A 57059-nucleotide genomic window follows, 5' to 3' on the forward strand; every position below is an offset into this window, starting at 1 on the left:
AGTATGTTCCAGTGTTTACTGATGGTTTGTCTGATCTTTTTTTCTTCGCAGTTGAATTGCGTGATAAAAGCTAGTGAGTGGTTGTTTTCTTCCCCTCTTTTGGGTTTGATTTTCTCCTCCAGTAGTTCTGTTCTGCTGAGTTCTTCACATTTTGTGATGGCTTGGTGAATGATTTTTTCAGGGTACTCCCTTTCCCTGAATCGGTTGGCATAAATTTCAACTTGTTCTGTGCATGATATGGCTGTGCTGCAATTTCGTTTGATCCTGTAAAATTGTGAGAATGGGATGTTATCTTTCCATCGTTGGACATGTCCACTTTTGTAATGAAGGTAGCTGTTTGTGTCTACAGTCTTGATGAAGTTTTTAGTTGTAATTGTCTTCCCTTCATTCGATAGTATTAAATCCAGAAATTCCACGTGATCTTTACTTATATTGAATGTAAATTTCAAATTGTAATTGTTATTGTTGATGTGATTAATGAATTTCATGAAGTCTTCCAAGTTTCCGTCCCATATAACAAGTATGTCATCTATGTACCGTTTGTATATATGTATATTATTTTTGAAAGGATTGTTGTTGTAGACGTACTGGTCTTCCCATTTGCCCATAAGTAAATTTGCGAAGCTTGGTGCAAATATTGTGCCCATGGCTGTTCCGCAGATTTGTAAAAAGAATTGGTCCAGGAATTTAAAGTAATTATGAGTTAATATGAACATGATGATATCACAGATGAAGTTGATATGGGCAGTGGTTAGGTTGGTATCTTTTTCTAAAGCTTCTCTGCAGGCTTGAGTTCCTTTTTCATGTTCAATCGAGGTGTAGAGTGATGAAACATCTATGGTGGCCCATAGGAAGGTGTCCTGCCAGGTGATGTTTTTCATGATTCTCAGTACGCTGGATGTATCTTTCAGGTATGATGGTAATTCGGTGACTTTGTTTTTGAGGAAGATGTCAACATATTCAGAGCAGTGTGCCGTAAGTGAGTCGATTCCTGCTATTATGGGTCGGCCTGGTGGATCTTGCAGCTGTTTATGAATCTTTGGGAGATGGTAAAATATGGGTATGACCGGAGCATTATTGAGTAGATATTGATATTCAGATTTTGTAATGATTTGTTCATGTAGTCCTCTCAAGAGTAGTTTTCTTAACTCGTCTACGTAGGGCTCGGTTGGGTCTTTAGGTTGTGGTTTATATGATTTGGAGTCGTCCAATAGTCTTTTTGCCTCTTTTTCATATTCTTTTCTGTCTTGTATCACCAAGCCTCCTCCTTTATCTGCTGGTCGTAGAACTATTGATTTGTTTTCTTTGAGTTCTTTTAAGGCCCTTTTCTCCTGATTGGTAAGGTTTTTCCTGGTGTTGGTGGTCTCATTGTTGTCTATGAGATCTTTCTTAACCATTTCATAGAAAATGGGTATGTGGTTTCCCTTTGATTCGAGCGGATAGAATTTCGATGTACATTTCAGTGAAGATTTAGATTGAGACTCATAATTATTAATTATCGCGTTCTCATTTTTAGCGAAGTGTCTTTTTAATGTCAATTTTCTGACATATTTGTTTAGATCTAGAAACATTTGGAATTTGTTTGGTTTTTGAATAGGAGCGAATGATAAGCCTTTGCTTAGCAGTGTTATTTGTGGGTTTGTGAGGTTTTGGGATGAAAGGTTAAATATGCCTTGTTTTTTTGGTTCTATTGTTTCAGATATCTTCTTTTTGTGTCTCTTCCTCCCTCCTCGTTTTCCTCTTCTATGTACCTGCGTTTTTGTGGAGAGGCTATTTCTATACGTCCTCTGTGGTTGTATCTTTTGGTCGTATCTCTTACTGTTGGTGTTTGTCCCGGGGATAAAAAATCATTGTCACTACATGATTCCAGTCTGCTGAGTGCTGAGAATCTGTTGTTTGTTTTGGAATAGTGGTTCCTTGGTGTCCTGGTATCTTGTTTAGGGGGTATGAAGGTTTTGGAGATGAATTTCCTAGGATAACTATTATCTCTATTCCTTGCTCCGAATCTGGACCAATTTTTTATTCTATTATTGGCGTAATCTTGTTTGTCCCTATTGAATTTTTTCTCTTTGCTCCTGATCACTTCTTCCTCAATCCTTTCTAGTTTTTTGTTCAGAACAGCTTCATTTATTTTAAATTCTTCACTTTCTTTGATTTTTATGAGGTTTGTCTCATGAATTTTGAGTTGTTCTTCAATGTCCGTTAGAGATTGTTTTTTCTCTTGTATGATTGCTTTCATGAGTTTAGCTGAGCACTCATGTAGAATTTTGTCCCACTGTTCCATAAATTTTGGATTGTCTTGGCCAAAGGTAGTATTTTTCAGTATCCTCAGGCCTCTGGGGATTCGATCAACCGTAAGATAGTGTTCAAGTCCTTTGATATCCCACCATGCCTTGATTTGTTTGGTGAGTAATTTTTCCAGATCCCAGAACATTGAATCTGTGTTATCACTTATGTGTACGGCTTGTGTGACCGTATCCTCATTGAAAATTTTACTACAAAGGTCTGACCTTTTAGATCCCAGACCACAAGTTTTAAACATTGTAAAGAACCAATTTACAGTGATTTGGTGTATTATTCGACAATTGTGATTATTAATACGTAGTGAAAGGTGATATATACGTGATTACAGTAAAAACATTTAACTTAATCAAACAATTAATATCTGGGTTACTATTGCAGCCTAATCCTAGTTTTACCAATAGAGTAGAACAGAGATCAAGAAGAAGCTCTAGGACACTGGCGCATTAGATTACCCTATGTGGAATGTGTTTAATATAACCTATTAGATTTCAGAGATCTAACTGTAAAATCTTTTAGGGTGGCTGGCCAATTCTCTGGGTGCCGGCTTGGTGAACCGGAGGAGTTTAGATGAAGAGTATGGGGAGAATCAAGGCGCCTTACAGTAGACTAATATATTTTATTTTTTAAAATAAATATGGACGTATATACAAAAATATACTGTAAAAATGTATTTATTAAACCAAAGTAAAAGAATATATATATATAAAAAAGGATTTTTTTGTATACACTTAATTCATACAATGCACAAAGACAAACACATGACACTTGTACAATGGGTTGGGATGGGCAGTGGGGATGGGAGAGGAAAAATGGAGATGACACGAAAGTGGGTGGAAAATGACAAAAATGGTATTAAAACAATATGAACATATAAGAACAATAGGTCTATCCCCTTTGTTAAAAAGTATGGTTAGTACTTAGCTGGATATGGGGTAAGTAAAAAAGTCAAAGTCTTTTTCGTGGTTGGAGACCGGGAGGTAATGCTGCAGTCTCTTAGCTCAGTGGCAGAAAGGATTGGAGGGTGGTCCCGACGCGTTTCGTCCACTTATGGACTTCTTCAAGGGGAGCAGAATATTAGGGTGTGATCAGTAAGGGTATTTATACTGTCTGTGATTACATGGGGGTGGGATTAGGAACCGGAAGCGGAAGTGTCCGATTTTTCGTATTTTCAATAATAGTAAAGTACTGAGGAAACATTTATAGCAGTTACTGATAGATTTGGAGACTCAGTCTCTGTCGATATTATCAGGTTATTATTGTTGTATCTGCAGTAAATACTGCTGCGATCAGTTAGGAAATTTTTTTTCCCGCTGGACCGGAAGTGCGTCATCGCACTGTCCGTCCGTGGAACGCGGAAGTGAATGTAGTTGGAGCGCACAAAGCGCTGACGCTGGAACGCGGAAGTTGAAGCTTGTGTTGAGCCGATGCTGGACCGGAAGTGCGTCTCCTTGCTGGAGCGCACGTAGCGCTGACTCTGAAACGCAGACGTTGAAGCTTGTGTTAAACTGACGATGAGCCGGAAGTGCGTCTCCTTGCTGACTGCCCGTGGAACGCGGATGTCTGTTGTATTGGAGCGCAAGCCTTCTATTGGAATGTAGTCTTCTATAGGATCTCGATCGTCATACTTATGGGGGCGGAGTTTTCCACTATGAGACACAAACGTTGTCATAGTAATCCTCTAGTGGAGGCATATTTAGCTCTTTGTGATATACGTACTAAGGAAAAAGTAAAGTATAAATGTTAATGAAAAAGGACACTTATTAAAAGTTCGTTTGCCGCATGATTGCATTTTTCATTCTTCATTGTCATATAGGTGACATTTTTGTGCTTGCGTGCAGACGATGGTGATCCCATGTGTTTTGCTTAATTCTATTATAAGGTGACAAACAAGATAGTCCTGTACATATTTACATTCAACTGTGACATTAATATACAGTTATAACAGTATTAGTGACAGGGTTCACATAATGTGGGTATAAGTGTGTGATAATAATATTTACAAGTGACAGAATTTTCATTCTGAGTAAATCATATATATGAGTGTTTGTGGTTAGGAACCCTATAGTCGGTTTCGCCATAAAGGTGTAGTGAACATATTTGTTCTGTATAGGTATAGTCCATTTTTGGTAGTACTCTGAGTCCATTAACTGTATTTACAAAGGTGATTATTTCATTTTCATTTTCTTCCTTTTGAGAATTTTGTGTCGGAGCTTGCTGAAGTATTTAGAATGTCTTTGTTGCTAATCACTCCTTTAGTTTGTAGAAGAATGGTTCCGATACCAGGTATTTTTGGTGTATGTTTCAGGTTTTTAAGAGTTCATGTGAGAGTGGAATTTTCAATCATTCGAGTTGTTGCCTTCGGAAATGGTGTCCTTTATATCTTCTGAAGTCCCTTCATTTACAACTGCCATCAGAGGTTCTTTAGACCTGTTGGTGTCCTTCCCTGTACAGTTTTGCATGCGATACCCAATTTTCCCTGGTGGTCTCCCTCCCAAGTACTTGTTGGGCCCACTGCTTTTTAACTTCCGAGTTCGGATGGAATCGGGTTTGTGCAGAGTGGGATGGTCGCATTTTTTTGTATTGGGGTCACTTTCATACAGGCTAAGACCTCTGTGGCGTTGTTTCTTCAGAGAAATGGGGCTATTTCGTAGCTTTCATTTAGACCATGGGGTGACAGGGTGTTGAGTTCGTAAATCCAGAACATTTCTCGTTGCGAAAGTCTCTTTGCTAGGTCTCCTCCCCGTGGTCCAAGGGTAACGTGTTCGATGGTGGTGAATTTGAGGTTTTCTACGGATGAGTTATGATTATTTAGGTAGTGTCGAGATACGGAATGAGTTGTGAGTTTGTTTTTGATATATCTGATATGCTCCTGTATTCTGAGTTTGAGTGGGCGTTTGGTCTTACCCACGTATTTAAGACCACATGGACATTCAATCATGTAGATAGCTGATGTGGTGTTACAATTGCAGAAATGTTTCTTTGTATATTTTTTGGTGTTGTTGTAATTCTGAAAGGTTTTTCTATCCGGATGTACATGTTTGCAGATGTTGCAGTGACCACATTTGTATGTACCTGTACATTTGGTTAGTGATATTTGCTGAGTGGGGTTGCTTTCAAGCAGGCTAGGTGCTAATATCTCTTTGAGGTTTCTTGATTTTCTGAATATGACATGAGGTTTATTGGGAAGTATATCTTCTATATATATATATATATATATATATATATAGATAGATAGATAGATAGAGAGAGAGAGAGATATGACAACATGTATAATACATAGCAGGGTTTTACCAAGAATGGGTGATAACATATAAAAACAAGGTGCAACTAAAAAGATTTCTTACAGTGTTTCTTTATAAAATGGATGGCTAAAATACATAAATAAGGGGATTACAAAAAACCATTTGATTTCAAAATCGGCCTTTAGGCCTTTAGGTTGCAGCGTGCCGAGATCGTATATACAACGCATCTCTGTTTTAGCCAGGATGGTGTTAAGGTTACGTTGTCTGTTATTAGTTTTGACACTTTTAATGGCCATAAATCTTTTAATGCCGTCAACTGTTTTATTATGGTACTCTTTAAAGTGTTGTGACAATGTGTGTGTGGGGAGCCCTTTTTTTATGTTGCGTAGATGCTCTCCAACTCTGACTTTAAATGGCCTTGTGGTGCGTCCGATGTATACTAGGTTGCACTTGCATTCAATCATATACACCACATTCTTGGTATTACAAGTCACAAAATCTTTAATGGTATATTTATTCCCAATAATAACCGTTTCCTCTATCTTTCTAGAACCATCCCCTTTGATTTCCCTACATCCAACGCATGATCCGCATCTATGGAACCCTTTGGTAAGGATGCTCCCTTCTTTGGTTTTCGGTGGGAGAGCACTCTTAACTAATTTGGTCCTGAGATTGGGGGCCCTTTTATAAATAAATTGTGGTTTTTTGGGGATGATTTCACCAATGATAGGGTCCCTAAACAGGATTTCCCAATGTCGTTTAAAAGACTGCTCTATATATTTATGCTGTGCAGAGAAGTTGGTGATAAACGCCCATTCGGCTTTATTAGTTGACATATCGTCCCTTTCCCTTGTGTTTTTAGTTTCAAGGAGAGTCTTATGTTCTATTTGATCCACTAGGGCAGATGTATTAAGCTTTAACAAGAGATAAATGCAATTGTGATAAGGAGAGATAAACGTCCAGCCAATCACCTGCCAACTGCCATGTTATAGGCTGTGTTTGAAAAAAGTCAGTAAGGAGCTGATTGGCTGGATGTTTATCTCTCCTTATCACACTTGAATTTATCTCTTGTTAAGGCTTAATACATCTGCCCCATTGTGTCTCTAGCATTTTTTATAATCTTTTCATTGTATCCACTGTTCTTAAATTTGATTTCCATTTGATTGGCCTGTAATTTGTACGTATCCTCTTCGCTACAATTTCTTTTGACTCTTTTGAGTTGTCCTCCTGGGATCAAATTCAACCAGTTGCTGTGATGGCAGCTGGTATTTTCGATATACGTGCCCGAGTCTGTAGGTTTAGTGAATGTTTTTGTGCAGAGGAGGCCATTATGTATAAAAATGGAAATATCTAAAAAGTCAACAGTGGATTCACTGATATTAAAAGATAATTCGATATTTAAAAGGTTAGAGTTTAAAAATGTGCAAAAAGATGATAGTTCTTCTCGCCCTCCTTTCCATAAAAACAAAATGTCGTCTATATAGCGTTTCCATGATACCAGGTTCGTCCCGAAGGGGTTATGTGACCATACAAAGTCCTGCTCCCATTTCCCCATAAAGATGTTGGCATAGCTCGGGGTGAACCTGGTACCCATCGCTGTTCCGACCTTTTGGATATAGAAGGCATCATCGAACATAAAATAATTGTTTCCTAAAATGAATCTGATGCCATCAATGAGAAATTTCTGTAATGGAATTTCTAAAGTGCTTTTAGAAAGTGCTTTAGTGCATGCCTCTACCCCTGATTCATGATCTATTATCGTGTACAACGACTTAACGTCTGCGGTCACCAGGATGTGGCCTTCCTCCCACTGGACCGTGGATAAGAAGTTTAATAAATCCTTGGTGTCCTTAAGGTGTGAGGCATTTTTTAGCACAAGGGGTTGCAGGTGAAAATCAATGAATTCGGACAGGTTTGCTGTCAGCGACTCCACTCACGATACAATAGGGCGGCCCGGGGGATTGAGAGGGTCCTTATGTATCTTGGGAAGAAGATAAATTACTGGGGTGGCAGGTTCTAAGTTTACCAGGTATTTAGCCTCTCTATTTAAAAGTACCCCTTCATTTTCATATTTTTCACACAACTTTTTTAGTTTTTCTAGCATCCCCGAAGTGGGGTCTGCTCTCAGTTTGTGGTAGGTACTTCTATCCTCTAGATGTTTTAGGACCTCTGATTCATATTTTGATCTATCCATTAGGACAATGCCGCCTCCCTTGTCACTCGGCTTAATTGTAATGAGTTTGTTATCCCCCAAACTTTTTATGGCCATCCTTTCTCTATAGGTAAGATTTGATTTAAAATTCTTAGGTGGCGCTTTTTTAATGTCCTCTTGGACCAGCCCAAGAGGTGGTGACAGACCTGGTGGTATGTGCGTTAATCCTGGCCGCAACAGGCCTACCAACCATATGCAAAAGCAATGACAGAATGCAACCACCTAGCAATTGTCTGCTTAGAAGCAGGCCAACCAATCTTGTGCACATCAATCAAGACTAGTAAGGTGTCAGTCTTCCTGACAACTTTCACCCTGTCCACATAAATGCGCAAGGCGCGCACTACATCCAAATTCCGCAATTTGTCCCTTTTTCTTGAACCCTCTGGGGGTTGAAACACAGGCAGAAGTATCTCCTGGTTCAAATGGAAAGCAGAAACTACTTTTGGCAAAAATTGAGGAACTGTTCGCAGAACAGCCCTGTCATCATGAAAAATAAGGAAAGGAGACTTACAGGACAATGCTCCCAACTCCGAAACCCTCTTTGCAGAGGCAATGGCCAATAAAAACACTAACTTCCATGTAAGGAACTTAAGGTCAGCCGACCGTAATGGCTCAAAGGGCGCCCTTTGAAGACACTCCAGCACCAGAGACAAATCCCAGGGTGCCACTGGTTGCTTGTATGGAGGTTTCAATCTGGAAACTCCTGGAAGGAAGGTCTGCACCTCTGGCAGAATCGCTATCCTCTTCTGGAAATATATTGACAGAGCTGATATCTGTACCTTGAGCAATTGAAGACTGAGGCCAGACGAAAAACCATCCTGCAAGAATTCAAGCAACTTATAAAGTCGGAATCTGGATGTATGAGATTTCTGTTTCTCACACCATCTAATATAGGTCTTCCAAACTCTATAGTAGTTGGCAGAAGACACCTACTTCCTGGCCTTTACCATAGTATTCACCACAGCTTCTGAGAAACCCTTGTTTTTTAAGATGGCGGTTTCAATAGCCAAGCCGTCAAATTTAGCCGAACTAAATCCAGGTGAAAGAACGGACCTTGGCTTAGCAGATATGACCTCTGAGGTAGACACCAGGAGTCCACAGACAGTCTCCGAACAGTCGAGTACCAAGACCTCCTTGGCCAATCCAGAGCTATCAGAATCACCGGTATTCCTTGGGACTTGATTCTTTTCAGAACTCTCGCCAGCATTGGAAACGGCGGGAAAATATACGCTAGATTCCCCTCCCAGATAATAGTCATTGCATCCACCGCTTCGGCCAAAGGATCCCTTGTCCTGGCATAGAACCTGGGTACTTGATGGTTGAACCTGGATGCCATAAGATCCACCTCCGGGGTCCCCCAATGCACTGTAATCTGCTGGAATATCTGTGGGTTCATACTCCATTCCCCTTCGAGCAGCTCCTCCCTGCTCCGGAAATCGCCATCGTAATTTTTTCACCCCGGGGATGAATATCGCGATAACGCCGGAACTTTCTGCTCCGCCCACAAGAAGATCCGGGAAACCTTCCACATGGCCAGCTTGCTGCGTGTGCCCCCCTGATGATTCAGGTACGACACAGCCGTGGCATTGTCCGACTGAATCCGCAAGGGGAGACCCTGCAATTTGTCTCCTACCAGGTATAGCACCATCCAAACAGCCCGCAGCTCCAGAATGTTTATCGGCAAGGCTGACTCCTCCGTAGTCCACAGGCCCTGAAGCCGGAAGTCCAGAACTACTGCCCCCGAGCCCCTGAGACTGGCGTCGGTAGTGACTACCAGCCAGTCCCAAGACTGTAGAGACCGACCCCACTGAAGGGAATCCACCTCTGTCCACCATTTCAGGGAAGACCGGATTTCTTGAGTCAGTTCTATCCTTTCTGACTTCATGGTCTGCATGTTCCCCGATGTCAGAATGTTCCATTGGAAGATCCGAGAATGGAACCTGGCAAACTGTAGTGTCTCGAAAGTCGCCACCATTTTTCCCGGCAACTTGAGACACCGCCATAACGATGGACTCGGAGACCCCAGGATCTCCCGAACCAGGAGAGATATGTCCTTGGCCTTTGTCTCTGGCACAAATACCCTATGCAAATGGGTATCCCGGATCACCCCCGAGAACTGGATTCTCTGTGACGGCACAAGTTGAGACTTTTGTAAGTTTAAAAGCCAACCGTGAACCTGCAAAAACTGAATAGCTTCCTCTAGATGTTTCTGCAAAGTCTCCGCCGACTCCGCTTTGAACAGCAGGTCGTCCAGATAAGGTATCACAATGATACCCCTCAGTCGGAGGGCGGCCGCCATCACTGACATGATCTTGGTGAATACCCTTGGCGCTGTGGCCAGTCCAAAGGGCAACGCCTGTAATTTAAAATGCCGGTCTCCTATAGCAAACCTTTAGAAGAACTTGGTGCTCCGGGTGAATAGGGACATGCAGATATGCATCCTGGACATCCATGGACGCCAAAAATTCTCCCTGGTCCAGGCTTAGAAGCACAGACCGCAGAGATTCCATCTTGAAATGGTCTAACCACAGATGAAGATTTACTTTAAGTTTAAAATTGGTCTGAAGGTACCGTCTGGCTTGGGCACCAAGAACAGAGTGGAATAAAAGCCTTTCTTCCACTCAGCTCGAGGAACCGGAATCACCACTTCTTTTTCTAAAAAGGACTGTGACGCCCCCAAAAGAGCAGAACGGAGCTGAGACTCCTTTGGCAGTGGTGTGGGTAGAAATCTTCTCGGAGGAAGACCTTTGAAAGGAATCTTGTATCCCTGAGATACAATGTCCAACACCCAAGGATCCCGATCCAACAATGCCCAAGCTTCCGGGAACCTTAGCAAACGAGCCCCAACTTTGACCACAGACAGGGGCTCCCCAGGCAGTCATCACCTTTGGAGCTCGGTTTCTTATGAAAGGAACCGAACTTAGACTTTGGGGCTTTTCCCTTAGATGACTGGAACTTCCCCCTGAATGATTGTCCTCGAAAGGACGCACCCCCTCTAGGGGAGGGCTGAAAGGATGGCCAAAAAGCTGAAAACTTGGAAGTCTGTTTTGCCGCGAGGGCCGGCAGAAAAGTACTTTTGCCTCCCGTGGCCTGCTTAATAATCTCCTCAAGCTCAGATCCAAATAACAACTTTCCCTTAAAAGCCAACGCCTCTAAGGCCTTTTTTGATTCATTATCTGCCTCCCAAGCCTTAAGCAAGAGCACTCTCCTGGCATTGACAGACACTGTGGAAACTCTAGCAGCCATTTTGAGAGCTTCCTCCTCAGCCTCCAGCACATACTCTGCTGCTGCTTTCAGCTTCTCCGCAAGCAACAACACACAAGGGTCAGCATGTAAAATAGTGCACAAATCATTAGCCCACACAATCATGGCCTTAGAGACCCAGGCTGAAGCAATCAGAGGACGAAGGGTGTATCCCACCCCTTCAAATATTGCTTTGAGGTTACCCTCCAGCTTTTTGTCTACGGGGTCCTTAAAAGCTGCTCCCCCTTGCTCTGGTAAAACAGTAGCTTTTGACAAACGTGCCACAGAAGCATCAACCACTGGAACTTTCTCCCAGAGATCCGCATGAGACTCAGGCATGGGGTACAGACTTAAGAATCTCTCAGGCATCAGCAGCCTTTTATTGGGCATTTTCCAAGCCCCTTCCAATAAATCCTGTAAACCTTCGTCTGAAGGGAAGGTAACAGCTTCCTTACGCTGCCGTTTAAATACCCCTTTAGCAGGAGTTTTATCTTCCACAGACAAATTTAACGCCTGTTTAACAGCTGTAATCAAATCCTCCACCCCTGCGGCTGAGGAATCCTCAGAATCATCACCCTGCTCCCAGGGAATATCTGCATATGCTCCATTCTCTTCATCAACCATTAAAGGCACTGAGTAAGACCTTTTAGGGGTCCCCACAGCATCAACATCAATTTTGTCTAGCAATTCACTAAACCTGTTGATCCCCTTTGCAGTATCCTGCATCACCTGTATGAAAGCAGGATCTGCCTGGGTAAGAGGCAAGGAGCCAGAGGACTGCTGAGATGATGACATAGGTCTCTGAGAATCTACCAAGACATCACTCTGTCTGTCCAGCAATTGCACTAAAGCATTAACCGACCTGCCCAGGGCACTGGCCCACGCTGGTTCCAATTGCTCTACCCTCTGGGGTTCACTCCCCATGGGTTTCACAGCAGCGCAAGCAATACACAAGCCCCCCTTGGCCATCTGCTCAGGGATAAATTTCAGTGTACAAACACTGGAAGCGCTCAATGTATCTGGGGCTCCCTCCCCCAAAACCACAGACTTATGCACAGACATGATGTTCACAATTAACACAGTCACAGCGCAAATGTACAAGCGTTTACACAGAGCCAATGTACTCAGTCACATAGCTGTCTGTAGTCTTCAGATATGGAAAGCGATGCCCAGGAAATCCAATCACTCTGTCAGGATCTGTCAGCCAGCTCAGCTCCGCTGCAAGCGTTCCGAATGGCGCCAAAACAGAGTGAGGGAAGAGACCAAGTCCCTGCTGCTGCGGGGTCCGTGACTTTTGGCGCCAACCACCCCCAGACAGCCGATCCCTTATAAGGATCTCCTAGTTCCAGTATCTCCCCCTCAGCCGGGGACCACTTGGAACATGCCTGTAACACACTGCTGTCCTCTCATATAGGAGCTCAGTGTGTAAGCTCCGCAGAAAATGGCCGCCGCCATCACGGAGCGCCTGTCCCCCATGATCCCCACCTAGCGTGAAGCCGGTTTCAGAGCGCTCCGGAGCCCAGGCAGCTTCTTAAAAGAAGCTGTAAGCGCTGCACAGGGAGGCCAGACAGCGTCTCCCCTGTGCACAGCGAGCTGACAGGACGCGCTTCTGTCAGCTCCTGCTGCGCTAGCAGTTTGAGGATTCACTAATGAAAATCCTCACACTGTGCCTACCTAGCTAGAGTGAAAAGTTAATAAAATAAAAAACCCTAACTACTCTAATTCTTTGGCTGCTCCCGCAGCCCTTTAGAATAGCACCCACTCCAGTGGGCACCTAACACGAACTGGAGAGTCTGGGATGCAGTAGGGGAGAAGCCTACCCTCTAAAGCTTTAGGATAGGTGCCTGGCTCCTTCGGACCCTCCTACATCCCGATGTTGAGCTGTGTCACCAGGACCATTGAAAGAGAAAAGGTCAGCGTCTGTTATATGACATTTAGAACAGTCAGATCTCTCCGCTGTGCCCATCAAATAGCAGCGTTTAGGTGAGAAATAAGCTCTATGGAATATTTTATAAAGCATTTTCTGATAGGAGCTAGATGGGATAAGTTTGAGATTAATTAAAAAGGTATCTAAAATGGCTTCAGAGTCAAGCGAGGGGATGTGTGATGTCCATTTAGCAAGTGCCACGAGTTCAGTGCCATGGTCTAATTCTGGGCAAATGTGAACATATATAGTGGAGATAGAGTGTGTTTTAGTATGGATTACCGATTCAAGAGGGTTTGTAATATCCTGGGGATGTAATTTGGCTAAAATTGATTGCAGATAGTGGGTAGCTTGAAGATAATGGAAAGCGTGGCTAGGAGGGAGATTATAACGTTGCATAGCTTCATCAAATGTGAGTGGGACATTAGAAGTGTTGAGTAAGTGTCGTAGACATAGGATTCCAGAGGGTATAGAGCAATTGTAACAAATTCATCCTAAATTCACTGTGTAAATCCAGGTAAGTGATGGTAAAATTGAAGATGGTGATAAATCTCAAAGAATTCTATGGATGAATATAATCGATTATTATTATTTCATGAAGTCAAATGAATAAAGGGTAATATAAGCCTTAACAGAATGGGTAAATATATTACATCCCAGTTTATTCTTTTCGAGAAGGGAAGAAGAAACATAAGGAATAATATCAAGACTGTACAAGGAAGAAGAGTCCCCAAAAGGCAAATGTATGCAAACACTGCATAGTTCTCTTAATTTAGTCCTCTTGGGGACATGGTATCCATCAGAAAGATAAATATCATCTCTTGTTTCAGAAGCTCAGTGTCCAAGTAACCTCTCCTAGTGCCCATGTCAATCTTCTACATGCCATAGGCATGAAGTAAAATATTGGGCTATGGCTGTTACTGTTTATGGCTCATTTCGAATACTGGAGAGGTGCTTCTGGAGGTCTTATTTTCCCTATGTATTGTTTATTACAAGGACATCATAGATTGTAAATCACTCTTGTGTCACATGTGATACACTTTCATTTCACAGACTTTGTCAAATTTATCACAGTAGGATTTCTGAGGAGTCATAACAGTGAAGACTTTACATGTGTCACACTCGTATTACCGCTTTTGTTTTTTTCAATGTATCTAGATGGGATGCAGTCAATTTACCTACAATCAAAATCCCGACAGTCAAAATACTGCCAACCATTGACCGACGGTCAACATACCGACAAGGTCAAAATACCGACATTTAACTTGTTCATTCGTTACCATCCCAGTGGACATGGAGGGGGGAATAGAATAGTGTGCCGGGCGCAGCGAGGCAACACGCCCGAGGCATGGCGAGCGTAGCGAGGGGACCAAGTGCTACGTTTGACTGTTCATGTCGCACCAACATGTGCCGACAGGCGGGATTTCATGCCCTACCATCCACTAGGGCGTAGAACAGGGCTGGGCAATTGCGGCTCTCCAGATGTTGATGAACTATACATCCCAGCATGCCTTGCATCAGTTTCAGCATGGCCACATAAAACTAATGCAAAGCATCCTGGGATGTGTAGTTCATCAACATCTGGAGGGCCGCAATTGACCAGCCCTGGCGTAGAGGGAGAATAAAATAGTGTATCGAGCTCAGCGAGGCACCATGCCCGAAGCATGACGAGCCATACGAGGGAACGCAGTACTACATTTGACTGTTCATGTCGCACCGACATGTGCCGACAGGTGAAATTTCATGCCCTACCATCCACTAGGGTGTGGAGGGAGAATAAAATAGTGTGCCGAAAGCATGGCCGAGTGCATCGAGCCATGCGAGGGGACGTGGTACACTCATACGGATGTAGACCTATGTCAACCAACATACAGACCAAAAAAATATGAATAACTTGTGTATACTTTTTGGCCAGATCTTTATCAGCTTTCAAAACATCCATATGTTAATTCAGAATTGCTTGAATCTTTTGACACTCTTGGCAAAAGGTGCCTATGTATCGTACTTTACCATCATGATTTGTGTTCTTTCTGTTTGTAGGGACAAGGAGTTGTTCCCTGTTTTCCTTATAGGCTTATTTGATGGTCCGAATGCTAGTGCAGCCTCTGCCTCTTAGGTGGCTGCTCACTTCTCTAGCACTTATTCAGAAAGTATCTTAATTTGGACAATTATATTTTGTTCAGAGGAACTCTCCTTTGGGGTAGTCCTTTGATCAAAGGGGAAAAATGTGAGCTCCTGTAGTGGAATAATAAAAATCTTTGCTGTTTTTTCCCCCTATATACAAGATGGAATGGTATTTAGATCAAGTGCAGCCTACATATTGCAGACCTTAGGTCATGCATGACCAAACGATGGACCTTCAGCTGTCAAACTACAAGTCCCATCATGCCTTGCCACAGTTTAGCAATTAGGGCATGCTAAAACTGTGGCAAGGCATGCTGGGATGTGTAGTTTCACAACAGCTGGGAGGGCGCCAGTTTGTTCATGCCTGGCCTAGGTGCATTCTATTGGGTACATTGTGGTCTTTTGCCTTTCCCATTTGTATAAGCGGTGAATTGGTTGATGAAAATGTTTGATGTGGACAAATATAAAGGCATAAAGGCAAAATTCAATTAGCCATATCAAGATCACCCAGGGGCTATCAAATTACTCCTAAAATTATTATTTTTTCACCTAAGGCAATATGAAATAAAATCCATACTAAAATTACCTGTTTGATGATCATGTGTATTTGCCCAAAAATTGGTCCTGCTTTGTATTAAAAGTATGGGCTACAATGGAATCACAATACAGGCCAGTTTTTTGTCTGAAAATGATTCTGGGATAACTGGAAAAACCCCTAACGTATATTGATATGGACAACTATATACAAGAAATGATAAGCAAACCAATAATTGTATAGAAAAAAAACATTGAACATTGCCCAACAGAAGCAGAGTGACTAAAATCAACCAAAAAAAAACAGGTTGCCATTTCTGCATTCAGTGTATCCTGTCAGAACACACATTTTCATATATTATATTTTGAGGTCAAGAGTTTTAGTCCTCTGTTTATCAGTTACTATAGCAAAGCTGAGCAAATACCTGCAATATAATTTGTAAAACAGTAGTACTTAAACATTACATTGATCTTCAGTTCAACACAAAATGAAATATGTGCAAGTATCTTAACTTCCATTACCGATCTCTTCCATATTACTCCTATGTCCAAGTAGACTGCTCAAAAAAATAAAAGGTAGCACTTAAACAACACAATGTAACTCCAAGTCAATCACACTGTCCACTTAGGAAGCAACACTGATTGACAATCAATTTCACATGCTGTTGTGCAAATTGAATAGACAACAGGTGGAAATTATAGGCAATTAGCAAGACACCCCCAATAAATGAGTTGTACTGCAGGTGGTGACCACAGACCACTTCTCAGCTCCTGTGCTTTCTGGCTGATGTTTTGGTCACTTTTTAAAGCTGGCAGTGCTTTCACTCTAGTGGTAGCATGAGACAGAGTCTACAACCCACACAAGTGGCTCAGGTAGTGCAGCTCATCCAGAATGGCACATCAATGCGAGATGTGTCAAGAAGGTTTGCTGTGTCTGTCTCCATAGTGTCTAGAGCAGTGGTAGCCAACTCCAGTCCTCGAGAGCTACCAACAGTTCACATTTTCCAGACAACCTAGCTGCTACACAGCTGCACTCATTAATCACTGACACATTTTAAAATATACACAGATGGAGCTAATTAGCTCACTTGTGATTCTGTGAGGAGACCTGCAAAACATGCACTGTTGGTAGCTCTCGAGGACTAGGGTTGGCTACCCCAGGTCTAGAGCATGAAGGGGCTACAAGGAGACAGGCCAGTCTATCAGGAGACTTAGAGGAGGCCATAGGAGGGCAACAACCCAGCAGCAGGACCGCTACCTCTGCCTTTGTGCAAGGAGGAACAGGCGGAGCACTGCCAGAGCCCTGCAAACTGACCTCCAGCAGACCACAAATGTGCATGTGTCTACTCAAATGGTCAGAAACAGATTCCATGAGGGTGGTATGAGGGCCCGACATCCACAGGTGGGGGTTATGCTTACAGCCCAACACCATGCAGGACGTTTGGCATTTGTCAGGGAACCAAAGATTGGCAAATTCACCACTGGTGCCCAGTGCTCTTCACAGATGAAAGAATACACGGAGCATGTGACAGACATGACAGAGTCTGGAGACGCCAAGGAGAACGTTCTGCTGCCTGCAACATCCTCCAGCATGACCAGTTTGGCAATGTGTCAGTAATGGTGTGGAGTGGCATTTTTTTGGGGGGGCTGCACAGCCCTCCATGTGCTCGCCAGAGGTAGTCTGACTGCCATTAGGTACCTCCTAATGTTAGACCTCATGTGGCTGGAGTGTGTCAGCAGTTCCTTCAAGACGTAGGCATGAATACTATGGACTGGCCCGCCCGTTCCCCAGACCTGAATCAAATTGAGCACATCTGGAACAGGTCTCACCCCATCCACCAACACAACATTGCACCAGACTATCCAGGAGTTGGCGGATGCTTTAGTCCAGGTCTGGGAAGAAATCCCTCAAGAGACCATCCGCCACCTCATCAGGAACATGCCCAGGCATTGTAGGGGGGTCATACAGGCACGAGGAGGCCACACACACACACACACACACACACTACTGAGCCTCATTTTGACTTGTTTAAAAGGACATTACATCAAAGTTGGATCAGCCTGTAGTGTTTTTCCACTTTAATTTTGAGTGAGACTCCAAATCCAGACCTCCATGGGTCAATAAATTTGATTTCCATTGATAATTTGTGGGATTTTGTTGTCTGCACATTCAACTATGTAAAGAACAAAGTACTTAATAAGAATAATCATTCAGATCTAGGATGTGTTATGTTAGTGTTCCCTTTATTTTTTTGAACACTGTATAACTCCCATTCAATCCTACTCCAATAGATTTAAAAATGAAATTTTCGCTAGCATTTCTGGCAAAATAGGTGCATTTTGGGGGCATGCTGCAGCACTACCATCCTCTTTTGTACAGGAGGATACAAAGAGCAGATTGGTGTGTACACATTCCTGGCATTTCCCTCCTCATTACCTTACCACTGAGCAGCCATGTACTTTCTGACTGAACTCTGTGGAACAGTCCATATGTTTTTAAGTTTATCTTGCATCTGTACTATTCTAGAAAGTCTGCTCAGCAACCCTTTTGTGAGGCAATAAGTGATGTGGTATCTGTTTGCATGGAGAAGAAACCACTACCTACTATGCATCTATGTAGTTATAAAATAAAGGATAACTAAGGGCCTTATTTTGGTTCATTCTTTCTGACAAAATCCTTCTTAGATGGGCAAAACCATGTGCACTGCAGGTCTTACTTGTGCAGAGAGAATTAGATTTGGGTGGGGTTTTACTTCAAAGTGAGATCTATATTGCAGTGTAAAAATAAAGCAGTCAGTATTTTCCCTGCACAGAAACAAAATTACTCACCCAAATCTAATTCTCTCTGCACATGTTACATCTGCCCCCCTTGCAGTGCACATGGTTTTGTCCATCTAAGAAGGATTTTGTCAGAAAGAATGAACCAAAATAAGGCCCTAAATGAGAATTGAACACCTCCACTCTTCCTATTCAGATGTAGGACACATGAATACCATATTTTAGAGCAGTGAGATCCACTAACCTGTGCAATTAAGCAAAGGCACTGTTCTCTACCATTCATGGTGGGCACAATTATTTCATTTAGTAACAGATTGTATGTTCATTAGCTTGCGAGATGTGGTGACTAATAAGTAGAGACAGGATTATATGCATTTGCATATTTTGCCCATTCTCACTGGTTATTGCATATTTTATCTAAAATCTAGTGATGGTGCATATTTTAGGCCCCGTCCTCTTCCCACCCCCGAGTCACAGCACTGCTTTGCCCTGCTTCTGCTGGCCAGGTAGTGGTAGAGTGTGCAGGCTGGGGCAATATGTGTGCAGTGTGGGGAACCTTGGATGTACGCTGTCGGACACTGCTCTAGTCTGCCAATCCATGTTAATAAAAGTCAGTCGGGGCGGATGCCATTACAAAGCTACTGAACCTTTGCCTGCCCCTGGATTGGGACTTTACACCGAGACAGAGGGCCTTATTCTAGTTCACACTGACAAAATCCTTATTAGATGACAAAACCATGTGCACTGCAGGGGGGCAGATGTAAAATGTGCAGAGAATTAGATTTGGGTGAGTTATTTTGTTTCTGTGCAGGGTAAATAATGGCTGCTTTATTTATACACTGCAATATAGATCTCACTTTGAAGTAAAACCCCACCCAAATCTAATTCTCTCTGCACATGTTACATCTGCCCCACCTGCAGTGCACATGGTTTTGTCCATCTAAGAAGGATTTTGTCAGAGTGAACTAGAATAACCCCCAGACTTCTGCAGCAGAGGAGGCGGGCGGAAGGGTTGTGACATCACGCGGCGCGAAGGAAATACTGTGGCACAGTGAGTATGCAGTGCAGGGAGGAAGCCTTCCACTGCGCTGCCCTCACACGTTATGCTGACATTTGATCCATCGGCGCTGGAGATGAGGGTCCGTGTAGTTGATGCAAGAGCAGCTTTGGACACTGCAGTCTGCTGTAACAGCCAGGAAGAAAAAAAATCCTGTGTACAGCACTAGACATCTGCAGATGCTGTGGGCCTATTTTTGAGGTTTATTTGCAACTAATTGTATGCTGTTTTTTTAAATAAGTTAAAAATTACTTTTTTTTTATGTAGCATATTTTAAACTTTTCATGCATATTTTAAGTATTTTTCATGCATATTTCAAGCTTTTTATGTTGCATATAATCCAGTCTCTACTAATAAGGTTTCATTACTCCAAATGGAAATCACAAACACATTCCTCTCCATGGACAATAGGATAAGCAGATAGCCATAGCTATTTGGGTTTATGGGTAGGAGCCAACAAATGTGCAGCACACAGACAAAAATATCTCAAAATATATTTTAATTATCAGAGATGAAAACAAGTGTACATTGATAGGCATATACTGATATACAAGAAAACACAATTAATATAAAAATGTAAACCAGACTGAATGAATAAAAAAAAAAAGTTTGACTGTTAAAGGTTAAGATCCTGGGGGGTTTTCTACTGAATGGTGGGCAAGTTTGTGGAATGTGTGTTTTAGTGGTACAGTACGCAATTATGCAAAATCTGTATTATTTTTTTATAATTCAAAAATTATCTGCATTGAATGTTTAACGATGTTAATGTTCTTATTTTAATGTAGCTCACCACTGGATCAGCTACTAGCGCTAAGTTTTCATATTTAGCAGCCACTTCCCACCCAGCCGCCTGGCAAACAGTGCTACTTAGTTCCCAGCACCTCAGGGACCCTGCCACTGCACATAGGTGTGTGCCAGCTGTGCTTCAGATCAGATAAATTTAACGTGCAGCCCATCCAACCTCCCCATTCCGACACGATGCGCAATGGACCGCGATTTGGGCTGATTTATCTACCCGATCTTTCGAAATCGGATAAGTTTATGGGCACCTTTATGTTTACACACTAAGCGGGTACAGTTTGGGTTAGGATATGCACCTAAAAGGTCCCAGGCTCCTGACCTTTGGGATGCTGCTGTCTTCTGACAGCTGGGATCCCAATACCATTGCCTGTATAGACACTTCCACAAGTTGTGTAACAAAGTAATTTTGGTACTTGTTTCCTAGCACGGCGTCCGTCGGGTTGATCGCATGCCTTAAGTTTAAGGTACTTAAGGAATGCGATTGACGCAATTTTCTGTCAATCACAGGCTTAATTGCCGGTAAAAGAGAAAATCATGGTTATGATGTATGGTTAACCCCCCCCCCCCCCATTGTTAACGCGACCCCATTATTGACGTCAACCCGAAACATGGCGAGCGAGCCCGCGAGGGGCGGCGGTACGCATGCTCCGACCTTTTCATACCCTCACTATCCACGTCGGCGTGGAGTTGATTTTATGAAGTGTGGCGAGTGCAGCGAGCCACTGAGCCCCGCGTATACCTGTGAAGTTATGCGCGTCCGCTCGCCACACTTCGGGCTCGGTGGCTCACTGCGCTCTCCACACTTTATAAAATCAACTCCATGCCAACGTGGAAAGGGGCGGGGGGGGGGATGGCGGAGGAAGCGTACCGCTGCGCTCGCCACCCTTCGGGTTGGCGTCAATAGTGGGGTGGTGTTAACAATGGAGGGGGCTATTAAAATGGGGGGTTTTGGGGCTTTTTACATTGAAATCAATGTAAAATTGGGTCTCAGGGTCCATTTTACATTGTAAAAATCGCGTCGATCGCATGCGATTTGGTTGTCGATGCGATTTTTCGAACCCAATCAATACAATCAAAATCGCAGGCGCCGTGCTAGGAAACAAGTACCGTAATTTTTTGCCCACCATTAACTAATTTATTGGCATGTAACTTTTCTTTTATACATTGCTTTATCATTTCACATTATTGTTAAAGTGCATTTTACATTTATCAATTGTATTAGATCAAATACAGTGGGTTTTGCACATATCCAGAAAAACGGTGCTCCTTTTTCTGAACAGACTGTGGGCCAGAAGCTTCAAAAAGCAATAAAGTGGAGAGTGATAAACCACTATCTCCTAATTGCATTTTTTAGACCCAGCCTGTAACATGGCAGGTAGGAACTGATTGGCTGGTTATTTATCACTCTCCACGTTATCACTTTTTGAAGCTTGGTGTATCTAGCACCATGTGTAGTGTAGGAACATGAATCTACTAGTCAATTAAAGAGATGTGTGCGTTTGGATTTACTCGGATCTCAAAGCAGGATCTTATTAGCTATAGGTTGTCATGTTTTGGACAGCACATAATAACAGTTTGGATAAATACAAACTTGCGCTAATTTAGCGGTAAGAACCGAGTAAAACAAACCCGCACATCCACAATTAACCTTACTATTAGCTCCTTAACAGATTTTGTTAGTTCTCCACTTTTGACTAAAGTATACATACGGTCATTAGGTCGACAGGTTTGGAAGGTCGACAGTCAAAAGGCCAACATGAAGTTTTCATGTTTTTCTGAGCTGACATGTGCCGACAGACAGCATTTAGACCCTTAGCTGGAGTGGTCAAGCCAACCAACATCAAGCTGACCCTTCCCTGACAGTCACAGGAGTTTGTCTGCAGCTGCTGGAAACTAATGTTCTAGCAGCTACCTGGGTCAGCACAGCTGGCTGCCCCTCTGCAACTTCCTGAGCATCCTTCAGTCGGGCTACAGAAAAGGGTCTATCCTAAAATTGCCCACCTGCAGACCCAGTCATCCTGAAGCCTGGCTATGGGGTCTAAGCAGAGGAAAAATAAAAACCTGCTCTGTTATTACAGATTATTGGTCCATTGGCTCACAAACCTTTGCAGCATTTGGCTGGTGATCGCCAATAAATCACAGACCGCCAAGCAAACAGCCCTGTAATTCCAAACATTTTGAACTGGAGAATGCGGATTTATACTTTAAGAAAATTCAGGAAGGCCTCAAAATCATCTTCATGTTTATCAACATAATCCTTTGTTCTCTGTTTGATAGCCTGGATGTCTTCATCTTCCTGGAAAGATTCCTGTAAAAAGACATTGTACCATTTATGTAAGCATAGTATTTGGTAAAAGTTCCACATGGTGAAAATGATACTTAACCCCTTCCCGACATTTGCCGTACATTTACGTCATGGTCGGGAAGTACTTCCCGACACATGGCATAAATGTACGTCATGGATTTAAACTGTCACCGCGTCTATAGACGCGGTGACAGTTTGGAGATGTCTGCTGTCCCTGAAAGCAGACATCCCCCCTCGCCGCCCAGGGGGGGCAGGGGTGCCCCCCCCAGTCGGCGATCGCTGCGATTGGCTGTTCAAAAGTGAACAGCCAATTGCAGCGTTTTCTGTGTTACCGGCGGCTAAGCCGCTCGGTAACACAGAGATCGGTGCTGTTAAGTACAGCACCGATCACCACCGAGCGGCAGCCCGCCCTCCCACCCGGCAGCCTCCCTCCCACCCAGCCAGCAGCAGCACAGCTGCTTAAATCTTTGATTTGGGTTTAAATTTATTTTTATGAAATATATACACACACACACACACACACACACATACACACACACATATATATAGTGATCGGTGCTGTTAAGTACAGCACCGATCACCACCGATCGCCAGCCCCCACCCGGCAGCCCCCCCTCCCACCCACCCGGCTGCCGCAGCGCCAGCACCCCTCACACCCCCCCACCAGCCGCAGCGCCAGCCCCCCTCCCAAAGCTGGTGAGCAAAATGGGGTCACATGTGGGGGGTTCCACTGTATTGGTGCTTCGGGGGTCTTGCTAATGCGACATAGCACCCACCATTCATTCCACCACCAAAAATCACTCCTTCCCTTCTGAGTCCTGCCATGCACCCAAATGGTATTTTTGGGTCACATATGAGGCATTGCCGTACTCGGGAGAAATTGGGGCACAGATTTTGGGGTGCTTTGTCTCCTTCATTCCTTGCGGAAATGAAAAATTTTGAGCCAGAACTGCATTTTTGTGTAAAAAATTACATTTTTTTTACACAAAAATGCAGATCTGGCTCAAAATTTTTCATTTTCACAAGGAATGAAAGAGACAAAGCACCCCAAAATCTGTGCCCCAATTTCTCCCGAGTATGGCAATGCCTCACGTGTGACCAAAAAATACCAGTTGGGTGCATGGCAGGACTCAGAAGGGAAGGAGTGATTTTTGGATTTTGCAGCACAGATTCTGGTTGAATGACCCCTGAAGCACCCATACAGTGGAACCCCCCCACAAGTGACCCCATTTTGCAAACTACACCCTTCAGGGAATTCATCAACAACTGAGCTGTGAAAATGAAAAATTAAATTTGGTACTCTTTACTTAGAAGGGCGCCCATCTCGGGCATCTCGGGCATCTCGGGGATTGAATGCACTAAAAAATCGGGTGCGATCAACCGACGAGATGCCCGAGATTTCCCATAGGGAACAATGTTAAATGTCTCAATTGACCCGATTTTCCTGTTCAATGCCTCAATTGACCCAATTTTTCCATAGGAAACAATGTTAAATGGGCCACAGAGGCCAAATAGGCACCCTGAAGTGAATAATGGCCACCCGAATTGTTAACGCCACCCCACGATCAACGTCAACCCGAAGCGTGGCGAGCGCAGCGAGCCCGCGAGGGGCGGCGGTACGCGTCCTACGACCTTTTCATACCCCCACTATCCACGTCGGCGTGGAGTTGAGAATAGAAAGTGTGGCGAGCGCAGCGAGCCACCGAGCCCGAAGCGTGGCGAGCGCAGCGAGCCCCGCGAGGGGACGCGGATACCTTCACAGGTATCCGCATCCCCTCGCGGGCTTCACAGCTGTCCGCGTACCCTCGCGGGGCTCGCTGCGCTCGCCACGCTTCGGGCTCGGTGGCTCGCTGCGCTCGCCACACTTTCTATTCTCAACTCCACGCCGACGTGGATAGTGGGGGTATGAAAAGGTCGTAGGACGCGTACCGCCGCCCCTCGCCGGCTCGCTGCGCTCGCCACGCATCGGGTTGACGTTGATCGTGGGGTGGCGTTAACAATTCGGGTGGCCATTATACACTTCAGGGTGCCTATTTGGCCTCTGTGGCCCATTTAACATTGTTTCCTATGGAAAAATCGGGTCAATTGAGGCATTGAACAGGAAAATTGGGTCAATTGAGACATTTAACATTGTTCCCTATGGGAAATCTCGGGCATCTCGTCGGTTGATCGCACCCGATTTTTTAGTGCATTCAATCCCCGAGATGTCCGAGATTTTTTACTAACGATGCCCACGATCAAAATCGTGGGCGCCCTTCTAAGTAAAGAGTACCTTAAATTTTTTCATTTTCACAGCCCAGTTGTATCAAAATTGGTGAAACCCCTGGGGGTTTGAAATGTACACTATACCCCTAAATGAATTCCCTGAAGGGTGTAGTTTGCAAAATGGGGTGACTTGTGGGGGAGGTTCCTAACTTTTAGCACTTATGGTGCCTAGAAACCTACATGGTGCCTAAAAAAAAAATCTCATAAAAAGGAGGCTCCAAAATCAAGTAGGTGCTCCTTCTATTATGAAGCCTGTGGTTTGGTCAACGTGCACACTAGGGCCACATATAGGATATTTATGAAAACAAAAGAATTGGGGGAAATCAATTTTTAGTCACATTTCTCTAGTAAAATCTACTGTATTCGTTAGAAAAATGTATTAAAATTGAAACTCTGCAAAAAAAAAGAAATTTTGAAATTTCACCTACACTTTGTTTTAATTCCTGTGAAACACATAAAGGGTTAACAAACTTCCAAAATGCTGTTTTGAATACTGTGAGGGGTGCAGTTTTTGAAATGGCATCATTTATGGGGGTGTCTCACATACAAGTCCCTCAAAGTCACATCAGAACTGAACTGGTCCCTAAAAAAATCAGTGTTTGAAATTTTCTTGAAAATTTGAGAATTTGCTATTCATATTTGAAGCCTCCTAGTGTCCAAAAAAATGAAAAGGAGGTTGAAATAATGATTGCAACATAAAGTAGACATATGGTCTATGTTAGTTATTAACTATTTTGAGTGGTATGTTTATTTGTCTCACAAGCAGAAAATGTGACATTTTGCAAATTGCTAAATTTTCCATTTTTTTACGACATTTTGGTATTTTTCACAAAAAAACACAGACTGTATCGACCCAAATTTACCACTAACTGAAGTACAATGTGTCACGAGAAAACAATCTCAAAATCACTGGGATAAGTAAAAGCAAAAAAAAGTTATCCCCACTTGAAACATGTCAGATTTGAAAAAAATGGCTCTGTCAGGAACGCAAAAACTGGCTGTGTCAGGAAGGGGTTAAAAGGTGTTCTCCCCACCACCTCACAAGAACTGGTAACATACATTACCCAAACGATGCAAGAAGCGGCTCTGCCACCATAAGGTATTGATGGACGAATTGATAAAATTATCTTTATAACAGATATTTTTAGGTCCTTGGATAGAAGTAAATAATCAATCTGTGCAGATCAGTCGGAAAATCACCACTTTAAAGATTTTCTGTTGAATCTACATTCGATCTAATAAATTCAAGTGCTGATTTTTCGACTGTTGGAAAACACAGGGATCAATAAAGGTACTAACAATTCTAATATACTTTACCTCGTCACTGACATCATGTGGATAGGGGTACACAACTCCTGTCATCTCAAGGTCTTTTCCTATCAGCTCTTTTAAACTTGATGCAATTAAACATAGCTCTTCATTTTCATAACCGTAGATGTTTCCATCTTCTGCCACAAGAATAATCCACTGCAAGGGGGAAACCATGTTTCCGGAGCACTCCAGAGTGCCGAGGATTTCAATTTTAGTGATTTGTGGAAGGTATATCTGTTGCCAACCTTCAAGCATATAGTTCTGACCCATGTGATTGGTGGCACTCAGATCACAGAGTCGCAGGAATACGCCTTTGGGTTCCAATGGAATCCAAGATTCTTTATATTTTTGCACAAAGCGTGAAACCGATTCAAGGTCATCAGCTGCAAAATCGATGAAAGATAAGTAGTTTGTATGACATTCCTCAATGACTATATATCCATCCTTGTACACAATAGGTCCCCTATGCTGTGTCTGCTTGTTAACACCCAGTCTTTATTCATTATGGTGTTGGTTCTTCATGCACTGGGGCACATGCTTGCACTGTATAAATTACTGCTAATAATTCCCTTGGTTAGGGCTCAATAAGCTGCGTTATGGTAGGGCTTTGAAAAGAGCTGACTGGGTAATATGCAACGGAGTTTAAAAAAGGGTTTATCAATATTTAGAAGCCCAGTTCCCAATAAAGGTTTAGCTATTGAATGATGTACAGCTTACGTCTAGGTTACGTAATGGACACTACGTTATTGATGACTAGTTAAAAGCCTGTCAGAATGACGGCTTCTGCAATGTACTTTGACCTGTGACAGTGTTTAGCCCACAAACTCTCCACCCACCCCCAATCTGCTCCTACCTCCCGCCATATCCAGCAAGTTTGAAGCAGATTAGTGTCCATTTCACTTTTTGTTATGACATCTTTTAGTAGCACATAAAGCTTTAATTTAGCACATCGAGTGGCCTCTAGTGGTCAGTGGTGGTACTTTACCTCAGAGAAAAATTACATACATACACCACTCCAGAGGCAGGCACCCACAGACTTGCATGAAAAATATCAAGACTCAATACATTGAGATTAGTAGCAATCTTTCAGGCTTTATTCAGCCCTTCGTCAGGCAACGCATATAAACAGTAGTACAGCGTACATAGGTATTTGAGGTGAGCGCACTGTATTACTGTTTATATGTGTTGCCTGACGAAGGGCTGAATAAAGCCTGAAAGCTTGCTACTAATCTCAATGTATTGAGTCCTGATATTTTTCATTCAAGTCTGTGGGTGCCTGCCTGCCTGCCTCTGGAGTGGTCTGTATGTTATATTGCTGGAGCACCGTGGTAGTTATTTGGAGGATAGGAGGGATTTGGAGAGAGATAGATTAGAATATATAAAAATAATTCAGCCTACTGTATGAGTTCCTTTTACAAAAATTGCTTCAATAGGCCTGTCTCTTAAAGTCTTATTCCTCCTCCCCTCTCAATTTAAAAGGGATCTATTCAATTATATGTATGTTCGCTTCAATAAGTAAGTGTGGCTATATGCTGTACTTATGGTACTGCTAGATACATGGATTTTTGTTGGCCCATAGGGTTAAGTACAAAAACCCATTAACCTGGAGGGCGATTGGCACCGAGTTCTGTTAATTGCATTATGAGGACCAGCTGACAGTGGACCCAAGTTTTAGTAGCAGGGAAGATCCAATCTAAACATTGCCTAACATAACTACCGGGATCGCAGGAAATTCAGTGTGATGGCATCGCAATGATAACCACCATTCTTCCCACCCTTTATACACTTAATGCTAACTATGAGGATGTACACCACCATCCTGAATTATGTTATATTGAGATGAGGGGTAACTTAATTCGGAGCTAAGTGCATGAAGCTCCACCAAAGAAAAAAAGACAATTATTCCACAACCGACAACTTCCCTCATACTCATATAGGTGTCCAGGAAAATGAGCAAACACTGGCCACTGTATTAAACAGTTATGTGTCCAGTCAGACATTTGGTGATGTTGTTATTTGGCACCCTGTTAGGAACTGAATATACACAACATACCGCCTCCATCTCTAATATGCAAAACTATACATACTACATATATACACATTCATACATTGGCATGTCATGAGCAGGTAAAACAAAGATGATTATTTAACGCCCTTGCTCGAAGGTGTATCTCTATTAAAACTAAAGCAACCAAATATTTGCATACAGATTACTTTGCACTAGACAAATGTCTTATTACTTGCTATGGATTTAGTTCAGATATTTAGCTTTTGCCCACCAGCGTTAGCCAATCATTTTCTTACCTACAACACTAAAACAGCACTGTACGCCACCACCCTCTCTATCAAACACAATCTGTTTATGTATACACAGTGCTACGTACACCCACAAATTAGTCTAGCACTTACATAAATTCCTATGGCTAGCTCACTGTCTGCCCAGTTACTGTAGGGAGGTTAGAGAACTTACGTTTTTTTTCCAGTTTCTGGATAAGCTCTTCACACTCTAAGAGACACTGCGGGTTTGGAATACATTCATTTTGTGCTATGGAAGACTGAGAAGATTGTCTGTGAAAGCCATTTTTATTACTAGGAAAAAAAAAAAGGTAAAAAGGGGTGTTATTATTTGAAGTGTTACTATTATAAGAACAAAAAAACTAGTATTCTAGCTTGACTAAGGGACCTACTTATCAATGTGGTTTTACAAAAGGTATGTATAGTTTTTTATGTATGTGTCAGTGCTATATACTAGTAGCCTAAAGGTGTGTACAAAGTGCGATTTTGGCTAAATGATGAAAATAGTATAGAAATCTAGCCAAAATCACGGTGTTAACCCTGCCTCAAGGCAGCCCCTTAAATAGGGACTTAGCAGGGGCTCAATAAGTGTACTATCTATAGAAAGGTAGTTATTTGTTATAAAACTGGTTTTCTTTAAAATGAAAATACTTCCGGCGGAAGTGGGACACGCAATTACATCAGTTATTCTATCAATTAAGCGGTCATATAGAGGTATAAATATCTCCACTGTTACCCACTCCTCTCCAGGCCTTGATAAAGATAGGTTACCCTATCGAAACGCGTCAGTGAATTGGAGAATCTGTCTTCTATTTGACTGGGATTGTGATCTTTGCTGGTACCTATAGTGCGGTATATGGCCATTAGCCGCACATTAAGGTACTGTGATTCAATCTTTAATCCCAGCTGTATGTTGATATTCACGGTTTATTAAAAAGGGATTTTTGTAAGAACTTACCGTTCGAATCCCTTTCTCCGATATGGTCCTAGTGACACAGCTCAACACTGGGATGTAGGAGGGTCCGAAGGAGCCAGGCACCTATCCTAAAGCTTTTAGAGGGTAGGCTCCTCCCCTACTGCATCCTGGACTCTTCAGTTCAATCTTTCAAAGCCACTGGAATACATTAACTCAGTACAAACGCCTGCACATATTATATGCACATTTTATAACAATAACTGTTAACTTTAACCATATTAACATGAACATCATGAAACTTCTGACATACTTACTGAGCGTAAGGGAGGGATCGCTGTGTCACCAGGACCATATCAGAGAAAGGGATTCGAACGGTAAGTTCTTACAAAAATCCCTTTTTCTCTTTCAATGGTCCTGGGGACACAGCTCAACACTGGGACGTTCCAGTGCGGGTCCTTTGGGTGGGTTCGCTCAGGTCTGCAGCTCTCAGCACTGCTCGCCCGAATGATGCGTCCTCCGACGCGAACTCATGGAATCTATAGAATTTGGCAAAGGTATGAACAGATGACCAAGTGGCAGCCCTGCAAACCTGCTCAGCCGTTGCCCCATGTCGAACCGCCCAAGAGGTGGCAACTGACCTGGTGGTATGCGCATTTATTCTGGCCGGCACAGGCCTTCCCACTTTGGTGTATGCAAAAGCTATCACAGATCGCAACCACCTAGCAATGGTCTGCTTAGATGCAGGCCAACCAATTTTGTGTATGTCATACAATACCAACAAGGTGTCTGTCTTTCTGACACTCTTTACTCTGTCCACATAAATGCGTAAAGCACGCACAACATCCAAACTCTTCAACTTATCCCTTTTCTTAGAACCCTCTGGGGGTTGAAACACAGGTAGAATTATCTCCTGATTTAAATGGAAGGCAGAGACTACCTTCGGTAAAAACTGAGGCACTGTCCTAAGGACCGCCCTATCGTCATGAAAAATTAAGAAAGGAGATCTGCATGACAAAGTTCCTAACTCTGACACCCTCTTAGCTGATGCCACTGCCAACAAGAACACCAGCTTCCATGTGAGAAACTTAAGGTCCGCCGACCTCAAAGGTTCAAAGGGTGCCTTCTGAAGGCATTCCAAAACCAGTGACAAGTCCCAAGGCGCTACTGGTTGTTTGTATGGAGGTTTCAACCTAGATACCCCCTGTAAAAATGTCTGAATTTCCGGTAAAATGGCTATCCTCTTCTGGAAATAGATGGACAAGGCCGAAATCTGCACCTTCAATGACTGAAGGCTTAGACCCGATGAGAAACCATCTTGTAAAAATTCCATCATCTTTGATAATTTAAAACGAGATGTATGTGACTTCCATCTCTCACACCATCTAATGTAAGTTTTCCATACTCTGTAATAATTTGCAGAGGACACAGATTTCCTGGCTTTAATCATAGTATGAACCACTTTATCAGAAAAACCTTTCCTTTTCAAAATGGCGGTTTCAATAGCCAAGCCGTCAAAATTAATCGAGCTGAATCCAGGTGATTGAATGGACCTTGTCTTAGAAGGTCTGGGCTCAGAGGTAGACGCCATGAGTCCACAGACAACCTCTGAAGCCTCGAATACCAGGATCTCCTTGGCCAATCTGGGGCCACTAAGATCACCGGAACCTTCTGCCCTTGTATTTTCTTTAAAAGTCTCGCCAGCATTGGTACTGGTGGAAAGGCATAAAGGAGATTCCCCTCCCAGGGAATAGTCATGGCATCCACTGCCTCCGCTAGTGGATCCCTCGTTCTGGCATAGAACCTGGGTACTTGATGGTTGAACCTGGATGCCATCAGGTCCACATCCCCACTTCAAGGTGATCTGCTGAAACACCTGTGGTTGTAAGCTCCATTCCCCTTCCTTGAGCTCCTCCCTGCTCAGGAAGTCGGCTTCTATATTCTCCACTCCTGGTATGAATATAGCTGATACAGCTGGAACATTCTGTTCCGCCCATAGGAAGATTCTGGACACCTCCCACATGGCCAATTTGCTGCGTGTACCTCCCTGGTGATTCAGATACGCCACAGCTGTGGCATTGTCGGTCTGAATCCTTAAAGGGAGGTTCAGTAACCTGTCTCCCGCCAAGGAAAATCACTTTCCAGACAGCTCTCAGCTCCAAGATGTTGATCGGTAGAGCTGACTCCTCTGCAGTCCACAAGCCCTGCAGCCTGAGGTCCAAGACTACTGCCCCCCAGCCCCTGAGGCTGGCGTCGGTAGTAACCACTAGCCAGTTCCAGGTCTGCAGTGACCGACCCCATTGAAGGGAGTCCACCATTTCAAGGAGTCTCGAGTGTCCGAAGACAGCACTATCAGCTCCGACTTCATGGTCTGTGTGTTTCCTGACCAAGCCGTCAAGATGTTCCATTGGAACACCCGAGAGTGGAACCTGGCAAATTGCAGCGTCTCGAATGACGCCACCATTTTCCCCAGCAGCTTGAGGCACCTCCATACAGAAATGCTCCGAGCGCTGAGAATCTCCTGGACTAAGGCGACCAGATCCCTGGCCTTTGCCTCCGGGAGAAATACCCGATGAAGATGGGTATCCAGAATAACTCCCAAGAATTGGAGCCTCTGTGATGGTACCAACTGAGACTTTTGCAAGTTTAAAATTCAGCCGTGAGCCTGCAAAAAACTGATAGCTTCCGCCAAATGACTCTGAAGCATGGCTGCTGACTCTGCTTTGAACAGCAGGTCGTCCAAATAAGGTATCACTGTGATTCCCCTGAGCCTCAGCACAGCCGCCATCACTGACATTATCTTTGTGAATACCCTTGGCGCGGTGGCCAGACCAAAGGGCAACGCCTTGAACTGTAAATGCAGGTCTCCTATTGCAAACCTCAACAAGGCCTGATGTTCTGGGAGTATAAGAACATGCAGATATGCGTCCTGGACATCCATGGACGCCAAAAATTCTCCCTGGTCTAGGCTCAGAAGCACTGACCGCAGAGACTCCATTTTGAAATGGTCTACCCATAAATGGACATTTAGAGACTTCAAATTTAGTATTGGTCTGAAAGACCCGTCTGGTTTGGGCACCAGAAACAGAGTGGAATAAAAACCTTTCTTCCACTCTGCCCTGGGAACCGGAGTAACCACCCCTTTCTCTAATAGGGAGTGAGCTGCTCTCACAAGAGCTGTACGAAGCCGCGCTTCCTTTGGCAAGGATGTGGGGATAAACCTTTTCGGAGTCAGGCCTCTGAAAGGAATTTTGTAGCCCTGGGCTATAATGTCTAACACCCAGGCATCCTGGTCTAGAGAAGCCCATGCGTCCCTGAAATGTGAGAGACGCCCCCCCACCTTTATCACTGCCGGGCAAATCCCCTGACAGTCATGCGGAGGGTTTGTCCTCTCCTTTGGTGGCAGGCTTCTTGTGAAAGGAGCCAAACTTGGACTTCGGGGTCTTGCCCCTAGAGGACTGAAACTTGCCCCTAGAGGACTGAAACTTTCCCCTGAATGGCTGTCCTCGAAAGGACGCACCACCTCTAGGGGAGGACCGAAAGGACGGCCTAAAGGCAGAAAATCTGGATGCCTGCTTAGTCGTGGGAGCCGGCAGAAATGTACTTTTGCCGCCCGTGGCCTGCTTAATTATTTCCTCTAATTCTGACCCAAATAATAACTTTCCTTTGAAAGCTAAAGTTTCTAGGGCCTTTTTGGACTCATTGTCCGCTTCCCAGGCCTTAAGCCAGAGCACTCTCCTGGCATTAATAGACACTGTGGACACTCTGGTTGCCATTTTAAGTGCTTCCTCCTCTGCTTCTACTACATACTCTGCAGCTGCCTTAAGCTTCTCCGCCAGCAGCAATACACCAGGGTCAGCCTGCAGCATGGTGCATAAATCATTAGCCCACTCAATCATGGCCTTAGAGACCCAGGCTGAAGCAATAAGAAAGCGTAGGGTGAATCCCACCCCTTCAAATATAGCCTTGAGGTTACCCTCCAGCTTTTTATCCACAGGATCTTTAAAAGCTGCACCGCCCTGTACTGGTAAAACAGTAGCCTTGGACAAACGTGCCACTGAAGCATCCACAACTGGCACTTTTTCCCAGAGCTCCGCATGGGGTACAGACTAAGGAATCTCTTAGGCATTTGCAGCCTCTTATCAGGGGTTTTCCAAGCCCCTTCCAACAATTCCTGCAAACCTTCATCCGAAGGAAAGGTAACAGCCTCCTTACGCTGTCGCTTAAACACACCTTTAGCAGGAGTTTTATCCTCCACTGACAGTTTTAAAGCCTGTTTCACAGCTACAACAAGATCCTCTACTCCTGCAGAAGAGGTCTCTTCAAAATCATCACCCTGATTCCCAGGGGATGTCAGTATACGCTCCCTCCTCCTCCTCATCTACCAATGTAGGCATAGCATAAGACCTTTTGGGTGTCCCTGCAACATCAACATCAATCTTGTCTAGTATCTCACTAAACCTGTTGATCCCCCTAGCAGTATCCTGCATCACCTGAATAAAGGCAGGGTCTGCCTGGGTAAGAGGCAAGGAGCCAGAGGACTGCTGAGATGATGGCATAGGTCTCTGGGATTCTACCAAGCCATCACTCTGTCCAGTAGCTGCACCAAAGCGTTCACAGACCTGCCTAGGGCAATGGCCCACGCGGGTTCAATCTGCTCTGCCCTCTGAGGTTCACTCCCCATGGGTCTCACAGCAGCGCAAGTGTTACATAAGCCCCCCTTGGCCATCTGCTCAGGGACAAATTTCTGTGTGCATACATTACAAGCGCTCAGTGCAATAAGGGCTCCCTCCCCCAAAACCACAGCTTGTTGCTCAGACATGATGAAAGTGATATAGATATAGATATAGATATATACATACACACACACACACACACACACACACACACACACACACACACACACAGTGCATACAATGTACCAGCGATTATACAGGTTTAATGCACTCAGTCACTTGTCTGTTGGTTTCAGATGCGGGGAAACGATGCCCAGGAAATCCAAACACTCTGCTAGGATCTGTAAGCCAGCTCAGCTCTGCTGCAAGCGTTCTGAAAGGCGCCAAACACAGAGTGAGGGAAGAGACCAAAGTCCCTGCTGCTGCGGGGTCCGTGACTGGCGCCAACCACCCCCAGTCAGCCGCTCCCTTGGTAGGATTTCCTAGTTCCAGTATCTCCCCCTCGACTGGGGACCACTTGGAACATGCCTGTAACAACGCTGCTGTCCTCTCATATAGGAGCTCAGCGTATAAGCTCCGCATAAAATGGCCGCCGCCATCACGGAGCGACTGTCCCCCATGATCCTCACCTAAACTTGAAGCCGGTTTCAGGACACTCCGGAGCCCAGGCAGCTTCTTAAAAGAAGCTGTAAGCGCTGCACAGGGAGGCCAGACAGCGTCTCCCTTGTGCACAGTGAGCTGACATGACGCGCTTCTGCCAGCTCCTGCTGCGCTAGCAGTGTGAGGATTCACTATGAGAATCCTCACACTGTGCCTACCTAGCTAGAGTATAATTAATAAAATAATAAAATTCCCCTAACTACTCTAATTCTTCAGCTGCTCCTGCAGCTCTTTAGAATAGCACCCACTCCAGTGGGCACCTAACACGAACTGAAGAGTCCAGGATGCAGTAGGGGAGGAGCCTACCCTCTAAAAGCTTTAGGATAGGTGCCTGGCTCCTTCGGACCCTCCTACATCCCAGTGTTGAGCTGTGTCACCAGGACCATTGAAAGAGAACTATTGTTTGGATTTTACTGAAAGAGGATTCGCTCTTCCATTGTCACACCATTCGATATGAACATTCTGGAGGGTTTACACCATTAACCAAAATATAGTTATATACATGTCCCAGCTAACTTATGAAGCGAGTATGGTACGCACCTACTCCTAAAATTTTCTGGTTCTACACGTGGTGTATTTCTACACACTAGCGCGAGTGAGGGTACGCATGACAGCACCTTTCCCCAAGTACTATTTATTTCCATGAAGTTTCAGACAAATCTACACTTTGTTACTCTTTATATGTTTTTGATATACCATCCAATGAGACTGTTCCGGATGTGACAGATCCAAAGTGACCTAAGAACGACTGTGTATTCAGCTCTCCATCGGCCAGGGTCCTTTTTTTTTTTTTCCCCCTTTCGATTTTTTTAACCCTGCTTGCGTTACCGATGCTGGCCCCGCGAGGTCGGTATCGCATGGATCAATACACTGTGTAGGCAAGGCAATATTGACTGTCACTTGTAATGTATATGTCCATAAGCCAAATAGCACAGTCAAAATCTCAAGTAAAGATAGACAAGATCGTATGGCAGCGGAAGCCTAAGTTTCTCAAAAAGGCGTTGTTGGGGAGGGGTGCGTCCAGTAAATCCATCAGAAGACAGATTACCTGGCCTATGGGCAAGATCTGTGGTGGCCGGCTTACGCTACTATGTCATTGAGTCGGCCAATGGGAGTAGTCGTTGATCCAATGCTGCAGCTTTTATCAGTAATGCATGTAGGAGGCTTGGCACCTCCTGCTGTATTACCATATTAAAGCTAGTTAATGCTACTTCCATGTAAGCAGCAATGTTAGTTCTTCCTTCCATATCTGAATCCAGCCCACTGCTCGTATGTGCAATGTCAGACTTCCCAGGAGAGAGTATCACAAATGTAAGAGACTCCCTGAATATGCCAGGGAAGTAACGGTTTAGGGACAGTTAAGTTTACTTCATCACCGAACAGCGAGTTACATTTGTACAGATTAGCTTTGATTTTGACCATTAATAGTCAGATATGCAGATCACAAAAAACAATGCTAACAAACAAAAAAACCAACAACACCGCTTACTACTCACCTTGGTGACGTGTATTTCCCGCAAAAGGACGATCTTTTATCTGCAGGACATAAGCAGGGTATCATCTCAAATAAAGCTTTGCAACGTTCCCAAACCAATGTAATTAGGGCTTCTAGAAAAATAGAAATCAAATGATTAAGATAAGTCCTCTAAAAACTATAATAATTAGTGAGATCACTTCCCATTGAGTCTACACTAGTGGTTTTCACATAACTGGGCTTGTCTGATTACAGAACCAGGGGAACAAAACTGGTCGAGCAACTACCGGTAGTCTATATATAGCAACTTCCTGTATATTACATGTGATTGTCCGAGAAAAAAAAAATTGAACACTCCAAGACCAGCACAGGAATTAGAGGTGGTTTTAAATAAAATATTCAGAAAATAGTTTGTGTGGATTTATGTAGCACTGACATTTACTGCAAAAGGCTGTCTCTTGATGCAAATCACAGGGTTAGTGCTTACTGTCCCTGCAATATACCTTTAGCACATATTGGGAATATTTTCATGAAAAATAAAATACACCCCCCCCTCAATAATGTAGGCAGTGCCGCATTATTAATACATAGGCTCCCTAGTGTGACTAAATATATTCCGTTAACATACAACCCCTTTCCCTATAGTACACCTGTGCGAGAGTGTCTAGGATTTTTGCTTGTGTGTCGCATCCTCCATATCGCAATAGTAGATGAGAAAAGGTGGTTTGTATGATTAGTTTACAAAAATGTGTTATATGCATCAAGGAGTAACATAGTGCAAATAACTGAGGGGAAGATTTATTAAGCTGATGTAAGTGTTCAGATATTCTCTATAAAGCGCTGCGGAATAAGTGTGCGCTATATAAGAATGAAGTGGCTGGTTCTTTATTACTGACCAATCAGCTCCCAACTGTCATTTGTCAAACCCTGCCTGTAACTTGACAATTCGGAGCGGTTTGGTCAGTGGAAAAGTACCAGCCACTTTATCACTTCACCAGGCTTAACAAATCTGCCCCTGAGTTACAAGACAATCTGAAATAAGAGTCTGAATTTTAAATGAAACTAACCTGGAGGCCACCAACTATATTTAATAAATGTGGACTCATATCACCAGTTTCAGACAGGATCATCATCTGACATAATTGTAGGAATGTGTGTGTATATTACAAATAAGTATGAGAGGAAAACAAAAAAAAAAAATTTCAATCAGTTTTTTGCACTGTTCTATTGAAGAAAAAGAATTCTGTAAATCTTCATCAACGATTTACTGAATAGTAATACCAAAAATGGGGACTATGTAAAAACCGGACCCGGACTAAACCCCGGACCGGACATCAAAATCTGCAGTCCGGAGCTTGTAGTGTCCAGTCCGGGGGGGTTCCCTGTGATTGCTGTCATCAGGGACATGGGGAAGGGAGATTGCTGCCTCCCCGTGTGGTCCGGACCGCCCGGTTTTTGCTACATGCCCGGACCATACAGGGAGACTTTATTCTCCCTCGTGACAGGCGTCACAAGCAGCCCCCCCCCCCCCCCAAGCAGGACACCCCCGTACCGGACGCTACAATCTCCTGACTGCAGAATTTTATGTCCGGTCCGGCGGTCTTGTCCTGGTCCGGTTTTTACCCATACCCCCAAAAATGGAAAATACAAAAGCAGTTCTGGGAGACACACACTTGGCACGCCACTGGCATTAAACAGTCTGAAGAATACTTTGTTATATCGGGTATGGGTCACAGTGTTGACACTATGAAGGTCAAAATAAATTAGGCCGACCACTTAACAGAGCTTAGTTCAACACATGAAATAGGTCAACAATGAGAAAGTCGACAGTCAAAAGGTCGACATGAGGTTGTCAAGTTTTGTGTACCGAATTCTGACGTAAGTCAACATGGGCACTGTATCAGTGTACCATATCCACTTGCATGGCTCGACAGTTTTAATACCACCCTTTAAATAATAACAGGTTTTTTTACGTGTAATTGGCTATATTGTAGTCACAGCACAAAAAAAATTGTGAGGTTTTAGAGTATAAATCTGGTTTAAACTAACCAAACCCATCGTTGTGTGTAGAAATGGTATAAAATGGTTTGTGCAACTCGGCCATAGAGGTTACCATATGTAGCTATATAATCATACATGGCTATTATATAGTTAGACAGCCCTGAGGGGCTGCTGCCGGGAGGGGGAGTATATGGCCGGCACTAACAGCGGGTTCCCAAGTTTACACCGTACCACAACACAGACGCTCCAGAGCCCTAGAACATCCCCCATTCACTGGGTATATTGGAGGCAACATGTAGGCCCTGTCGCGAAGACAGCCCGGCCTCCAGCATACACTGCACGCATCACATATAACACGGGACACCACAGCGCTACTTACCGGTCGGCACAGGCGGGTGTATCGGTATAAGTAGTGTATATATAAGGGATATACCACCAGCGGCACCTGGAACTGGTATATCACTTATATATGCAATACTTCACCGACGCCGGAGCGTGACCTTGCCTCGTCTAGCTCTGTATAGGAATAATAATGCTAAAATGGCGACGGAATCGATTCCCCGCCCGACAGAACATGGCTGCCGTGACGTGGGGAGGCATACAGCCATACACAACATGCACAACAAGTGACGTGTCCTTCTATGTCCGTCCACATAGCGCGCTGAGGTGGAGCAGCTACGTGTGTATGTGTGTGTGTGCTGTGTCACTGAGGGCCGGGGACGGGTGTGTACCTAGTATCTGTCAGCACGAACGAGCTCACAGCCAGTGTTGCCAACTCTGAAATGTAAAAGAAGCAACTGATGACCAAAAAACAAGCCCAACCTAATCCTAAAAAGCCCCAAAACAAGCCCAATTTACATTTGATTATAGATAGATATTTTACGTATTATTTATACAATCTACATACCTCCCAACAGTCCCGATTTTAGCGGGACAGTCCCGATTATCAGGGCCTGTCCTGCTGTCCCTCCCGCAGCCGGCAGTGTCCCGCGGTGAGGGGGGGGCTGTTGGGAGTCCCCCATGTCGGCTGCTAGGCAGCGGGGAATAAACGGGGGCTGGGGGCATGGCTAGAGGCTCACAGAGCCTCTGTGTCATGCCCCCATAGCGTCAAAATGGGGGAGTGGCCTCGTGGAAGAGCTGCCGTATAGGCCACGCCCCTGAAATTAGGCAGGAAAGGACATCGACAAGATGTATTAACATCTTGTCTGCCGAAGCGGGAGAGCACAAACTCCCCCCTTTGGCGATGTCCCTTTGAGGAGACAGCACATCAGTTCACACTGACGCGCTGTCTCCTTCCCCCTGGTGGGCTGTACTGGGCATGCGCAAGATCTCGCTACTCACGTGAGATCCCCAGCGCAGCCCGAAGCCAGCAGCAGGACAGTCAGTGGCAAACGCAGGATTTTCAGAAGGGGGTTTCCAGAGGGGCGGAGCAAAGCACGGAGATGGACACTTAGGTGACCCAGTATATGCCGGGTCAGTTAAAGTATTAAAGATAGACCATATGTATATAAATAATAATAAATAATACACACACACATACATACATACATAACAGCAGTGTAGACCCCTGGGCATAGCAATGTATTGGGGCCCCTACCGATCCTCCAGCGGTAGGGGTGGGGGAAGCTTTGATGTCCCCCGGGTGGTAGGGGGTATTATATCAACCACTCAGCATGTAGGGCCTGGATCAGTAATTTCCACTAATTACCCCTTTACTGCAAAGATGGTGGGATATGGGATGGTAGAAGGGGGCATTGGGCTGAATGAAGGGGCCCTGATACATAACTTCCAGGGTGGTAGAGGATGTTTAATATGCAGAGGAGGGGTGTATAGTGGAGTGGGCTTATTCAGAGGCGTAGCGACGGCGGAGCCGGTGGAGCGTAAGCTCCGGGCGCAGATTTATCACCTGGCGCCGGAGCCGTGCACCGCCAGCCCGCCTGCCTCTCCCGCTCCCCATTGTGCAGTGTGCACCGCTGTCTCCCGGCTTCCGCTATTTTTATTTGAAGTCTCTCTCCTGCTGGACTGCGGCGCTCGCCAATAAGTGCTTGCAGTCCAGCAGCCAATCAGAAGTATTGGTGGCTGCTGGACTGCGAGCGCCTATTGGTTAGCACCGCAGTCCAGTGGGAGACTTGCACTCTTGCGCCGCCGGGGCTAGACACAATTTGAGTGCCCTGATGGAGGAGGAAAAGAGAAGGCTGGGGAAACTCCCCTGCCGGAGCCGAGGATGCGGCCCAGCTGCCGCCGAGCTGAGCCTGCTGAGGACGGGACCATGCTGGCGCCGAGGCCATGACCCTGCTCCCACAGGAGCTGAGGACGGGACCATACTGCCACCGATGCTGAGACCCTGCTCCTGTCAGAGCCTATCAAGGGACCACGCTGAATGACCGCAGCTGCAGGAGAGCTCCAGGGACATGCATCCTACTGGGGTGAGTCCAGCTACAATATGTACAGTCTATGCATGGGGGCAGTGTGTGTGTGTTTTGGGGCACAATGTGTGTATATGGGGTCACTGTCTGTGTGTGTATTGGGGCAAAGTGTGTGTATACAGTATGTGTATGAGGTGTGTGTGTGTTTTTGGGCACAGTGCATGTCTGTGTATTTAGTGTGTTTATGAGAGCACAGCGTGTGACTGTGTGTGTGTGTGTGTGTGTGTGTGTGTGTGTGTGTGTAATTACTGTTTTAGCCCTGCCAGTGCTGAGGACAGGAGGACCCATAGCACATATAATAGAGTGTGTAGGGTGATGTAGCATGTAGCATGTATGGGCTTATTATATAGTGATGCATTACAGTGTATAGGGGGTGTGATGTAGTGCAGGGTGTAGGATGATGCAGTGCAAGGTATAGGCAATATGGGGATGTAGTGCAGGGTATAGGGGGATGTAGTGATGTATGTAGTGCAGCATACGGTGACGCACAGTAAGGCATGTGGGTCATATGCTATTGTAGGGGCCATGTGACCGATGCTTAGGGCATTTGGGCACACAGGCATGTGGAGAACACGCTACTGTAAAGGGGGCCCACATACCACCACACATATATCAGAGGTGCAGCAGGCAAAAAGCCCCTCTGCCCCATATGATCCTTCAGGCTCAGGGGGGGGGGGGGGGGGGGGGGGGGGGGCGGGGTGACATGCCCATGCTCCGGGCACCGTGGCACATAGCTACATCACTGGGCTTATTATTCATAATTTTCTGGTGGGAGGACAGCTTGCTTGACTGCAGATATCTCCAGTTCCCAGAAATAGTACTGGGGACTAGGGGATGAGAGTTCAGGAGGCAGAGCAATCTGCCAACGAGTATATAGAACTACATACCAGGTGTGTGGAGCTGGAGCAGTAACCAGCTGCTGGAAGGCTGATATCTCTGGTTCTGGGAACAGTAGAGACCAGCTACTAGTGTCCATCAAAGGGGGAGAGTCCCAGCTTTTGGAATATACCATCAGAAAATACAAATTCAGACAGAACCTGAAATATCTGACTGGGAAGGGCAATTAACAGGCTTGGATGGGGACCACTGTTTTGAAGTCAGATATCTCCGGTTCCCAAGGGCCGATTTTTAAAATTCTTATACCCATGGAAAGAGGGGACCCTCAGGTTTCAGCCTAGGGTCCTTAGACTCCTGGAGGGGTTTCTGGGTACTCAGAAACCCCCCCTGCGTGCGCTACTGACAGTGATGTCGCTGTTTCGGGTATAGGGCGTGGTCACCCTGCAGCTGTTGAAGATAGCGGCAGGGAGCGGAACAGTCAGTGCTGTGGACCGTTCATACATTTACCTTGCATATCGGCCTGTGCACACCAGCTCCTTCTTACATGGGGGAGAAGCGGTATTAGTGCACAAAACATGCGCTGATACCCCCTTCTCCCCCATAGCGACTCCTTCATACATCTGCCCCAATATGAGATATTTTACTTTCATTTTTTGGTACTTGTTTCCTATCACGGCCACAATCGCGGGCATCGTGTACCTTAAAGTTAAGGTACAGGATGCCCGCGATGGACCCGATTTCCTTTGAAATCAGGTTAATTTTGCTGGCAAAGACAAAATCGCGAGCATCGCGTCGGTCGCGGCCATTAATATTGCCCCCGACGCGACTGACGCGATGCCCACGATTTTGCCATAGGCTTCAATGTTAAAATAGTTTTTAACATTGAAATCGGGAGCATCGCGTCGGTCTTGTGCCATTATAATGGCACAAGATGAGATGGACTTGATTAAGTCCATCTCACATAGGAAACAATGTGAAATGGGCCAATATGACCCATTTCACATTGTATATGGCCCCGTCGTCACCCCACGATTGACCCGAACCCGAAGCGTGGCGAGCGCAGCGAGGGGCGGCGGTGCGCGTCCTCCGACCTTTTCATACCCCTACTATCCACGTCGGCGTGGAGTTGAAAATATAAAGTGTGGCGAGCCTGAAGCGTGGCGAGCGCACGCGTATACCTGTGAAGTTATACGCGTCCCCTCGCGGGGCTCGCTGCGCTCGCCACGCTTCTGGGTCGGTGGCTCGCTGTGCTCGCCACACTTTATATTCTCAACTCCACGCCGACGTGGATAGTAGGGGTATGAAAAGGTCGGAGGATGCGCACCGCCGCCCCTCGCGGGCTCACTGCGCTCGCCACGCTTCGGGTTGGCGTCAATCATGGGGTGGCGTTGAGGATGTAAAATTGGGGGTCTAGGGAATATTTTACATTGAATCCAATATAAAATCGGGTCCCAGGGACCCTATTCACATTTGATTCAATTAAAAAATTGCGTTGATCGCGTCGGTCGCATCGCATGCGATTTGGTCGCATGCAATGCGACCGACGCGATTTTTCCGACACTAGGAAACAAGTACCCATTTTTTCTCTAAAGAAAAATCTCAAGTGAACATTGTCCTTTGTACACACTGAGAAATATTGTCCATACATGGTGCGACAGGCACTGTATTTTTTGTACTAGATCGCATGCGTTTTGCAATCTAGTAAGCACATACTTTTTGTGCTGTGCAATGTGCATGGGAGCGCACATCGCACCCGTTAAATTGTACCATGTGTGGACATCTTAAGAAAAGATAGAACAATCTTGTTAAAATCAGATTAGCCCTACTGAATACACACAAGCAGCAACATAGATAATGGGAGTCATTACCATTTCTATAAACCTAGTGCTCACCTGTGTGTGTCCCTTATCTCTGTGCTGAATAACTGAATTACAGAGAAAAATAACACCAAGCCCAAAATAAAACAAGCCCAAAACAAGCTACAAAAAAAAAATTATAAGAACAAAAACAAGCAACAAGCAATCATCAAAAAAAAAGCAACTCACGAAAAAAACAAGACCAAATCCGCTTGTTATAAGCTGACTTGGCAACTATGCTCACAGCGATAACAATCACCCTGAGTGACAGCGATGGGGGTTAACAACTATAACTTAAGGTGCAGGGCGATATATCGCTCCGAAAAGAAACCTCTGCCGGCGGTGCCGCAGAGTTAATCAGCTGGTCACAGGAGCTTGCGATTAGAACGGGGCTGAAAACGGGAGCGCGCACCCGGCACACTTCCATCACTGGCAATATGGTTGCCAGCGACCATATTCCCAGCGATACCAGCCCCTATCGCTGCCGTGTGTACATGGCTTAACAGACACATAGGGGGAAATTTACCAATATGCCGCACGGTGTTTGTGTACATTGTGCGACTCCGCCTCCCTAATGCCGCTATTGGCCGCCTTGCGGCCTAGCGGCCAATCAGGAGCCGCTAGTCCAGTAGCGGCATTCGGGAGGCGGAGCCGCACAATGTACACAAACACTGTGCGGCTCATCTGTCCGGGCTGGTTTCGCGTGTCGGTTTGTTTTTCTGCAAAGACCCTTACCTGGACTACGTCGCCCTGGGACAGGTGAGTATAGTTTCCTTCCACAGCTTCCTCCATGGATTTCGTCGGACTCCGGACCGCCGACAGCGAGGACGACATGGACAGCGACGTCGACATGGAGCCAGAAGACGACACAGGACCAGAAAACAACAGAGGACCAGGGCTACCTACGGGAAGAAGATAGGTAAGTATCAGTATGTAAGGGCTTTGTATGTATTAAAGTTTTATTTTAAGTGTGTGTCAGTGTGTTTTATTTTGCTATTTTTAATACTGTGGCACTACAAGACCCAGCGAGCCCTTTAATGCCCCGCAGGCTGGGACTTGTGGTTCTCCAAGTCCCAGCTTGCGGGGGAGGCTTGCTGGGACACATAGTGCCCCAGTATTAGACAATAGATTATTCTATTTTTTACACCACTATCAGCTCGATGCCCACCGCCCAGGGGCATCGAGGACAGCACCAGGCTTCAGCCTGGTCAGGTAAGTCCTGGAGGGGGGGACCCCTTTATTGGGGGGGGTCCCCACTCCCCCAGGGCCCCTGGCCAGGCTGACTGGTCAGGGGGTTAATGCTTTGGCCGGGGGGACTTGTATAAAAAGTCTCCCCCCGGCTGTGGCATTACGCTGCTGGCTGGTTTGGCCTGGGGCTGGTTCTTAAAATACGGGGGACCCCTAGTCATTTTGTCCCCCGTATTTTGGGAACCAGCCCCGGACCTGGAGCCTGGGGCTGGTTGTTAAAAATCGGGGAACCCCTATTTGTCGGGTTCCCTGATTTTTAATTACCGGCCCCGGCTCTTTCAGCCTGATGCTGGTTACAGCTGTGGGGGGACCCCACGCTGTTTTTTTTTTATTATTTATTTATTTTTTCTATTTTTTTACACTAAAGCCTGCACGGATCTGACTGATCCGTGCAGGCTTAAAGCAAATACGACAGGGAAAGCAAGGTGTATTTTCCTGTCGTATTTGCGTGGGTGTTTCACACCACTTAGCAGCCGTATTATCAATACGGCTACTTAGTACATCAGGAACCACCATTCTTTTGAATGGTGATTTCTGTCGTATCCTATCGATGGTGTAGACATTCGTATTTGTAAATACAAATACGAATGTTCCATCTTCAGGAATACGAATTGTTGTATTTTCGGGATTGTAAATCCCAAAAATACAAATTCGTAAAAAAAAAGGTGTATTTCTCCCTACGAATACACCTTTTTTCTACGAATCCATTTGGGTAAATTTCCCCCATAATGTCCCCGGTGCATACTTGCCTACCTGACCCTCTCCATGCGGGAGAAAATGCTCTGTTTCTGGACTTCCCTGGTAATGTATGATTGCCGTCACCTGTGGGGAGCTAGGTAAAGATGTTTCACCACAGGTGATGGCAGGGCAGGGCCGGTGCAAGGCACTGGAGACCCCAGGCAGGGGGGCTCCAACTTCCACCCTCCAGCTGTTCCAACTTCCACCCTCCAGTGGCCGGCGCTCTAGGCAAATGTCTAAGGCTGCCTAGTGGTGGCGCTGGCCCTGGGTCAGGTAGGCACTAGGCAAGTATGCCCCAGTGCCACACATGTGGGTCATGTTAACAGGTCAGGCTAAGGGAGTTATTGTAGCTGATTCGCAATGCACGGGAGACCCATGTTTTCTGCACATGTGAAGGTTCAGGGTGCAAGCGGGCACAACTACATGTTCGCTGCCCCACTCTCACCTAGCAGTGCGGGCATGGGGCAGCGGCAGGCATACCTCCCAACATGACCCTCTCCAGGAGGGACAGAATGATCTGTTCCTGGACTTCCCTCTTAAGGTCCATACACACTGGGCGACTATGCCCAGCGCGTATGGACAGCGATGATAGCGTTCATCGCTGCAGGGAAAGTCGATTAGTGCATACACACTGAGCGGCTTTCCCCTTACCCGGAGCCGAAGGGTGGGGGGAGCGGAGCGCTATGCAAAGCCATCTTGAAAGCCACTCATCTGCTGGTATAACCAGCAGATGAACGACCTTCCCGGCGATGATGCGGGAACACGCAGCAGAGCTCATCGCCGGGCCGTACACACTCAAACAATCAAGTTTTTAGCATACATGGTAGCAATGCCCGCATGGGCTAGAAGATGCCGAGCAAGCGTTTTCTCTATCGCTTCCTCAGGGCAAAACTTTTTGCTTTTGCCCTGAGGAAGCGATAGCGAAAACGTGCGCTCAGCATCTTCTAGCCGTGCGGGCATTGCTACCGTGTATGCTAAAAACTTGATTATTATATTTGTGATTCCAGCCCTTTTAAGGGCTGTTTGCTGCTGAACCCATTTAGACTTAATTGACTGTACACCGCTATAGAAATATGATACAGCTGAGCTGCGGCTCAGATCTTTGAATTAATCCTGCCTGAGTGATTATATTGGTGGAATTTATTTAAATAATACAAGTGCTGATTGTCACGCAGGATAAACTAATGCTAATGGTCACCATAAAACCCCTCTGATACAAGTCACTGTGGTCTATGCTGGCTTTAATTAAAATCAGTCAATTCAATAGTCACGTCCAATGTGATAAAGTTGGTGATAAAGTTCACTCTCTATCACCACACAGCAAATCAGGAGTTTAACATTCTCAATAAGTAAAGGGAACAGCAACAATTGCTGTCCTCTGGCAACATTGTCTAATAGAGGATACAATGTATCATTCCCTGAGGCACACAGCAATACAGTTCTTTCTGATGTGATTAATGCCCCTTTCCCACTGCAGGTCTTAAACGGTAAATGGATGATTTTTCAGCGCAATTTACCGTTTAAGGCTGCAGTGGGAAAGTGCCAGAGTTGAAATACCGGTTAAAGAAAACCGGTATTTCAACCCCGTTTTAAAAGCAGAGTCCTACACGGCTAAAGAGAAGGAGGGTGGGGCACAAAGTGTCCCTTGAGGGCGCCAATAAATGGGTGACTCTGCTAGAGCAGCGGTTTCATAAGTAAGGCTCGACCTGGTTGAGAGGTGCAGTGTCCTGATAGATGCGGCTGCTGGGGTGTTAATTCAGGAGAGCTGGTCCGGTCACAAGTAGATGTCTGGGTCTGGGTTCCACTGTGGGTGTCAGGGCTCCACCACAGGTGCACCTCTCAACCAGGTCGAGCCCTATTCCAGCAGGGGCTCCCTGGGCCGGAAAATTACCCACTAGGTCGAGCCTGATACCTACAGGGGCTCCCTAGGCCGGAGGAGAACCTATTATCAACAGTCCTATCGGCACATTTATTGGGACATTCAGGAGACATCCATAGGAACGGACACTGGGACTCTCAAACACGAGAAAATCTGGGTGACTATCACGGCTCCATATTATTAGCAATCAGTACCAGCCTACCGCATATAATTATATATGTTTTTATAAGTGAATTTTATAAGTGTATTTTTATAATAAATGTATTTTTATTTTTCACCTGCTGCACATTAACTGGTAAAAGCGCGGTTTCACACCCCATTTTCTTCCTACACGGTTAAATACCGTTTTTGAGGCAGTGGGAATGCCTCTAAAACGGTATTTAGTTAAAAAAAAAAATCAGGCTGAAGAGCAGGGGCTGGCATTAAAAAATAAGGAAACCCGACATATAGGGCTTCACTGATTTTTTAAAACCAGCCCCAGGCTCAAGGGCCGGGGCTGGTTCCCAAAATACGGGGGACAAAATGAGTAGGGGTCCCCCGTATTTTAAGAACCAGCCCCAGGCACAACCAGCCAGCAGGGTAATGCCACAGCCGGGGGCATAGGCGTGCGCAAGGGGGGTGCCGGGGGTGCACAGGCACCTCCTAATGGCAGGCACCCCCGCACGATCGCAGCCAGGTCCGACATCACAGAATAGCTTTTTTTTTTTTTTTTTTCGGGAGCCGGCTGCAGTGACAGACGTGTGAGGACCCTGGCTGCCTGTAGGGGGAACTGAAGTGCACAGACAGCTCTCTCAGGCATTACTAAACAGTGCTGGCCGAGTGAGGACTTCCTTGTGTTTGAAATGTGCTGCAGGTGAGCTGGAACAGGGGGGTTTGTATGTTATGAGGCTATGACTTTGTTTTAGAGGGGAAGGGGGAAGGTATATTGGTTTTTAATAATGCTGGCTACTTTTTTATGTTATGTCATAAAGGTGTGTGTTTATCAGCATGTTGTAAGTATACTATGTGTGCATAGGGGGGCTGTGTATATGTATACTATGTGTGTGGGAGGGGGCTCTGTGTATACTACAGGACATTGTGTGTGTGTGTGTGTGTGTGCGTGTGTGTGTGTGTGCGTGCATGCTGTGCCTGTATGTATACTATATGTGTATATATGTGTGGGCTGTGTATATCTGTGTATATGTATACTGTGTGTGTATATATATTAGTGCATACTGTAGGGGGGCTATATATATGTATACTATGTGTGGGGGGGCTCTTTATGTATATACTACATCTGTATGTGTGTATGTGGGTGAGCAAAGGGGGGCAGTGCATATGTATACTATGTGTGGGGGGCTCTGTATGTTTGTATGTGTGTGTGTGTGTATACTATGTGTGCGGGTGGGCATTTGCCCCTGGGCACTTGGGGTACAAGTGTCCCGTGCCCGCCACAGCCTCCTTCCCTTTTGAGCGGCTGACCAGATGCTGCCTGCCGCTGACAGGTAAAGTAGCTTCAGTGTGCGGCGTGTAGCATCCGGCCAGCGGCTCAAAAGGGAAGGAGGCTGCGGCTCCAGTGGGCATCTTATAAGAAGAGTGCCCAGCACTACCCGGAAGTGCGGATTCACGGGAGCACTGGTGTGCAATGCGCACCCCCAGCAATGAGCATGAAACTCCCCTTGTCAACGAGCATTTAACCACCCCCTTCCCAGGGAGCATGTGACTCCTGGCAAAGAACATTTCACATCCCCCCGCCATGGCATAATCTGTAATGGCCATCACAGTCTGAGGCGTAACATGTAATGGGCATCATGGTGTGAGGAATGGGAATTACACGTACAACGTGTATTGGGCATTATGGAATGTGGTGTACTATGTAATGGCTGTGTGATGTGTAATATGCATGTAAGTATGTGTTAATTTTTGTCGCGTGCCTTCGACGTGCACAGTCCCTATTGTCCCTGTTTTACTAATATTTTTTTAAGCCCTAACATAATGTGTAATGGGCATTACGGTGTGTGGCATGTGTGATGGGCATTATTGTGCGTGACATTATGTCTAGTGTGTTTCATTATGTGTAATAATAGGAGATGATGAACACGCCCAGTTGATAGTGATGGACACGCCCCCTTCAATGGTGCACCCCCTAATAAAACGGGCTGCGCACGCCTATGGCCGGGGGACACTTATTATATAAGGTCCCGCGGCCAAAGCATTAACCCTACCGACCAGTCAGCCTGGCCAGGGGTCCTGGGGGATTGGGGACCCCCCCCCAATAAAGGGGTCCCCCCCTCCAGGACTTACCTGACCAGGCTGAAGCCTGGTGCTGTCCCCGGTGGCCCTGTGCGGTGGCCACCGGGCTGATCATTGTGTAAAAAAATAGATGGAAAACCTATTGTTTTAAACTGTGTAACTATGAGTCCCAGCAAGCCTCCCCCGCAAGCTGGGACTTGGAGAACCACAAGTCCCAGCCTGCGGGGCATTAAAGGGCCCGCTGGGTCTTGTAGTTCCACAGTAAAAAAAATAGATAAATAAATACACACTGACACATTAGAAAAATAAAAGTTTAATACATACATTATGCAAACACACTGATACTTACCTATCTTGAGCCCGTCGGTAGGTCCCAGGGTCCAGGGGCTTGGTTCCGGGGCTGGTCCGGGTCCGGGGCTCCAGGGCTGAAGAGTCCGGGGTCCTGGATCCGTAGTAATCCAAAGGGGTACCTGGGGAAGCAAATCCTACTCACCTGCTCCTGTGGCGACCACCCCGGCATCTGCTGTTGAAGTCGCGCTGCTCCCGGCTGCAGTGGTACCTGCTCCGCTCTGCTGTACACTAGAGACGCAGAGATCCTTCTTCCTCTGTGTCTCTACTCAATGATTTCTGGCCAATCAGGAGCCGACTTTCTCGGCTCCTGATTGGCCGCTAGGCGGCCAATAGAATTCATTCTGAGCAGAGACGCAGAGGAAGAGGCCCTTTAATGCCCCACAGGCTGGGACTTGTGGTTCTCCAAGTCCCAGCTTGCGGGGGAGGCTTGCTGGGACTCATAGTTCCACAGTTTACAACAATAGGTTTTTCATCTATTTTTTTCACACAATGATCAGCCCGGTGGCCACCGCACAGGGCCACCGGGGACAGCACCAGGCTTCAGCCTTGTCAGGCAAGTCCTGGAGGGGGGGGGGCCTCTTTATTGGGGGGTCCCCACTCCCCCAGGGCCCCGGCCAGGCTGACTGGTCAGTAGGGATAAATGCTTTGGCCGGGGGGACTTGTATAAAAAGTCTCCCCCCAGCTGTGGCATTACCCTGCTGGCTGGTTGTGCCTGGGGCTGGTTCTTAAAATACGGGGGACCCCTACTAATTTTGTCCCCCGTATTTTTGGAACTAGCCCCGGACCTGGAGCCTGGGGCTGGTTGTTAAAAATCGGGGAACCCCTATTTGTCGGGTTCCCTGATTTTTAATTACCGGCCCGGCTCTTTCAGCCTGGTGCTGGTTACAGCTGTGGGGGGGGGGGACCCCACGCTGTGTTTTTTTTTTTTAAATCCCCCCCCCCCCTCATATTTTTTATGGGTTAAATGGGTTTTTAAACGGCAGTGTGAATGTGCCAAAAACAGCTTTTAAACGGTAATTTACCATTTAAAAGCTGCAGTGGGAAAGGGTCTTTATGGCTCTTGCCATTTAAAAACCCGTTTAATGTTTTAATGACCCGTTTCAGCAGTGGGAAAGCAGCATAAGAGTCCCAATTGAGCTTATTTAGCATTGTCCAATAAAATATAGGATATTGTCTCACATTCAGTAGGCTGGAAATGGATTGAACCTATTGATTGATCCTTTATAATACAATAAGCATACACGGCACGCCCGCACGTGCATTTTAAAAAACATACACACGTTCACTTGTTTATTTGTGTTTCTTTTATTATTTCGCTTGCTTTTACTAATAACAATAAAAGGTATATTTTAGGACTCAATCAATCGTCGGTGCACCACAATAGGACAAATCTTTCTTTCTTCTCATGGTCTTGATACAAATGGGTTTTTTTTGTCAGTGATAGCGCATTAACTTTTCTTGTTAAATAAACACTATAAAAAATACATGATCTTGTGCGATTGAACCAAAACCAATCTTCTAATTATTGACACATATGCATACAATTATACGGTGCTATATAGGTACTTTTGGAGCTGAGGAATGCCGGGATGGCTGCATACGTGTGGAGCTCCGACCTTCCATCCACGGAGCTCCACCATCCCCTGGTCTCCGGAGTGGCGTGGCGGTGGTGTTGGATAGCGGAGCGGAGGAGGCAAGGCTGGTGACGTGAGCGCTGAGAGCCCCTGGAGCAGGAAGCAGGGCAACCAGGCCGGAGGCGGACAGCGCTGCACCCCTCCTGGCAGCACAGAAATACAACCTCCACTATAGTCTGACCAGACACAATCCAAGTGGAAAATAAACACTACCCTGCCCAGCCTCTACTGCCTACATTTTAAAAGTCTATATCGCTAATATTTTTCAATCTTTATTCACTCTACTGTATGTATGCATGTTGTAAGTCCTAAGAAATTTTAACCTCTTTAATTTCACAACCTATTGGTGGTGTATCCCATATCCATCCGTACAACTACTTTTCTCCCCCTCCTTGTTCTGAGCACAGCAGCGGGCACTGGCGTTGGACAGCCGGAGGCGGGCAACATGGTGTCGGCCCACCGGCAGCACCATCGGCACGGGGGACCCCCTGGGGATGTAGGATCCAGCCCTGAGAGACCCTGAGGCAGCGTGGCAGCACCACTGTCCCGGGGGAACCCCCTGGAGGAGGAAGGATCCTAGCCACCACAGGCTGCTCCCCCTGTATAATATAAAAGTAATGCCATAACACCACAGGCTGCTCCCTCTGTATAATAATAATAATAATAATAATGCCATAACACCATAGGCTGCTCCCCCTGTATAATATAATAATAGTAATGCCATGACACAAATTATTAGACAGGGGGAGCAGCCTGTGGCATCATGGCATTATTATTATGCCTGTGGTGTCCTGTTCTTTATTTATGCAGATCAGCCTGTGGTGTCCAGACCAATGCGCTACTTATGGGCTACTTATGAGCTGTTACTTATGGGCCAGTGCTCTGGCCTTGCCCAGGGGCGGATTTAGGGATGAGGGCGCCCCTAGGCACAACAATAATGTTTACTAAGTAGGACAGTTTATAGGGGCAGTATCTGCATGTCCTATCCATTTACACTCTATTTAAAATGGAATATAGTACAGTACAGTGGATATTTTGCAGTTATTGGTACATTTTGGGCTGACAGTACTATCACAGGCATCCAAGTGCCGCCCCCAAACATGTGCCGCCCCTAGGCACGTGCCTCACGTGCCTAATGGGAAATTCGGCTCTGGCCTTGCCCCCAGGCTAAAATTTGCCAGCCAGCTCAGCCTCGTCGCGTATGGATTCCCTGTGGAATAACTGTACTGTCTCTACCTATTTTGGGTACTTGTTTCCTAGCACGGCACCACCGATTTTAATTGTATGCAATCGGGTTGCAAAAATCGGGCCAATCGCATGCAACCAAATCGCATGCGATGCGATCGACCCGACCGACCCGATTTTTTACATTGGAACCAATGTTAAATGGTCCCTGAGACTCGATTTTACATTGGCCCCAATGTTAAATGTCCCCCCAGACCCCATTTTTCATTGTATGCCCCCCCATTGTTAACGCCGCGCCAGCCCATCACGGTCGCATCGGGATCGGATCAAGATCGTTTCGCAAAAAAACACACTTTTTGCCAATCGTTTGCTGGGGACTGCCCGGGAGCTCCTGGGCAGTCCAAGGGAAATCATTCCATGGTCGTCTATCAGTCGTGGACGACCGTGGTCGTTCTGGTGTGTACCCCACATAAGAGCTAACCTTATATATAGTAGCTGTAAACATATGATTGTGCATCCTTTGTTTTCCTGTGCTCTGAGGCGAATAGGCTGTTGCTATTCTGGAAGCAGCGATGCTGGTACTCAAAGCTACATTTACAGCTGTGCTCCAATCATGGGGAACTATAGGGATGTAGTGAAAGGAATGACAGCCTGGTCTGCTGAAATGGAATGCCAATTGACTATAATGGGGAGAGATGGTTTCATTAGATTTTCAAGTCTGCAGTTACTATAGTATATTATTTCTCACTAGTGATTAGGATGTCACAAGGGCCATGGGCCCGATTTAGGTTAATATGCTCAGGCTGGGAATTCTCAGCCAGAGCAATAGTTCATTGACCGCGCATGTGATTGTACGCAGTGCGCATGCGGGACCATTCACCCAAAGGCAGCGAGCGAATGCTAGCTTTCTCTCACTGCCTTTGCCATCGATGGCGAAAGTGCAACTGACCATCGATGGTGTATAAGTATTCAATGGATGGCCATCAATGTTTTTATATATTGATGGTCATCTAATTGCTTTGAAAGATTGGCCTGTCTGACAATCCAAAATACGGGGGTGGGGCTTCACGGGTGTTGGGGGCGGAGCCATGCTCCGTGTCCCGGCCCCTTGATGAAAAAATAAGAACAAAACTATTCAATTAAGCCTGACGTCGATGGTGGGACTCCCCCATCGATGTCAAAACTATTCGACATTGGCCATAAACCATTGATGATTTCTAATCTCACTGCTTGCAAAGTGATTGACAGAAGTGCCCTCAGACTTTAAGGCAAACATACTGAGGGTAAACTGGTCAGCTTCATGGGGTGTGTCGCGAGGGGGCGAGAGAGGAGATGCTGGAAGGGAAAGAGTAATGGCTAGCTGGTGGAAGATGGGTGAAATAGGAAATGGCATGCAGCTAGTAAAGGGGAGGACACTGATGTGGTCACTGACTTAGTGGAGTCATTTACATCCCCTCAGTCAGGAGAGTCTGCCCACCATCCCGATGCAGGCAGACAGGTCACTATTCATTTCTAGCAGTTGGGTGCTAGGCCTGAATGTGTAGTGACAATATACTAATCTAAATGTAATATTGTGGTTATTCAGTAATGTCAGATCCGAGCGATGCTGCCCTGTTTAAAATAAATAAATAATTTAAAAAACCGGGCTGGGGTCCCTCCCCACGGCTATAACCAGCTCAAGGCTCAAAGAACATGTCCTTGATGTAGAAATATAGGGGGCAAACAAGTTGGGATCCCTGTGTATTTCTATAACCAGGCTCATGGGCCGGTCCTGGTTCCCAAAATATGGGGGACAATTAGTCCCCCATATTTTGACAACCAGCCAGGGCCGGCGCCACCACTAGGCAAATCTAGGCATTTGCCTAGGGCGCCGGCCACTGGAGGGCGGCATTTTGCCCCCCGTGCCGCAGGGGGTACCTGTCCTGCGGCGCTGTGTATTTAAAGCTGGCGGCGGCGGTGGCAGCGAGGGGTCCCTGCAGTCAATAAGAAGAAATAACGAGCGCTATCCGCCGGGCTATGCGGAAGCGCTTCTGTTGTGAAAACCCTGTCCGCACGCTGATTGGCTGAGATTCAGCCAATCAGCGTGGCCAGTGTTTTCACAACAGAAGCGCTTCCGCATAGCCCGACGGATAGCGCTTGTTGACTGCAGGGACCCCTCTCTGCCACCGTCGCCAGCTTTAAATACACAGCGCCGCAGGACAGGTACCCCCCCCCACTCCCCCGGCACTGGGGCGCCCCCACCCGACTCGCCTGGGGCGCTCCGGTGCCTTGCGCCGGCCCTGCAACCAGCACCGGGCCCAATCAGTCAGCAGGGTAATGCCACAGTCATGGGAGACTTTTATACAAGATCCCCCTGGCCAAAGCATTAACCCACTGACTGGCCAGCCCGGGCTGGGATGCTGGGGGGAGTAGGGAGCCCCTCAATAACCCCAGACCAGTATTTTTTTATGTAAAAATAGAGTCATAAACTATTGGGTTAAGCTGTGAAACTGCAAGTCCCAGCAAGCCTCTCCTGCATGCAGGGACTTGGAGAACCACAAGTACCAGCATGCTGCAGCATAAGAGGTCCCGCTGGTACTTGTAGTTCCACAGCTTAACCAAAAGTGAAATAAAACATACAAACGCCTTAGAAAAATAAAACTTTAATTCATACTACAATCACTCACCCATACTTAAAGCTTCCAACGTAGGCCCGTCCTCTTTGCAGTAGAATCCAATAGAGTAACTGTGGAAGCAGCAGGCTCCGGGGGGAGCTCCCTGGCTGAATGGCTAGTAGCGGCTCAATAGGAATCCTATGTTAAAGTTTGACATGGGCATCTATGGGCGGTTGCTATCATAGACACCTATAGCTTATCAAACCATTGGACCACCACATGTGCTATGTGGGTGACAGCAATGTCATCCCAGAAAACAACTCTCCTACCAGAAAAAAACCCAAAAGCCATGGTTGGGGTGATACAGGGACTTCTCCCTCCCCATCTCTTGCAATATTTTAAACTGCTCCTGGATCTAGCCACCAGGACTTCTCACCAGTGATTAGCACCAGTGGGGAGAAGGCAGGTTATCGAGGGGCACTTTGCAGCGGATGATAAATGAGATTTGCCATCTGCAGGTTTAAGGTATATGTGGATGATAGTACGCCATGGAGAATTGGAAAATGCCTGCCAAACCAGTGTGATACCAAGAGCAATTTCTCACTATCAGATACAAACACTAATGGGTTCCTTAAGGGGTGTACACACTGAGCGATTTTTGCTAGTGAGCGACTTTAACTAAGCAATTTTGACTAAGCAATTTGACCAGCTACAACAGCGATTTTGACTAAGCGATTTGACTAAGTGCACCAGTGATTTTGACTAAGCGATTTGACGAAATACACCAGAGATTTTGAACTAAGCGATTTTGTCTATGGGTGATTTTGACTATACTAGAATCCCTGATATAACTTGGGACATTGTTTGTCATGTAAAATTAGCAAGTCAGTGGCAAACGCAGGATTTTCAGAAGGGGGTTTCCAGAGGGGTGGAGCAAAGCACGGAGATGGACACTTAGGTGACCCAGTATATGCCGGGTCAGTTAAAGTATTATAGATAGACCAAATGTATATAAATTATAATATATATATATATACATACATATATACATACATACTGTATATATACATACAGGGGCGTCAACGGCAGTGTAGACCCCTAGGCATAGCAATGTACTGGGGCACCTACCGATCCTCCAGCGGTAGGGGTGGGATAAGCATTGATGTCCCACGGGTTGAAGGGGTTATTATATCAACCGATCAGCATGTAGGGCCTGGATCAGTAATTTCCACTAATTACCCCTTTACTGCACAGATGGTGGGAGATGGAGTGGGAGAAGGGGGCATTGGGCTGAATGAAGGGGCCCTGATACATAACTTCCAGGGTGGTAGAGGATGTTTAATACGCAGAGGAGGGGTGTATAGTGGAGTGGGCTTATTATTCATAATTTTCTGGTGAGAGGACAGCTTGATTGACTGCAGATATCTCCAGTTCCCAGAAATAGATTTCTTAGATTTTAATGGAAATAAAAACTAGAGAATCCCTCCTACCAAATGATATTGGGGACTAGGGGATCAGAGTTCAGGAGGCAGAGTAATCTGCCAACGAGTATATAAAACTACATACCAGTGTGTGGAGATGGAGCAGTAACCAGCTGCTGGAAGGCTGATATGTCTGGTTTTGGGAACAGTAGAGACAAGCTACTAGTGTCCATCAAAGGAGGAGAATCCCAGCTTTTGGAATATACCCTCAGAAAAACTCTAAGTTAGACAGAACCTGAAATATCTGACTGGGAAGAGGAATTAACAGGCTTGGATGGGGACCACTGCTTTGAAGTCAGATATCTCCGGTTCCCAAGGGCCGATTTTTAAAATTCTTATACCCATGGAAAGAGGGGATCCTCAGCTTTCAGCCTAGGGCCCTTACACTCCTGGGGGGGTTTCTGGGTACTCAGAAACCCCCCCTGCGTGCGCTACTGCAAGTGGAGCTGCCTTGCACAGTATGCAGGGCGAGCCAACAT

At 45.6% G+C, this 57059-nt stretch overlaps 2 protein-coding genes and 1 pseudogene across 2 annotated transcripts in view; 1 reads left to right on the forward strand and 2 right to left on the reverse strand.

The window, feature by feature from the left end:
- Nucleotides 1–4758: 4758 nt before the first annotated feature.
- On the reverse strand, nucleotides 4759–4877 carry LOC146011691 (5S ribosomal RNA; annotated as a pseudogene).
- Nucleotides 4878–19900: 15023 nt separating this feature from the next.
- Nucleotides 19901–38664, reverse strand: LOC146008912 (uncharacterized). Its single transcript, XM_083148732.1, has 5 exons — nucleotides 38499–38664; nucleotides 36141–36252; nucleotides 28571–28689; nucleotides 26107–26483; nucleotides 19901–22527 (listed from the first exon to the last, which is right to left on the reverse strand). Exons 2-5 carry the CDS (start codon nucleotides 36203–36205, stop codon nucleotides 22417–22419), a joined length of 672 nt encoding a protein of 223 aa, XP_083004858.1. The 5' UTR covers nucleotides 36206–36252; nucleotides 38499–38664; the 3' UTR covers nucleotides 19901–22416.
- A 9181-nt stretch (nucleotides 38665–47845) lies between these two features.
- The window catches only part of BTBD17 (BTB domain containing 17), a 22542-nt gene continuing 13328 nt past the window's right edge, over nucleotides 47846–57059 (forward strand). The window contains exon 1 of the mRNA XM_083148733.1: nucleotides 47846–47956. The gene's annotated coding sequence lies outside the window, so the exon portion shown is untranslated. The remainder of the gene's footprint in view (nucleotides 47957–57059) is intronic.

The sequence above is a fragment of the Crinia signifera genome, chromosome 6, assembly GCF_055691185.1.
Source record: "Crinia signifera chromosome 6, ASM5569118v1, whole genome shotgun sequence".
NCBI lineage: Eukaryota > Metazoa > Chordata > Amphibia > Anura > Myobatrachidae > Crinia > Crinia signifera.

Coding starts and splice junctions, on each gene's coding strand:
- LOC146008912 (XM_083148732.1), bottom strand. CDS start 36,205: ATGATACCCTGCTTATGTCCTGCAGATAAAAGATCGTCCTTTTGCGGG. Junction 28,690..36,140: donor GGGAAATACACGTCACCAAG/GTGAGTAGTAAG, acceptor TTTTTTTCCTAG/TAATAAAAATGGCTTTCACA. Junction 22,528..26,106: donor CACATGATGTCAGTGACGAG/GTAAAGTATATT, acceptor GTCTTTTTACAG/GAATCTTTCCAGGAAGATGA.